The sequence below is a fragment of the Schistocerca serialis genome, chromosome 4 (genome assembly GCF_023864345.2).
Source record: "Schistocerca serialis cubense isolate TAMUIC-IGC-003099 chromosome 4, iqSchSeri2.2, whole genome shotgun sequence".
NCBI lineage: Eukaryota > Metazoa > Arthropoda > Insecta > Orthoptera > Acrididae > Schistocerca > Schistocerca serialis.
Genome location: NC_064641.1, coordinates 886,938,957 through 887,011,045, shown reverse-complemented (window position 1 = coordinate 887,011,045; position 72,089 = coordinate 886,938,957). Strand labels below are relative to the sequence as shown.

At 43.2% G+C, this 72,089-nt stretch overlaps 1 protein-coding gene across 1 annotated transcript; it reads left to right on the top strand.

The window, feature by feature from the left end:
* Positions 1 to 12,659: 12,659 nt before the first annotated feature.
* LOC126473557 (protein slit-like) lies at positions 12,660 to 70,049 on the top strand. The gene is made up of 3 exons (XM_050100690.1): positions 12,660 to 12,759; positions 43,364 to 43,854; positions 69,009 to 70,049. Exons 1-3 carry the CDS (start codon positions 12,751 to 12,753, stop codon positions 69,610 to 69,612), a joined length of 1,104 nt encoding a protein of 367 aa, XP_049956647.1. The 5' UTR covers positions 12,660 to 12,750; the 3' UTR covers positions 69,613 to 70,049.
* The last annotated feature ends 2,040 nt before the right edge of the window (positions 70,050 to 72,089 follow it).

Sequence of the window (72,089 nt, the reverse complement as noted above, 5' to 3'; positions counted from 1 at the left end):
TGTCATGACAACTGTTGTTATTCGTATTTTATAAGGTTGCAGGAATTAGAGCTCTTAGAGCTGGCACTTACATGAAACTGTATGTCATCAGCATATATATGATAGGTACAAGACTATAACACAGGTGAAATATACTGATATAAAGCAAGAAAAACACCGAGCGAGGTGGCGCAGTGGTTAGCACACTGGACTCGCAGTCGGGAAGAAGACGGTTCAATCCCCCGTCCGGCCATCCTGATTTAGGTTTACCGTGATTTCCCTAAATCGCTCCAGCAAATGCCGCGATGGTTCCTTTGAAAGGGTACGGCCGACTTCCTTCTCCATCCTTTCCTAATCCAATGAGACCGATGACCTCGCAGTTTGGTGTCTTCCCCTAAACAGCCCAACCCCCAACCCAAGAAAAACAAAATGGACCAAAGACAGAACCCTGGGGGATTTCTGTGAGCACATGTTCCGAAGATAACTTATTTGACCCCTGGACGACTTGTTGATACCTGGTTTTAAGGTAGTATTGCATGTTTGAGAAGTTCTGCTGTTTAATTTTCATAAATAATGTATCGAAATCAACATAATCATAAGCCCTGCTGAAATCAAACAGTGTAATATGGTCGCTTCACGTCTCTCCGAGGTATGTAATTTGATGTCGTCAATCACTTCGATTAATGCAGCTACAGTGCTACGCGTTTGTCCAAGAAGAGGAACTTGTCATGAAACATAATTTATGGAAGAATCGTTTCCAGCTATCTATCAGTTTTGGCGATTGCATTTTTCTGCACATTTCGATAGTTGATCTAGCGACTCTATAAGATGATTTAACCCTAGTTTTATATGTGATGGTCTTCAAGGCACCAATAAAATGAGTGGAAGACAGCGAGGTCAGTCGTCAAAATTTAGGAAAATGGAAATGTCAAGATGATTGGACACTTGCAAATATACTTTCACTACATTATTTATCATAAATGTTGGTATATTGGAAAGTATGTTTCTATGATATTTCCCACTAGTTTTGTTCACGTCCTATTGAGAAGGTCGAAGTCCTAAGTCTTTATCATACTGATTATACAGTATAATTTTCGCTGTATTTCTATCGCGGATGTTGGAACATTACTATGTTATCACAGTTACTTACTGAATGGTAACTTCGTGCTGTTTATGTTTTTTCCATTGACTGATTGCCGACAGAATCGTATTAGCATTTACTGATAAGTTAGTTTCCAAAGGAGAACGCTTTCTCACTGTTGGTATCTCCAGTGTAACTAGGTAGGGATCCACAGCGTAACTGTTATAAGCATCCAACTGGAACAATAGATTTTGGGAGAGGCGTAATTTTGGGCAAAAATCTTCGTAATTACAGCAAATTGGATTTCTGTCCATTGGTTTTGTTAGCTGATCAGCTTAATATAACAGCATTACTCTTCCGACCCATTCGAGTACCAGCCATGTGAAACTTTGCTCGACAATGGCAATGGCCAACTCATATCTAATAGCAGCTATACGCATACGAAAACTGCGACTAGTGAAATTTGTGTCCATACAAAAAAATGTGTGAAATTGGCGCCCAGTATTCCTGGAAACTACCCGATCACTAAGTCACGGCACACATGTACCCTGAGAGTCCTCGTCCACTGAAAACGCTCAGTATTTCCGCAGTGATACTGTACCTCTCTGTCCGAACAGCGTCGACAACGCCATGCAAATGACCAGCAACGTAAACATCCTGCTGCCGGAAGAACAGCGCCATCAATGGTCGACATAACGTTCTACAATATGCCCTCTGACTTGCAATATTGCACTTTTTTTTGGTGTGTACTCTGTCGTAATACGAAATGTCATGTTATACGTTGTCACTTTCAATTTTTTTGTTTGTGATTATGTATATTATTTTAAGGTGCACACTTTGTGCTTTTAAAGAATATCTTACTTAACACACAATTTTATAACGTTAATAAATCTTCCACTTGACAATAATAACAAAATATGCAGAACTATGTATTTTTTTCATGTTTTGAGGCCACACACGGAGGACGCGCTATGTAGCACTAGGAGGGGAAAGAGAAGCTGCGTACAGTTTGCGTAACCAGTATACGTGCATAATGCTGGCCTTTTAGTAGGGTGTGACATACCTTATATACATTATATGTGTCATATGCTGATCCATGGGTGTGGGCCATATTTCATTTTATATTTATTTTAAAGTATGCTTTCTCAAGTTGAAGAGAAACGGTTTTTAAATTCCGTGTTTGTAAGTTGATTTTTGTGTTTTCCATTCTATTTTCTAAATATCTGGTCATAACTAAAAATTTTGCGATTGTGTCCGACAGAAAATAAAGTAAATTATGATCACTTCCGACTGTAAAAAATGCCAGCCGCTGTCGCCGAGCGGTTCTAGGCTCTTCAGTCCGGAATCGCGCTGCTGCTACGGTCGCAGGTTCGAATCCTGCCTCGGGCGTGGATGTTTGTGATGTCCTTAGGTTAGTTAGGTTTAAGTAGTTCTAAGTCTAGGGGACTGATGACCTCAGATGTTAAGTCCCATAGTGCTTAGAGCCATTTTTTTTACCAATAGACGTCACGAGAGCCGTCTTATCAGTGTAAAAGGAGACTGGCTCTATTGCATTGTAAGTAGACAGTTAGTAACAGCAGAATGCGTCGGTCAGGAAAGCTCAGTGACTCCAAAGGTGGACCAGTCACTGGATGTCACCTGAGTAACAGACCCATCAGCGACATTTCGGCCCTTCTAAAGCTGTCCAACTCGACTGTGGTGGCGTGATAGCGAAGTGGAAACGCGCTGTAACAACCACAACTAAACCAACCTTAAACAAAACTCACATTCTGACAGACATGGAACGTCAAGGGTTGTAGAGAGAGGCTGCAAAAATCGGATGAAATAAGCACAAGGAATCAAAAACATGTTCAAATGTGTGTGAAATCTTATGGGACTTAACTGCTAAGGTCATCAGTCCTTGACACACTATTTAACCTAAATTATCGGAAGGAATCACTCTGGAATTCCAAAGTGCTACCACCAGTCCAGCCAACACAACGGCTGTGTGTAGGAAGTTAAAAAGAACTGGATGCAACGGTCAAGCAGCTCCTCGTCAAACAAACATTTCTGCAGTCAGTGCTAAGCAACACTCGAAAAATGGTTCAAATGGCTCTGAGCACTATGGGACTTAACATCTGTGGTCATCAGTCCCCTAGGACTTAGAACTACTTAAACCTAACTAACCTAAGGACATCACACACATCCATGCCCGAGGCAGGATTCGAACCTGCGACCGTAGCGGTCACGCGGTTCCACACTGAAGCGCCTAAAACCGCACGGCCACACCGGCCGGCGCCCTGTCATCAAGTGCGGTGTCAATAGCGAGGTGGCACTGCGGCATGGACGTGTTTTTCATGCTTAGAATATGATCCACTTGTGCATAAGAAAACGCTAAATTCGGAACGGTATGGAACATTTTACAGTACTGAGTACTGTGTACAATACAGGGACAGTTCGGAGACGATGGCTGTGTCAGCATGACAATGCTCTCTGTCACAATGCAGCACCTGTGGGGAAATTGGTTGTGAGCAATAGAATTCCTAAATGGAATGTGCTGCGCAGAATGCTGACCTGAATCCAATGGAACACCTTTGGTTGACTTAGAGCATCAGCTCCAGGCCACAGCGTCCGACATTCGTACCTACACTGGTTTCGGCTTATGGAGAATAATAGATTGCCATTCCTCCATAGACATTTTGACACCTCATTGAAAGTGTCCACAGCAGGGTCCAGGCCATCATACGGGCGACAGGTAGACGAACCCTAATTCACTGCTCACTAATAGGGTGATCAGATAGTGTATGTTGGCCATTATCCCTCCATATTACCTGAGGAAATTCGCCACAGTCATGGAAGATTTCGAGAAGAGCGTCGTGGAGCAAGCCCATCTAAAACCATTTGTTTCTACCGTCACGTGGATGATACGTTTCTCGCTTGGCCAGATGGACTAGACAGCTTACCTGAATTACTCCGTGACATCGACTCGCTTCACCCCACCATACAGCTTATCGTGGAGGTCGTACAGCATGACGTTCTCCCTTTTCTTGACATCGTATGAAACGGGAAGCAGAAACCGAGCAGGGACAAAATGTTTACAGAAAACCTGCACACACTGATCTGTATTTACACGCCTCGAGTAGTCACCGCAAGGCGTTTTACGCCCATTAGTTCACAGGTCGCGATCCATGTGCAGCAGGACAGACTACCAACTGAGCTGAGGCATCTGGAGACGACAGTCAGACACAGTGGGTGCAACAACAAGCAGATAAGGCGTGCGTTTGGAAAGGTTGTACCGAGACAACAGAAGGAAGAAAAAGAACAGCGGAAGTCAGTAGCGTGTACAGCGTTTGTCGCAAATAACTCCAGAAAAGTTAGCAGAGTGTTGGAACGACAGTGTCAAATGTGTATTTCGCCCACCGCCCAAGATTTTAACACAGCTAGGTTCGGTAAAGGATGATCTAGGCCTTCACAAACTAGGGGTCCACTAATTCCTGTGTGGCAAGGTATACAACGGGAAAACCGTATACAGGCTAGAAGAGAAGTGCCTTGAACATACGCTGGAGTGACAAAAGTCATGGGATACTTTCTTTTGCTCAACGTAGTGCAGCAATTCGAAGACTCAACTAGTCGCTGAGAGTCAACTAGTCGCGTTGAGTCCTGTGCAGAAACACCGAACCACGCTTCCTCTAGAGCAGTGATAATTGCGGAAGTGTTGGCGGTGCGGGATTTTGTGTACGAACTGATGTCTCGATTGTGTACCATAAATGTTCGAAGGGATAAATGTCGGGCGATCAGCGCGTCAAAATCGTTCGCTTGAATTGTCCAGAACATTCTTCAAAACCAGTCGTGAACAGTGGCCCGGTGAAATGGCGCATTGTCATCCATAAAAATTCCGTTCTTGTTTGGGAACATGAAGTCCATGAATGGCTGCAAGTGGTCTCCAAGTAGCCGAACATGATCATTTCCAGTCAATGATCGACTCAGTTGGACCAGAGGACTCGGTCATTCCATGTAAACACAGCCCACACCATTGTCAGCTTGCACAGCGTATTGTTGACTACCTGGGCCAATGGCTTCGTGGGGTCTGCACCACACTCGAATCTTACCATCTTCTCTTACCAAGGAGCTGCAGATGATGTAGTAGTGCTCTTAGCAAAGGTACTCGCGTCGGTCGTCTGCTGCCATAGCCCATTAACGCCAAATTTTGCCACACTGCACTAACAGTTACGTTCGTCGTACGTTCCACATTGATTTCTGCGGTTATTTCACTCAGTGTTACTTGTCTGTTACCTCTGACAACACTAAGCAAACGCCGATTCTTTCGGTCTGTGGTAAGAGGTCGTGCATGAAATTTGCTATTCTAGGCACACTCATGAGACTGTGGATCTCGCAATGTTGAATTCCCTAATGATTTTCGAAATGGAATGTCCCATGCGTCTAACTCCAACTATCATTCCGCGTTGAGAGCGTGTTAATTTCCGTCGTGTGGCCGTAATGACGTTAGAAATCTTTTCACATGATTCACCTGAGTACAAATGACAGCCCCTCCAATGCGCTGCCCTTTTATACCTTGTGTACGCGACACTACCACCATCTGTATATGTGCATATCGCTATCCCATTACTTTTGTCAGGTTAGGGTACAACAAACCCAACTTTTGGGACTGCGCGATTAAAGAGGCCATTGAAATTAGGGCCGAAGAACGAAGACAGCGGGCTACAGCTGAGGCAGGCGTGGAACCCTGCACTGAGCTGAGAAGAAGCAAAACGTTCCCGTGCAGTGAAGTGCGCTGCCGGCGGCGGTAGCACGGAGGTCAGAGGCCACAGCTCGAAGCCGGGCGCCGCCACCCCCACCACCCACCGCGGCGGCCGCACAGACACCTACGGCAGCGGAGTGATGGCAGTGGAAACGGCCAATGTATACTGCAGACCGAATCGAGCAGAGCCGCAGTTATCAGGAACCACCCGGAAATCGTGGAGAACTTACCACCTGACCTGATCAGTCATCTGAGAATTCCCAAAGAATACCAAACACATTGTTTAAGAAAAAGCCATGCAACTTACAATTGGCAAACCTATTTTACTGGTTAAAAGGACACTTCCAAATCTGCAATATGAGCATGTTGTTGTGGTCTTCAGTCCGAAAACTGACTGGCTGCTGATTTGCTTGACGCTAGTCTGTACTGTGCAAGCCTCTTCATCTCTGCATAGCTGCTTGACGTCCCTTGGTGCCTCAGGATGTATGCTATCAACTGACCCGTTTTTAATGAAATGTGCCGTAAATTTTTCTGCCCTAATGATTCAGTACCTCTTCATCAGTTATCCTGCCTACTCATCTAGTCTTCAACATTATGATGTAACAACACATTTCAAAAGCTTCTATTCTAGTTTTGTCTGAACTGTTTATTGACCACGTTTCACTCCCGTGCAAGGCTACACTCCTTACAAATACCTCTAAACAGGCATCTTACACTTAAACTCACACTGCCTGACTCAAAAAATGAAACCTCCAAGAAGGGAACCAGGAAACGAAATGAAACCTAATGGGTTGAAAGGAGATGTGATGTTATTTCAGCGATTACAGTATCGAGTCAGATTTACTAAGAACGTAATATGAACACAGATATCAGTACGACATTCCTCCCACTCCGGCCTGGGTACGTGCGCTAATTCGCTTCCGAAGGGTGTCATAGAACCACTGTATCCTCTGAGGCAAACTGGCCCACAACAGTTGTAACTGGTCCTTGAAATCCTGATACTGGCGCTGAGACGGAGCTGATGTCCAGGCTGGTCCCACACATGTTCTGCTGGGGACAAAACAAGGATCTCGTTGGCCACAAGAGTAACTCGACATAGCGTAGATAGTTGGTAGAGACATGTGTCATGTGCCGACGACCACTGTCCTGTTGAAAAATGACACCACAGTTGTGTCACATGAGAGGTAACACATGAGCACGCAGGGTGGCCGTGGTGCCAGGAGTAACATCGCTGTGCCTTTCTAAAAAAATTGGAAGAGTGAGACCCTCTGCTCACGTCGCCGCCGCACTCGCTAACAATGGTAGTGCACAATCGCGACTCATCACAGAGCTCAATGCGACGTTATTAATCAACAGTTCATTTTTCCCGGTCCCGGCACCAATCCAAACGCAGTCGTTTGTGTTGTGGTGTTAACGGCAGGCTAATCATGGAACGGTAATTCCCTAATCCGACTGCTATAGTTCAACTCTTTTATCTTGGCGGCTCGCGCATGCCCGCCCAGACGCGGGAGATGGCTGCGTTGCCAGTTGTACACGACGCACGCGCCAATAGAAGCAGCGCCATAGTATAGCATAGTTCGCAAGCTTACGTTTAGGAGGGAGCGCGCAGTTCATGAAGTAAAGCCACCACGGCCGCATTAACCCTTTCGCTGCTACAAAGACGTGCTCCCTGCATTCCGCGCTGCGCGCGATTTTGTCACTGCACTGCTCGCCTGCACTCTTCAAAATTTCATGCAATGGTTTACTACATTTAATGCTGCATAATAACTGCGTTGAACATCGAAACAAAATTAAGTCATTTATGGGGGGAAGGTATCAGTCGAGAAGACATGTAAAAATCAAATTTTTGGGCCAAATAGTTTTTGTCAAAGCAGTGGGAACACCATGTGTCTGCACAGGCGAGCAGTGCAGTGATGACAAAATCGCGCACAGTGTGGAATGCGGCGAGCACGTGTGTGCAGCAGCGAAAGGGTTAATGAAGAGACAAAGCACTAGAAATATCAAAAAATTTCATTCAAACGAATATAATTCGCGAAGTAAGGCACTTCGATATTGTTTTTAAATAATGAAAATATTAAGCACCGCACAAGGTTTGAAATCATAACCTTTCGCGTAGCAGCCCAACACCTTAACCGTTACGCTAACGCACCTCGTCCAGCTACATAACGCCATGAGGACTATAACACCTCACGCAAAATACTGAAAAACACTGTTGGTGTGACTATGAATTACTCACGTTTCGTCGAAGTACAATAGGAAATAAACAATTACCGCTGTTCTTTATTGCGAAAAAGCGGTTCGTGAGAGTGATACAAACACCTTTCCTTGCTATCGCTTGAATTAGGAGTCTTATTGCTTGTTTGGTTTAATTAATTAATAGAATATGAACCAATTGGTATAAAGAATGCTTTTCCAAACTTTCTATAAAAGAATGTCTGCTATCAAGACATTGCTTTTGTTCTATTACTTTATTTATGACTGAACGTTTCTAAAACTGAAGACACTCGTCCATGCTCTGCACTGCAGTCGAGATGTGGCAACGTCGTTCTCTGTTCATTGGCTGACTGTGTTTTGTGACGTCAGATGCGCAGAACGAACCCAAACTCGGCCGCCAACATAAATGACGCGCACTTTACTAGTCTCCAACCAATGGTGCGGAATAACACGGAGTCCATTGCTTGTTCACGGGATGTGGAGGGATGAAGATGTGCCTGGCGACACAATACAGGGATCCCGCGTTGTAGTGGTCAGATGTGTTTGATCGGTACCACGATAACGAGTATTCTTGCTCTCACATTCCAGGCAGTCTACAATCGGGTCACCGTCATATCCTAATGGTCCCCAAATCCATATATTATACAATTCGACCTCCCAGCCAAATGGAGTTTCATAAAGAGGGCCCTTTCAAACGCTGTCTGGTGCTGATAACACTGTCTCATGAGTATGCTGCACCTCCGTGTCGTGCACAGTGATAACTGAATATACGAGTGTGTTTACACCCCTTATATAGCCCGCCAGGGCTGGTATCGACACTAAACACGAACAGCGCTAATGCACTATGGTGTCCATGTGTGTGCGTGAATTTTCATTGACATCTGACCATGTCTTCTGGGTGCTTTACTTTTTAGGCAGGCACTGTTTATTGGATGTTAACAAATCCCTCGGTTTCAGAACTGGGTTTCTTGCTAGTGCCGGTCTGCATTTTATACCTCTCGACTTCGGCCATCGTCAGTTGTTCTGCTGCCCAAATGACAAAACTCATCTACTAGTTTAATGTCTCGTTTCCATACCTGACTCCCTCATCACTGCCTATATTCTATTATCCTCGTTTTACTTTTGTCGATGTTTACAATCTCTTTTCAAGCTGTTACACATTCCATTCAACGGCCCTTTCAAATCCTTTGCAATGACTGTCGCAATTATTATGTCGTTAGAGAATTTCAGAGTTTTAATTCATTCTTCTTGAATTTTAATTTCCTTCGCAAATGTCTCCTCATTTTAATTCACACCTCGCTCAGTGTACAAATCGAACAACACTGAGACAGGCTGCAATCCTGTCCGACTCCAGTCTCAGCTGCTGCTTCCATTTCATGTCCTTCGAGTCTTACATCTGACGTGTGATTTCTGTGCAAGTTGCAGATAGCTGTTCGGTCCCTGTGTTTTACCCCAGCTGCCTTCAACATTTCTAAGAATTTATTCCAGTCAACAGTGCCAAAACTCTTCCCTAAATCTGCAAATACTATAAGCTGTAGGGTTTCCTTTTTTCAGTCCACATTATAACACGTAGTGAAGTGACAAAAGTCATAGGATACCTCCTAATACTCTATCGGACCTCCTTCTGCCCTGCGTACTGCATCAATTCCGTGGCATGGACTCAACAAGTCGTTGTAAAAATGATGAGCCACACCGTCTGCAAGCGGCCATAATTTCGAAAGTGTTTCAGATGCGGGATTTTCTACATGTCGGGCGACCTGGCAGGCCAAATCATTCGCTCGCACTGTCCAGAATGTTCTGACATGGCGCACTGTCATCCATAAAAATTCCATCGTTGTTTGGCAACATGAAATCTATGAATGGCTGCAAATGATCTCCAAGTAGCCGAAGATATAACATTTCCAGTCAATGATCGGTTTCGTTGGGCCCGGTCCATTGCATGTGAATACAGCCCGTGCGCTATGAAGCTGTACCATAAGCTTGCACAGCGTCTTGTTGGCATCTTCGATCCATGGCTTCGTGGGGTTTGCGCCGCAGTCGAACGCTAACATCAGCTCTTATCAATTGAAATCTGGACTCATCTGGCCAAGCCACTGTTTCCCAGACGTCTAGGGTCCAACCGATATACACTACCGCCCACTGAAAATTGCTACACCACGAAGATGACGTGCTACAGACGCGAAATTTAACCGACAGGAAGAAAATGCTGTGATATGCAAATGATTAGCTTTTCAGAGCATTCACACAAGGTTAGCGCCGGTGGCGACACCTACAACGTGCTGACATGAGTAATGTTTCCAACCGATTTCTCATACACAAACAGCAGTTGACCGGGGTTGCCTGGCGAAACGTTGTTGTGATGCCTCGTGCAAGGAGGAGAAATGCGTACCATCACGTTTCTGACTTTGATAAAGGTCGGATTTTAGCCTATCGCGATTGCAGTTTATCGTATCGCGACATTGCTGCTCGCGTTGGTCGAGATCCAATGACTGTTAGCAGAATATGGAATCGGTGAGTTCAGGAGGGTAATACGGAACGCCGTGCTGGATGCCAGCGGCCTCGTATCACTAGCAGTCGAGATGACAAGCATCTTATCCTCAAGGCTGTAACGGAACGTGCAGCCACGTCTCGATCCCTGAGTCAACAGATGGGGACGTTTGCAAGACAACAACCATCTGCACGAACAGTTCGGCGACGTCTGCAACAGCATGGACGATCAGCTCGGAGACCATGGCTGCGGTTACCCTTGATGCTGCATCACAGACAGGAACGCCTGCGATGGTGTACTCGACGACGAACCTGGGTATACGAATGGCAAAACGTCAATTTTTCGGATGAATCCAGGTTCTGTTTACAGCATCGTGATGGTCGCATCCGTGTTTGGCGACATCGCGGTGAACGCACATTGGAAGGGTGTATTCGTCATCGCCATACTGACGTATCACCCAGCCTGATGATATGGGGTGCCATTCGTTACACGTCTCGGTCACCTCTTGTTCGCATTTATGGCACTTTGAACAGTGGACGTTACATTTCAGATGTGTTACGACCCGTGGCTTTATCCTGCATTCGATCCCTGCGAAACCCTACATTTCAGCAGGATAATGTAAGACCGCATGTTTCAGGTCCTGTACGGGCCTTTCTGGATACAGAAAATGTTCGGCTGCTGCCCTGGCCAGCACATTCTCCAGATCTCTCACCAATTGAAAACGTCTGGTCAGTGGTGGCCGAGCAACTGGCTCGTCACAATACGCCAGTCACTACTCTTGATGAACTGTGGTACCGTGTTGAAGCTGCATGGGCAGCTGTACCTGTACATGTCATCCAAGCTCTGTTTGACTCAATGCCCAGGCGTATCAAGGCCGTTATTACGGCCAGAGGTGGTTGTTCTGGGTACTGTTTCCTGAGGCTCTATGCACCCAAATTGCGTGAAAATGTAATCACTACTCTTGATGAACTGTGGTACCGTGTTGAAGCTGCATGGGCAGCTGTACCTGTACATGTCATCCAAGCTCTGTTTGACTCAATGCCCAGGCGTATCAAGGCCGTTATTACGGCCAGAGGTGGTTGTTCTGGGTACTGTTTCCTGAGGCTCTATGCACCCAAATTGCGTGAAAATGTAATCACATGTCAGTACTAGTATAATATATTTGTCCAATGAATGCCCGTTTATCATCTGCAATTCTTCTTGGTGTAGCAATTTTAATGGCCAGTACTGTAGTCACCAGCCCAGGAAAGACGCTGCAGGCGTTGTCGGGCTGTTAGCAGAGACATTGGCGCCTATTGTCTGCTGCAATAGCCCATTAACACCAAATGTCGTCGCACTGTGCTAACGGATACGTTCGTAGTACGTCCCACCTTGATTGTGCGGTTATTTCACGCACAGTTATTCGTCTGTTAGCACTGATACCTCTATGTAAACGCCGCTGCTCTCGGTCGTTAAGTGAAGGCCATTCGCTCCCAGCATTGTGCGTGGCATGCCTGAAATTTGGTATTCTCGGCAAACTGTTGACACTGTGGATCGCAGAATACTGAACTTCCGAAATGGAATGTCGCATGCGTCTAGCTCCAACAGCCATTCCGCGATCAAAGTTTGTTAATTCCCATGGTGCGGGCGTCATCACATCGGAAACCTTTACACCTGGCATTTGTGTACAAATGACAGCTCCTCCAACGCACTGTCCTATTACACATTGTGTACACGGCACTTCCGCCATCTGTATATCGCTATCCCATGATTTTTGTCACTTCATTGTAAGTCTTAGGCTCCGAACTGCATCGCGTGTTTTTACATTTCTTCGAAACTCAAACTGATCTTCTGATGGTCGACCTTCTGGTATGAACGTAATTTTATTTCGTATCAAGAAGTGCTGATGAGCTACGTATACTATTGAAGTCTATTGTATGTATTTTGTCCAAACAACCGACGAAGAATGTTAATGCGAGCTTCGTACTTGTGCTGGGCGTGACGGAAGGAGAACGTCAGTTTGTTGACAGTAAGTCGGCCGGGACCTCGCCCCTCCACGCCGTAGTGAATATCGGTGGATAACGAAAATACCAGCGGCTGTGGAGGACGTATCAGAGAGGAGGGCGGCGGACCGTGTCTGACGCGGGCCCCACAGCCAGATAAGCGACCCCTGACCGGCGCGGCGATAGCGCGGCCCGGCCGAGGCGTGAGGCGCGCGGACCGACACAGACAGTCCGCGAGTCCTCAGCTGCGAGCCGCCACGAGGGAGCCATGGGCACGGTAGGTGCTCTCTTTCTCTCTCCTACTTCCCTGCAACGCGTAGCGTTCTCGAGATTTCGGAAATGGGCGTCAACAACAAATGAGTAGAGTGGTCGAAAAGGGCTCACCCCAGAGGCGGTGGTTCCCAACATGGGGAAGAACAAAAGGGTCCAATTACGTTCCTGTCTGGAAACTAAATTGTTAAGTTGCTGCAGAAGTTCATAGCGTTGTTGTTTTGCATGTTGGTATTCCAGTTGCTACGGGTTCATTTATCAATTGTCAAAAAAGAAAAAGGGTTCAAAATGTGTGAGAATTCTTATGGGACTTGACTGCTAAGGCCATCAGTCCCTAAGCTTACACACTACTTAAGCTAAATCATCCTAAGGACAAACACACGCACCCATGCCCGAGGGAGGACTCGAACCTCCGCCAGGTTCAAATGGTTCAAATGGCTCTGAGCACTATGGGACTCAACTGCTGAGGTCATTAGTCCCCTAGAACTTAGAACTAATTAAACCTAACTAACCTAAGGACATCACAAACATCCATGCCCGAGGCAGGATTCGAACCTGCGACCGTAGTGGTCTTGCGGTTCCAGACTGCAGCGCCTTTAACCGCACGGCCACATCGACCGGCCCTCCGCCAGGACCAGCCGCACAGTCCATGACTGCAGCAACCCAGACCGCTCGGCTAATCCCGCGCGGCTATCGATTGTCATTTTTTATTTGTAATTCACTGTTGCCATTTGAGATTACGTATCATCGTTTTCTCATTTGGAGATACTGAGTGGAGCTGTGGACGCTAGGAAAAGGAGTGCCAAGTGCAGAAATCTGAGTATTTCCCACACATCCCTTTGTTTGAGTTCAAAAGAATGGGACAACAGCGGAGGCGGCCAGGAAGATTTCCCCGTGTGTGGGGTAATTCCATTGGACACAGCACGGTAAGAAAATTGATTTCTTTGATTGGCGACTCTATAGAGTGCTGGGTGCACAACGACTATATACCTTAAATTAGAGAGAAGGTCAACGTTTGCCGTAATATTGATGGTTTATTGATAGCAGAATCGATTTTCGATCACATAGTGATCATCTTCAGTGCTGTGGTGTATAAATTAAACTCGTAGGCACTGGTGTCAAGTTATCAGTAACCAAAGCTTATGAAACGATCACAATAATTGTGATCGTTTCATAAGCTTTGGTTGCTGATTACTTGACACCAGTGCAATCACAATAATTGTAATCGTTTCATAAGCTTTGGTTACTGATAACTTGACACAAGTGCCTATGAGTTTAATTTCTACACCACAACACTGAAGATGATCACTGTGTGAGTGAAAATCGATTTTACTGTCAATAAACCATCAGTATTACGGCCAACGCTGACCTTCTCTGTAAATTGATTCCTTTTATTAAGGAGGATCGTTTTGACATAAGTGACGCTTCACGTTCACGAAGACCTTCGGATTCTGACGAAGATCGTTTAAAGGCATTAATCCAAAATGATGCACGTGAGCGTATTCGAGAAACGACAAACTTGATGAACTGTGATCATTCCATCATCGTGCGACATTCGCATGCAATTTCAAAAATCGGGCGTTTGGGTACCGCATGCTCTAATCCAGAATCACAAAGATCAGCGGGTGGCCAAATGTGCATCTCTGTTTGTTCATTGTGAATTAGCTCGTCAACAAGACCGACCATTCCTGTCCTGGGTTGCTACTGGTGGCGAGAAGTGGTTTCTTTATCCTAACATAAGGAAAATAAAGGAATAGTTGAGTTCAAACGAAGCAGCAACTTCCCTTGCAGAGACTTTCGCGCATCCACACAGGTAATGTTATGCTTCTGGTGGAACAGCGATGGCGTTGTGTGCTACGAATTGCTTCGCCGAGGTGTAATCGTCGCAGCTGACGTTTATTGTCAACAGCTGAGTTGACTTGCAGACGCAGTCGAAGAATAACGACCAGCAAGACTGCGTGAAGTGACACTACTCCAAGATAACGGCCGTCCGCATTCTGCTAGACTGATAGAAAAACCACTATACAGGAATTGGATTGGAAAGCCATTCCGCAGTCACCTTATTCGCCTGATCGCCTGATTCGCCCTCGGAACTTCCTTTCGCAATGAAAAATGTGCTCCGAACATGGCTCGATGACTTCTTCGCCTCAACACCACGTTGAGTTCTGCAGTCGCTGAATCTAAAAGTTACCCCATCGTTGGTAGACTGTTGTAAATAGTAAAGGAAAATATATTATTGATGACTGAAGCCTCTCTTATGAGTATCTGTGGTGTTCATTAAACTTATGGAAAAAAACGCTACGAACTTACGTACCAACCTAATAGACTTAAAAAAAAATCAGTATTTCGTAAGACTGTAATACTGATTACAAGCTGCCAACAACTAAAGTTCTTCTAATTTCAACGCATGAGACAATATGGTGAAGGTTATAGCTCGTGAAACGAATATATGAACTTCTTCGCCACATAGTCCACCACTGCATACGTACTTTGTACTTTGTGCCATGCATCTATGACAGTCAAATTGAGTCATATATATCACATTTGCTTAAAAAATGGCTCTGAGCACTATGGGACTCAACTGCTGAGGTCATTAGTCCCCTAGAACTTAGAACTAGTTAAACCTAACTAACCTAAGGACATCACAAACATCCATGCCCGAGGCAGGATTCGAACCTGCGACCGCAGCGGTCTTGCGGTTCCAGACCATTTGCTTAAATATTTCATGAAAATGCATTCTACAAGTTCAAAGTAGTTCCTGCAATAGACTGGAAATTGGTTGGTTATTTATTTCACAATAGTAAAGGAACTAACTGAACAGTATTATTATTATTTCTTTCTTTTCTCAGACGTTATATCTGGTCAAAAATGGAAAGTGACGCAGACCTTGATCAAGCGTGACTTCCTTTTAACTGTACGGTATACGTTATATTGCATTTAGGAACTTTCGGGTAATTGAACATGTATCAATAATTACGGATTTCTGTAGTTGTATATATAAGTTTGGATGTAGCTGTATTGCATTGATGTACTGGTGGATATTGTGTGGTATGACTCCTGTAGTTGATAGTATAATTGGTATAATGTCAACTTTATCCTGATGCCACATGTCCTTGACTTCCTCAGCCAGTTGGATGTATTTTTCAATTTTTTCTCCTGTTTTCTTTTGTATATTTGTTGTATTGGGTATGGATATTTCGATTAGTTGTGTTAATTTCTTCTTTTTATTGGTTTGATGTCAGGTTTGTTATGTGGTGTTGTTTTATCTGTTATAATGGTTCTGTTCCAGTATAATTTGTATTCATCATTCTCCAGTACATTTTGTGGTGCATACTTGTATGTGGGAACGTGTTGTTTTATTAGTTTATGTTGTATGGCAAGTTGTTGATGTATTATTTTTGCTACATTGTCATGTCTTCTGGGGTATTCCGTATTTGCTAGTATTGTACATCCGCTTGTGATGTGATCTACTGTTTCTATTTGTTGTTTGCAAAGTCTGCATTTATCTGTTGTGGCATTGGGATCTTTAATAAAATGCTTGCTGTAGTATCTGGTGTTTATTGTTTGATCCTGTATTGCAATCATGAATCCTTCCATCTCACTGTATATATTGCCTTTTCTTAGCCATGTGTTGGATGCGTCTTGATCGATGTGTGGCTGTGTTAGATGATACGGGTGCTTGCCATGTAGTGTTTTCTTTTTCCAATTTACTTTCTTCGTATCTGTTGATGTTATGTAATCTAAAGGGTTGTAGAAGTGGTTATGAAATTGCAGTGGTGTAGCCGATGTATTTATATGAGTGATTGATTTGTGTATTTTGCTAGTTTCTGCTCGTTCTAGAAAGAATTTTCTTAAATTTTCTACCTGTCCATAATGTAGGTTTTTTATGTCGATAAATCCCCTTCCTCCTTCATTTCTGCTTAATGTGAATCTTTCAGTTGCTGAATGTATGTGATATATTCTATATTTGTGGCATTGTGATCGTGTAAGTGTATTGAGTGCTTCTAGGTCTGTGTTACTCCATTTCACTACTACAAATGAGTAGGTCAATATTGGTATAGCATAAGTATTTATAGCTTTTGTCTTGTTTTTTGCTGTCAATTCTGTTTTCAGTATTTTTGTTAGTCTTTGTCTATATTTTTCTTTTAGTTCTTCTTCAATATTTGTATTATCTATTCCTATTTTTTGTCTGTATGCTAGATATTTATAGGCATCTGTTTTTTCCATCGCTTCTATGCAGTCGCTGTGGTTATCCAATGTGTAATCTTCTTGTTTAGCGTGTTTTCCCTTGACTATGCTATTTTTCTTACATTTGTCTGTTCCAAAAGCCATATTTATATCATTGCTGAATACTTCTGTTATCTTTAGTAATTGGTTGAGTTGTTGATTTGTTGCTGCCAGTAGTTTTAGATCATCCATGTATAGCAAATGTGTGATTTTGTGTGTGTATGTTCCAGTAATATTGTATCCATAATTTGTATTATTTAGCATGTTGGATAGTGGGTTCAGAGCAAGGCAGAACTAGAAAGGACTTAATGAGTCTCCTTGGTATATTCCACGCTTAATCTGTATTGGCTGTGATGTGATATTATTTGAATTTGTTTGGATATTAAGTGTGGTTTTCCAATTTTTCATTACTATGTTTAGGAACTGTATCAATTTAGGATCTACTTTGTATATTTCCTATATTTGTAGTAACCATGAGTGGGGTACACTATCAAAAGTTTTTTGGTAATCAATGTATGCGTAGTGTAGTGACCTTTGTTTAGTTTTAGCTTGATATGTCACCTCTGCATCTATTATCAGTTGCTCTTTACATCCTCGTGTTCCTTTGCAACAGCCTTTTTGTTCTTCATTTATAATTTTGTTCTGTGTTGTATGTATCATTAATTTCTGTGTAATGACTGAAGTTAATATTTTGCATATTGTTGGAAGGCATGTTATGGGTCGATATTTAGCTGGGTTTGCTGTGTCTGCTTGATCTTTAGGTTTCAGATAAGTTATTCCATGTGTAAGTGTATCAGGGAATGTGTATAGGTCTGCAATGTAACTGTTAAATAATTTAGTTAGATGTGAATGTGTTGAGGTGAACTTCTTTAGCCAGAAATTTGCTATTTTATCTTTTCCAGGGGCTTTCCAATTGTGAGTAGAATTAATTGCTGGGGTGACTTCATGTTGCAAAATTATCACTTCAGGCATTTGTGGTATCATCTTGTATGTATCTGTTTCTGCTTGTATCCACCGTGCATGCCTGTTATGTTGTACCGGGTTTGACCATATGTTGCTCCAGAAGTGTTCCATGTCTGTTATGTTTGGTGAATTGTCTATTTTAATGTGTGTGTTATCTATTGTCTGATAAAATTTCTTTTGGTTTGTGTTGAATGTTTGGTTTTGTTTCCTTCTATTTTCACTTTTTTGTATCTTTTAAGTTTGGCCAATGCTTGTAATTTCTGCTTCTTTTCATCTAATTGCTCTATCGCTTCTTGTTGTGAGATTTTACCTAACCTTTTTCGTTTTTTTTCTGACATTTCATTTCCTATAAATTGTGTTAGCTGTCTGATGTCTTTTCTCAGTTTTTCTATTCTGATCTGTAGCCTGTGTTGCCATGCTGGTTTTGTGGGTTTCTTCTGTGTGTTGGTTGGTTCTGATCTCTGCCTAGTGTTTATATTCAGTGTAGTGAATGCTTCTATATAAACCAGTAGTTGTAACTCTTGCATAGTTGTGTTTTCATTTATTTTGTTGTGTATGATTGTGTTGATAGTTGGTATTGTTGTTTCGACTTGTGGGTTATTTGGCGGACTATGCAAGAATGGTTTAATGTCTGTATTTGTGTCTTTGTATTCTATATATGTCAGCTGAAATTTTTCTTCTGTATCTAACATTGTTACTTCGAGTTCTATTTGTGCTTGTTCTGGTGGCTGTCTTAAGATTTCGTTTTCCTCTGATTGTTTAATTGATGTGTGTTGTTCTTTGTTTGTTTGCTCTGGGATGTTTGAGTCCATTATTGTATTTTCTTCTTCTTCTGATTGCACATTATTTTGTTCCAGTATTTGTTGTACTTGTTGTTTGATGTTTTCTAATTCTGACTGGGGTATCCTGTTATTTTTGATTATTACACGGATCTGATCAGCTAGTCGTTGTTCTGTTAAAAATTTTAATTCTGGGTATCTGATAATAAATTTTGTGTATACTTGTGATTTGTATCCAGTTGTATTGTTTCCTAGGTTTGTTGCTTGGTAGTAACAGAACATGAGGTGTCGATTAACTTCATCTGACCATCTCATCCTCTGTCTTTGTTTTCCTTCTAGGGTGGTTGCAGGAAGCATATCCTGCAAAACACTTCTATTTGGATTTAAATCATTTTCCAGTTGGCTAGCAGTGTCGTTACCATTGTTGGCGGGCATTGGGTTCAAACGTCGTCCCCGACCATGACGGCGCTTGTCCGAGGCTTCTTTAGTTCTGTCCTGAACCAACTAACCACTCTAAAAGGGGGGTTAGCCCTATTAGTGGTTTGTTCTTTTCGTCGCCTTTTACGACTGGCAGAACATACCGGAGGCCTATTCTTTTCCCGGGCCTCCACGGGAAGATTATTATTATTATTATTATTATTGTCGTTGTTGTTGTTGCTGCTACTGCTGTTGTTAGTGGCAATGGTCAGACAACAAAGCAGTGGCGGCCTGAATTCTTCCAGCTTCTGCCATTTCAGAAGTAAAGACTCCAGCAATCAAGTGATGTACAAAGTATGGTGCACACATTTCAACTTCTTTGACTGTAAATGGGGGTGCGAGGTATGGGTGAAGGAATTATCGATAGGGAGAGGAGAGATGCGTAGGAATTGTTTCGTAACAATTATCTACCTTCAATGTGGAAAGTTAGCTTTCTTTTTCGAGAAAAAGTTGTGGTGAGCACGTGAGAAGCGCTGAGAATTGCTTCATGATTCTGTAAAAAGGTTGTTAAAAACCAAGCAATATTAATTGTCTCATTGACTCACCAGTTCGTGATTTAGAAAAACACCAGAAAAGCAATATATTGTGTATCTCTCATCATTTCGGAAATAGAACCGTTCAAGGAAAATTCTTTTTAATTCTAAAGTTTAGTTACATGCTAAAATTAATTATGGGGCCGTACCAGCTAGTATCTGACTTCACGCAGGGATAATGCTCAGAGAAAGGTTGTGAACCACTGATGTAGCACTGCAGTCATGGACTGTGCGGCTAGTCCCAGCGTAGTTTCGAGTCCTCCCTCGGGCATGAGTGTGTGTGTTTGTCCTTAGGATAATTTACGTTAATTAATGTGTAAGCTTAGGGACTGATCACCTTAGCAGTTAAGTCCCATAAGATTTCACACACATTCGATGTAGCACATGCTTACGGGCCCGTCGCTAGTTAGTAACTCCGAAACTACATAGCAGTATTTCGAGGGAAAATTAACCATCAGTAATTTTCATATGAAAATACAGTTTCGTGTTACGTGCGCATAATTGTACAATGTTATAAATGAAAAGTACAAAATTGATAGTGTAGACCAATGGCCGTCAAACTGCAGGGGGCCCCATGCGACCCGCAGTTGTCAGCCGTATTTCGTAACAATATGCGTCTCTTAACAAACAGCCAAATAAAAAAAAACGTTAACTAACATTAAGAGCTTCTAAGCAGTGTAGTTTTCTTGGTCAGTAACAAAAAAAAGAAAGTACTTACGGAGGAACAAATATTTCACGATGTGCCGAATTTCAATTGACGATGGTGAATTAGGCCGTGGCCGTAGTAAAATGGGTCATTTACCACAGGGGCAGAGGGGTAAGTAATGCGCTCCACTGCGGGGTTAGATGATATGCGAGGGTGAATGTTCCATTGTGCATCTAACTGCGTAGGCTTTCGCGGTCAAATAAGTAAACACGAAAGTTTTCTGTTAATGGCAACACATCATATTGTAAACAACTACTACCGGTGAAACCAATGTTTCGGCCACGGTTCCTGAGTTCCGTTTTTGTATCTATTGTTTGTCTTCCAGAGCTGACAGCTCAGTGGCGTGTGCGACTCGTACCGACCAGATGCTATGGTGATGACACGGAAGTTACCTGGATTTGTGAATGCACGTTATAGAGATGATTATCTTAAAATACGGTACATATTTGTGGGAAGGAATATAAAATTAAATTAAGTGTGCGGTGATACAACGTAATGAGATGAAGAATAATGACATTCAAAGGATTTAATTGAGAGTTTTGATCTTGGTTCACACTGCAAAATGCATTTAAATGAAAATACAATTGCTGTTATTAACCAATTAATCATCCGCTTGCACCGACTACAGATCAAAACTTCGTCAGAGACTCAACAATTTCACAACTTAGGGGTCGACGAGGGAGGCAAAAATCTGAAGTAGGGAACACGACACGAAGTGTTCCGAATCGTGCCGTGTTTAAGCGATCATTACTTGGGCGATCGCTGTCAGCTTGTAGAGCCCCTTACTACGGCTCTTCTATTGGGGGCACATAACAAATTTATGTTAACAGTCAGAGCTCATATCGGTAGATATGCGGCTCCAAATTGTCAGTATTGGTCTTGAGAAAAATAGTTTGACGACCACTGATATAGACCATCCACAATTTTGTGCTTTTAATTTATAAGTACGAGACTGTTCTACCAAGAAACGACAGAAGACTCATTTAGCACATTGTACTATTTTTAAAGCGCAGCAAAAAATAAATCATTAACATAAACTTTTGTGTATACTTCAACGTTTGAAGAATACGAGTATATTCGTCATCATTCTACCTTTTTAAACCAATTTTTACGTATTTCCAATAGGCACAAGAGTTTTATTGACTTTTTCAGTTCCAATCCGATATGAAGTGCATTATTACGAAGTTGACCACAATATTGCTGGCAGAAACTGTTCACTTGCTGATTATTTTTGTTAACAGTGCGCACCTGAAAAAATCATTTACTGTTCCTCGACGCACCAAACGATGCAGACCACTGAACGAAACAATCAGATTACCATAATACTCGCGGGGTTTGACGACTATGTGTTTGTATTAAGTTTAAAGATAACCTAGCTCTATAGCAGCTGCTTTGTGATCCTTTTCACGTTACTTTCACTAACTTTAAGTTTATCCTGTGTCTACCTTTACAGTGTCTTTGTCGCCCCTGTTTCAGTGCTTTTATGTATTCATGTATGGTTCTTTTCAGTGTATAACCCACACGTATACGCCAGTGTGCGCATTTTTCCAGCCGAATGTCGCAATGCTTGGTTTCCAGCTTCCGCCTCTAAGAGCAACGTAGGTCAGGCCGTCTCAACTGGGTAAATTGCCCCCGCCCCCCGAACCCCTGCCACCCCCGGAAGACACCCCGACGTTATTTAGCATTCCCTGCAATCCTGGTAAGACTTTAAAAATAAATATAAGTCTACTGATCAAGGAAATGAGTTGTTTCTTTTATTTTAAAATACAGGAGGTGGACAAAAATTCGAAAACATCAAATATGCGACACATTACCGTGTCTAAAATGGTGTCGGAAACCTGATGGCATTCAAAACAGATTCTAGTTGAAATGGAGAAATACAGGTCTTGTATGGGTTTTAGGGAAATTTTATACCATTATTCATAAAAAATAGTGGCCAGTTCAGGTAACAATGGTGGAGGTGCGTTGCTACCATGCACGCTTCTCTCCAATGGTGAGAAGGTCGGTAATGCTGAGAACTGGTGACTACGGTGGCAGAGGAGATGGGACACTTGAGCCTCGTGCTCCCAAAACCAGTCCTGCAGTATACGAGCTGTGTGAATAGGGGCCACGTCGAATTGGAACACAGCGTCATCCTTGGGGAGCAAACGTTATAGCATGAGACAGACCTGATCAGTCAAAATGGGCACGCTATGGAATACCACGACATGGCTGCACAAATCATCAACGAACCGCCGCCATGTTTCACTCTTGGGACGTAAACTCGGCCAGAAGTTGAAAAGAGTGTGAAAAAAGACTCTTCCAACGAAATGACTTTCTTCCACTGCTGCATTGTCCAGGCTTATGGCTTCGGCACCACGTCTTCCTGTTATGAGCAGGACTGATGGATGAGTTGTTCTGGAAATCTAGCTTGTCCTGCTGTTCCCCACTTCTGGAGATGGCTTCACATTGTTTTGGTGCTGATAGTATTTGTAAGTGTGACATTCATTTCTGCGGTGACTTTTGCAGCTCTCATCCTCTTATTTTTTTTGTCACAATTGTCTTCAGTGACTGTTCGTCACAGCGCCATCTGCAGGCTTGGATAGCGTCTCCATTTATGTTCAAGCATGCATTTCTCGTGGAGTCTCCATATTTGGTCAACACTTATAAGTAAGCTTTTTACCTGCAAATGCGAGCTATTAGTCAAATTATTTATCATTTATTGTCACCTTCCGTGTGTCTCACAGTTAATAATGAACATGTCATGGCACCTGAAGCATTTTCGGTAGAAAATTCTGTCTTATGAGTGCAATTCTTTAATTCTGTTACACAAACAACATATACAATAAAGAACGCATGATTAAAGGCAGTCAGAAAACACAAATGTCGTTTAAAAATCGGTTTCTCGGTATATATCACAATGAACATCATTAATGTTAGAAGTATCTTCAGTTTTCCTAGGTTACCTTCCGCTCATCATTATGCCTGTTAACTTTTTTTTAATACGTCTGAGATACAGCAACTTATATTGTGCCTTTAATTGAAATTCTACAATAGCTTTATTTGGCACTGTTTCAACTTATGACCTTCATATTTCTACACACTTAGGTTGAATGTGCAAAACCAGTGGGGTTCTGGTACATATTTTAAATAATTAGGCCCTAAGTTAATTAATATAATAACAAAAAGTAAATATGTACAATGGATAACGCTATCCATGCACACAAAACAAACGCGTGTAACCTGAAGGCCGTATCTGTGTGCTATTTGCATCTCAGATCAAAAATGGCTCTAAGCACTATGGGACTTAACATCTGAGGTCATCAGTCTCCTAGACTTAGAACTACTTAAACCCAACTAACCTAAGGACATCACACACATCCATGCCTGAGGCAGGATTAGAACCTGCGACCATAGCAGCAGCGCGGTTCTGGACTGAAGTGCCTAGAACTGCTCACCCACAGCAGCCAGCCATCTCAGATCAGAATTTTACTTTTCATTACAGAAAGATGAAACAAAGGGGCAACAGCAGTTTAAAATTTTGTATAATTGACGTTTATTCATTGAAAAAAGAAATCTTTCCGTTTACAACTACGTTCATAATATCGATTAAAATACCTGATTGGTTTCCTACTGTAGTTCACATTTTTCACACTATTGTGGAACGGTATCTACAAAATTACTCTCATTACCAAAGTACACCCATGCATTTTCATGCAGTTGTACACTGACAAATTGACGTATACGCCCACGTTATCTGGAATGCCACAGGGCAACCCAAGAAATTTCCAAGGTTATTTACAAAGATGCTGAACCCTTTTTTTAATTTTAAAGTATTACAGTAACAACATTCAAACAAAAGAACATTTGAATCAAGCCAATAACTGTATGAAAATTATTAGAAAAGCCTATGAATCATGATATTAATTCACTCTCTTTACTCCTTCTATCACAAAAAATTTACAGGATGCACTCATGGCACCACTTGAACAAGGCACGCCAAAAATGCACTGGACAACAGATCATGCAAGGAAATTCTTTAAAAAAATTATTAAGCAACATAGAATACTCCTGAAAATATCCTTCCATATTCCCAAACATTTTACGCCAATATCTACCAACTTTGCTGCTTCTTACCCTATTCACCCGGGAGCAGCACGACGTCCACATCCACTCTTTCGTATGTCCCAGCCAGCAGTGCCTGCAACATGGCTCCTGGGCGAACTCAACATCCCCTATTTCAAATCTTTTGCACTCATTGGCTGATGGACCAGCCTGCGCCCTCCACACACCACCAATCTGATCTCTTCTGGGTTTTTCCAGCCACCCCTGATCTGAACCTTGCTAGTTTCTTCTGTGAAAATCCTACTGCTGCTTCCTACTATCTTTGGACCAACCTGCACCTTTCCATAGCCCATTTCATCCACTCTCATGTACACATACACACAAGGAAAACAGAAAGGACTAGGTAGTGTGACACAATGTGCAATTTATCAGATAAAAACACCTGTCTAGTCCCTTTTCTAAGTTCAATAGTTGGGGTACTGAATAAATATGTCTCAAGAGAGAGTTTAGGCAATGAAGTGAACCACTGGTTCCACTTCAGTTTCTACTTTTAGATTTATAAGAACATCTTAAATGCAGAGAGACTTAATTTCATACAGGAAGTAGTATCATCTTATTTCGACTGTGTAACTGATCTGCCTTGATGAGATTTCGTCAGAAAGATAACATCACACAGCACAGAGGAGCTTTCTTTCCTTTTGCAGACAATTTTTTTTCTGTAGCTATAATTTACAAATTGCAAACTCATACCTGTAAAATCGGAACAGCAACGCCTCCCTGGTGCAAATTTTCTACTTCTCTTCTGAAATATTTGTTTCTACCGATATTTTATTTATATTAGTACAATTTTTAAAATTCTCATTCTTCATTTCGATCACTCCTTATAGGGTCTTTACTAAGCTCTTCATTACTACCCAAGGTGAGTGAACTTCTTCCTTTCCCCATTTTAATGTTTCTGTCACAGCAAAATCTGTAACTCATAGATGAATCCTGTGTCCTCCCTCCCTTATAGGGGAGGGGAGTAGGAGGGGGAGGTTTCTCAGAAGGACTAATTATCCCTATAGGGTCATAAGTCAACCCCCAGGGGGTCATAAATTAATTAACAGAAAAATAGTTTTCCCCTGAATGTATGCAACCCACATAAGCAAAATGTGCAAGAAACCCCTTTGCGCTACTGCTCTACTTGGCCATTTTGAAATGCAGCTCCGGACTATAAAATTCTGATCTTGGCTCTATATCTCACAAATTTGTTCAATCCCACTGAACTACTTCGCAGAAGACATAGACATATTCCTTCCTGCAGTGTCTCAAGATTTCTGTGTTCAGTTATTTATATTCATGAAAATCTATTTTCCTTGTGTTGTATTTATATCTACTAGACCAGTCAACAAAGACCAAAAAAGATCGACTGGGAGAAAATATTCGTCTGATTACAAGTTTTTGTGCAGTGATAGGATGGATGAATAACATACCAAAAATCCCCAGTGGTAGGATCTTAGTGTGGTGGTGGGTCACCAGGGGGGTTGGGGGGAGGGCGTTCCTGGAATAACTCGAGAACCACTGGTCGTAGTAGAAATTTAACTACATTACATGTCCTACAAAAAAAGGATCTATTCATTTTTGTCTCTAGGACTAATATTGAAGCGTTCCAGCGATGGACAAATCGCAAATTATTAAACTATTGTTTTAGTATTATAAAATTATTGTTTATTGTTAAATGAAATGGATAAGAACAAATATTAATTTTGTTTACCTCATCTGAGTACAGTAGGACCGTATTAGGGGGAGGGGTTAACAGGCCAGGGGAGGGATGTGAAAGGTGGAAACGCAACAGAATGTAGTCACCGGATTGTGGTCATGCACTTCCCTGCTTCCTACATCTGCTCCCCACTCTCTCTATCCTACACTTCTGGAAATGGAAAAAAGAACACATTGACACCTGTGTGTCAGACCCACCATACTTGCTCCGGACACTGCGAGAGGGCTGTACAAGCAATGATCACACGCACGGCACAGCGGACACACCAGGAACCGCGGTGTTGGCCGTCGAATGGCGCTAGCTGCGCAGCATTTGTGCACCGCCGCCGTCAGTGTCAGCCAGTTTGCCGTGGCATACGGAGCTCCATCGCAGTCTTTAACACTGGTAGCATGCCGCGACAGCGTGGACATGAACCGTATGTGCAGTTGACGGACTTTGAGCGAGGGCGTATAGTGGGCATGCGGGAGGCCGGGTGGACGTACCGCCAAATTGCTCAACACGTGGTGCGTGAGGTCTCCACAGTACATCGATGTTGTCGCCAGTGGTCGGCGGAAGGTGCACGTGCCCGTCGACCTGGGACCGGACCGCAGCGACGCACGGATGCACGCCAAGACCGTAGGATCCTACGCAGTGCCGTAGGGGACCGCACCGCCACTTTCCAGCAAATTAGGGACACTGTTGCTCCTGGGGTATCGGCGAGGACCATTCGCAACCGTCTCCATGAAGCTGGGCTACGGTCCCACACACCGTTAGGCCGTCTTCCGCTCACGCCCCAACATCGTGCAGCCCGCCTCCAGTGGTGTCGCGACAGGCGTGAATGGAGGGACGAATGGAGACGTGTCGTCTTCAGCGATGAGAGTCGCTCCTGCCTTGGTGCCAATGATGGTCGTATGCGTGTTTGGCGCCGTGCAGGTGAGCGCCACAATCAGGACTGCATATGACCGAGGCACACAGGGCCAACACCCGGCATCATGGTGTGGGGAGCGATCTCCTACACTGGCCGTACACCACTGGTGATCGTCGAGGGGACACTGAATAGTGCACGATACATCCAAACCGTCATCGAACCCTTCGTTCTACCATTCCTAGACCGGCAAGGGAACTTGCTGTTCCAACAGGACAATGCACGTCCGCATGTATCCCGTGCCACCCAACGTGCTCTAGAAGGTGTAAGTCAACTACCCTGGCCAGCAAGATCTCCGGATCTGTCCCCCATTGAGCATGTTTGGGACTGGATGAAGCGTCGTCTCACGCGGTCTGCACGTCCAGCACGAACGCTGGTCCAACTGAGGCGCCAGGTGGATATGGCATGGCAAGCCGTTCCACAGGACAACATCCAGCATCTCTACGATCGTCTCCATGGGAGAATAGCAGCCTGCATTGCTGCGAAAGGTGGATATACACTGTACTAGTGCCGACATTGTGCATGCTCTGTTGCCTGTGTCTATGTGCCTGTGGTTCTGTCAGTGTGATCATGTGATGTATCTGACCCCAGGAATGTGTCAATAAAGTTTCCCCTTCCTGGGACAATGAATTCACGGTGTTCTTATTTCAATTTCCAGGAGTGTATTATGTCACAATAAACAATTAATGGGTGTTCCACAGATTTATGCAGTTCCTTCTGCAGCTTGCCTTACTGGCGGCACAGTACTCACACACATGCAGGGGGTGTTTATTTTTCGCAATGTATCAATGTACGTTATCACATCATTAAATACAGAAATGAGTTATGAGTAACAGTAACGCAAGAAACGGGTATGGATCGATTCTGTGTTAATTCTCTGCACAGTGTTCTACAGTGTTTGATGGGATATTAATTTTCAGTCATCCTGAACGGTAGCTGTAGCGCTCTTCTGGGGAAGGTATCTTCCTTCATCATGAGCGCTGCTCGATTTTCAGTTTACAGAGAGACTATCAGTATTTCTTGTTCATTTCTCTTAAGTGAGTAGACAAATAACTTCACTAAACAAGGTTAGTACTTATTTTCAGTTGTTAAGTGCGCTATTATGTTATAATAATCAAAATATGTTACATGCTGTCGATATGTATTTGACAATGTCTGTTTCATTCTCTCATCAATGGCTGGAATAATTTTCACAGTACTAAATGCATCACACCAGCCTCAGTTCTCTCAACATCTGCAGAGGCCCATAACCCTACATTGACTCGCTCTCCAACAGAAGTAGATCATTCAAGTGTTACGAAACTTCAGACATTTAAACATCAGTCTTGCAATGCATTACAGCATATTACTTCTCTAGAATTGAACATGGTCAGTACCGCTTCACAAGACACACACGCACACCTTGCAAAATACCGTATGGATAAATGATAAGCGCCTCGACACGGTGCAGTCCACTCTACAAATGCCAGCCTGAATGGAAGGTATTTATGCAGTCTACCATTAACACATCTAATGTTGAGGGAAGTGCAGTAACTTTCTGATCATCCATTAATTCAGCTCCAACTGGCGGTGGGTGTGCTCAGTAGCCTCAGCGCAGCGCCTTCGCTCTGCCAGTTGACGTACTACTTCAAAAGTTCGAACCTTCTTTGAATACACCGTACTACGCTTACAGTGAATAGTGGGAAGGCCACATTATTAACTTTGATTTGTGGGTGTACAGCAGGGATGTACAGACCAGCTTGAGCTGCAAACCTCCCAGTGTGACTACGTTGAGGGCCGCAATTTCAGAAATAAAATGCTGTGAGTCAACTCATTTGGAACACCCCTGCCCCGACACTAAATAGGGATGGTGATTATCGCACCTTAAGCCATGACAAACAGCTACAGTGACATCAATGTCTCAGCAGTGCTTTACCAGTTGTTATTATATGTTTGTTGATCGTTTCTGTCGGAATTGTTATTAAAATAGCACTAATCGCTTTTCCCATTTTCTATAACAATGCAATATTTCAAACCCATGCAAATATTACTTATAAAAACTACTCCTTTTTAAAAGAAGGTTTATTGAAACACGAAAAATTTTAGCACTGCTGCTATGGCTAACTGGTATTTCGGTTACTAGAAAAAAATCCTGTTTAACCGAGAGCAAAAAAAGTACCGAAAAATACCAGTTATTTAGAACTAATATAACAGTTACAGTTTTAGCAGGTGGGGTATTTTCATCCCTAATGCCTAACAGACTGGGCTCAGAAGAACTAAATTCTACAAAGGCACGCTATCTCCTTTTCGTGGGCGAATGAAACATAAGGTTAAGAAGATTATAAGAATGATCGCTTAGTGGCAAGCGATCATCAGACTGCAGGTCGCATGCGGATACGGTGGCAAATGCGCTGTGACCAGTGTTCCTCCAAAGCACTGGGCGAGTTCATTCGTTTGTTTGGAAGGAGAGGCCAACAAGTGTGTTCCACATGTCAGCCAGTCAGCAATGACAGAATCGAGGCACATCCCCTTAAATCTTTCTCAAACGATTTTACAGAAACTATTCGGTAAAATAATGTCTTTTTTACTTAATTTGTAGCTTGATATGTCAGGTCTATGACGATGTGCCCATCATTTTGTTGATGGTCATAGTTAATGTGATATTTACCTGAAAGTTAGACACTACACGAAGTTCGGGAAAGTTTATAATGAAAAACAGTGGTCGCTATGATTTTGTGTTTGTTGCATATTACATAATATATTGTTGCATATGAAATTTATCTAAAATACTGAATTTTTCTTTAGATTTGGGTAGAGGTATCTGTCACCAATTCCGAGAAAACTGATCTGGCGTGGCACACTCATTTGCGATCGCGCCGCACCAGCGACGAAGCCAGAGTGAAATATCCAAAACATTTCTCATAATTCATAAACGGTTTCAGATATCGAAATGAGATTTTGGCAAATGATAGCATGCATTGAGGAGAGTATTTCACCACATCGTTATTATGTAAAAATTCATTATGTGTCGTGTTATTCCACTAACTGCAGACTTTTTCCATGAAACAATGTAATTTTAAGGGTCACCGATAGCTGGTGAGACGAAAAATGCTATGGATTTTGGAACAACATAAAGATATTACACGTTTTTTTTTTACTGAGGATGCACTTTTTCATAAGCTACTGGCCTTACTTTTCCTCAGTTCCTCACTTAATAAAGTTAATAAACCATTGTTTCAGAATTCTCTCACAATTGTATGTGCACAACATGTTAGCGAGATGCAACTGTGTAAACTCCACTGTGTTTTGCCGAAAGAAGCAAATTTTAACATGGCAACCAGAGAAATGTGTAGGTTTTACTGAAAATTCGCCACTCATGACGCTTCTCTGAAAGTTACAAATAGTTAACGAGCCAAGTGGAAATAAATAGCTGCATTTTCGCCGGAATTCTTTTTAGATACTAACCAAAGCAGAGGTGATAGTAGAGCTTTTTGAGTGCCCAAGTGTGGGCATGGAGCGGGCCCACTTAATATTTACAAAAAATGTGAGTGTAGGCTTCACTTCAGAATGGCACTTCCCCTCTAGCGCTCGGCATTTCCCGCATTACCCCTCCAATGCCTGCCTGTAGCCCCCAATGCGACCGCTCTCCTCAAGCCTGCCCTGCCGTCTGCGGATCTACAGGCCACGGCATTCTGTGCAGACTGTGAACAGGGTGCAAAACGTAGCACACACAGTTGGCAGTTCTGGCAGCAACAATGGCCGCGTCTAGCCTGACAGTGTAACAAGTCGAACTGAGACTGGATGACATATGGGTGCATCATGGGTGCTTCAACACTTTGGCACAGTTCACCAGTCGTAGTGGTGCTGCAGAGAACTGGGCCATCAGGATGAAAAGGGTGGAGCAATTGACTGAGCTTGGGTTACACATTTTACATAAGACATTTATTGAAACTTTTATTAAATATAACATCAACCCACTACAGCATGCCAAAGCCAACTTACATGGTCTCACAGCTAAAAGAAATAGGAACTTAAGAACAAACCAAAATTGCTTAAAACACTTAAGCCTTCAAATACATGAATCGCTTCAGAAAACAGTTCAGCAAATAACCTCGCATCAAGACAGCTTTCGCCAAAATATCTTTCAACCATTTAAACAGTTTTTCCAATAAGAGTGAATTCAGAACACTTTCAGTATTAGAAAAAGGAGAGGCTGGCGCCCAATGCAACAGTCAAAAAATCCTATCTGAAGAAAGAATAAACGTCCTTCAGACAAATATACTTTGGTTAAGACAGGCCTCCAAGTGCGTCTTAATTGTAAAAGGTTAAACTAACCAGTACACAGATACAACCATAACTAGCATAGGAAAGTCCTGATCACATGGTTCTCTTCGGCACATTATTATGCAAACGTAAGGAATAAAGTTGCTTAGAGAGTGTTACAGCAATCGTAAGGAAAATTATTTTTCAACAGAGCCGCCTAATATTAGAAAACGCTATTATAACGGATACAGTACATTCATCATAACATAAGGCATGAACAACTTTATTTTTGTTTACTGCATGCTGCACTAGCGTCACTCTGCTCCCCATACATGACATGAATTTAGCCAATCGATTCTTTCAGGTAATAAATATAAAGGGAATCGAAGGGCAGCAGAATATAATTAATAGCCAACAAACGCTGTTTTTAAAATCAAGGCAGTTCAATATTTATTCCTCTCACTATAATTTATGGCCAGCCTAAATATCAGTACACATTACCGTAACTGACAGTCAAGTGCAGCTCGGATTCAGAAAATAGCAAGCAGAAATGTCAGTGCCTAATGACACGCTCTGTGTGCTTTAATAGAGGTACATAGGCTGTCGATGGACTCAATATAGCTTAGTTCCATCAATACGGAACTCAGTAAATACGGCCATACCTCCTAGCACGAAAAACAAACATAGCCCAGGCTCGCTACACATACCACAAATGCAAACTCTTAAATCGTGCACGCCCAGTAAGGTACACAATTCCGATATACAGTCTTTCAGAGCATAAACTTAAGGGCAAACGCCAAACCAGCTACAGACGTTTTGTTTACGAGGAAATTGCCCGCTCCGTACTGTCACTGTCCCCTTCCTCCTACCTGGCCCACAGATGAACACTCCTGGCAGCGATCTCGTAAACCGCAGAAGGTGGAACCACAGCCAACTTAGGTCATACGTTATAACAGTACCAACCATGGCCCAATGGGAGGCGAACGGTGGCATACCATTCAATCGGCAACCCACGACCAGTGGATGAGAGATACGGAGGACGCACTGGCCAGGGTAGCAGCTGGACACGTTCTGCACCAACGTGGGTGAGGACAGCATGGACGACATGAGGTCTTGTGTTACCTCGTTGAAAGATGACGCCGTGGTGACTTGGTGGATAGGACACAAGCCTTAATACGTCAGAGATGTAACGCCTACTGCTCAAATTACTGGCTGTGCGAGCCAAAGGTGATCGTACTGTGTAACCAAGAGCTCCCCATTGCATCACGCCAGGCTCTAGACCCATTTTACAACGAAGACGAATATATCTATCAACGTTCTTTCCCCTCGGAGCTTTGACACACGGATACGTCCATCGTGATGATGCACGCCAAGCGGGCAGTCGTCAGATTATATGACGTTGTGCCGCTCGTTCGTCGAGGGAAGCAACAACAGTGGTCGCCACAGTGGTTATTTGTGATGATTCAGGCGCCTTTTTTCAGTCTGTGTGGATAACTGCCTTTCCTGCATCAAGGCAGGTGATGTGGCTATACAGTATGCACAGCCGAGCGAACAGTATGTGTATCCTCGCGAGCGCTATTCACGTAGGGATTGAGTATTGCCTTTCAGAATCCATCCACTCCACATTCGGATCACAGAGTGGGATCCTGGGACACGCCAATACCAGTACCGTGGAACGATAAAGACACTGCAGGCTTCAAACGCAACGGCCTTGCAATGTCGAATTCTGACGCGTGGTGGTAGACGTTTCTCAGATATAACCAACACGCAAAAGCAATTTCTGAAAGAACAACCCAGTGTGCAGTATTCAATTATACGCGGAATTTAGGTGGCGTTACTCCTACCTAATTTGTGCTGTTGCGCTGAACTGCTAATCATTTGCATATCCAAGCATATAGTACACTTCGTACACTAAAAGTATGCTTATCTATCCTTCCAGCTATACACCGAGGTGACTGAAGTCGTGGGATAGCGATATGCACATATACAGATGTTGGAAGTATCGTACACAAGGTATAAAAGGAGAGTGCACTCTGGTGATTTCCGCACGACGGGAGTTAGGAGACTTTGAATGCAGAGTGGTAGCTGGAGTTAGACGCATGGGACATTCCATTTAGGAAATCTGTAGGGAAGTCAGTATTCCGCGATCCACAGTGTCAAGAGTTTGCCGAGTATACCAAATTTCAGGCATACCATGGACAATGCGGTGAGCGAATAGCCTTCACTTACAGACCGACAGCAGAGGCGTTTGCGTAGAGTTGAAGTGCTAACAGGCGATCAAGTTGCGTGAAATAACCACAGAAATCAATGTGGAACTTATGACGAACGTACCCGTTAGAGCAGTGCGTGGAAGTTTGGCGTTAATGAGTTATGGCAGCAGGCAACCGACGCGAGTGCCTTTGCTAATAGCACGATATCGCATGCAGCGCCTCTCCTGGGCTCGTTACCATATCGGTTGGACCCTGGACGACCACAAAACCGTGGCCTGGTCACATGAGTCCCAATTTCACCTCAGCTGATTGCAGAGTTCGAGTGTGGTACAGATCCCACGAACCCATGGACCCAAGTTGTCAACAAGACACTGTGCAAACTGGTGGAGAATCCAAAATGGTGTGGGGTGGGTGTACATGGAATGGACTGGGTCCTCTGGTCAAGCTGAACCAACTGAGACCATTCGAAGCCATTCATGCACTTAATGTTCCAAAATAACGATGGAATTTTTATGGATGGCAATGAGCCATGTCACTAGGCCACAATTGTTCACGACTGGTTTGAAGAACATTCTGGACAACTCCAGCGAATGATTTTGCCACCCAGATCGCCCGACATGAAGCTCATTAAATATTTATGAGACATGATGAAGAGGTCAGTTTGTATACAACCTGGCAACACTTCTGCGACTATGTACGGCTATAGAGGCAGCATGGCTCGAATATTTCTGCAGGGAACTTCCAGTGACATGCTTTTATTTATTTAATCGTGTCTGAGCTACATCTGTAATTAATTAATACGCTATATATACTAGATTACAAATACAAGTAAATGATAGTTATTCATTCATATATACATTCGTGATCTTCACATATTGTAAGTCGTCATTATTGTCTAAAGCAAGGCTCATATCTCTCTCCAGTGTTCGGCACACTTCACTGCAGCGTCGTTGGCCAACCACAGGTCTTGGAAAGTACATGGGGCCAGCAAAGATGGACAGGTCAGCAGGTGTGTCATGGTTTGTTTTCCTCCACATTGGCAGGGCTGTTCTTCGGCGTATCCCCACTTGATCAGGTTATCCTGTGATCTTCCCATTTGGCATCTAAGTCTATTTAGGCTCTTCCAGACTCTCCATTCCAATTGTGATCTAGCACGAAGTTTTTCTTTAATGTTCCAACTTTTCAGACTGCCTTTATCCAATTTCTGTTTCCACATTGATTCTCTAGTTGTAGACTGACTTTCAGTTAGTGGCCGTTCAACTTTTACGAAGTCTTTCCTAGATTTAAGTCTTGCTTCCGCTGGCTGATGTGCGTACAGGGGATGTCTTCTATCTTCGCACTGCCTGCTTCGTTCGTGCATCGCCAACGTTTGCCGTCTGATCTGTGGGGGGGGGGGGGGGGGTATTCCAGAACACATATAAAGGAGATCACGGTTTGTAGGCTTCAGGCATCCCGTGATTAATCGACATGAGGCATTCAGTGCTGCGTCCAGCTTCTGAGCATGTGTCGATCTTCTCCAGACGGGGCATGCATATTCAGCTGGAGCAAAGCACAATGCCAGGGATGATGCACGTAGAATGTCAGGGTTTGCTCCCAGGTGTGAGTTGGTAAGTTTACGGATTATGCCGTTCCGTGTGTTGACTTTCGCTCTAGTTTTCTCTACGTGTTTCTTGTAAGACAATGTTCGGTCTAACGTGACTCCATGATAAACTGGGTTTGGGCAGTGTTGAAGTTTAACTGAGTTCCATTCCAATTGTGATTCCCTGTTTGCTTCCTTGTTGTTTAGATGAAATAAACAAGTCTGCGTCTTTGCTGGATTAGGTCGGAACTGGTTCCCGTTGTAATATTCAGTTAGTTCCTCTAAGGCATCTGTTAAGTTTCTCTCAATCTGTTTGATTAATCTAGATTGGCATGCAATGGCTACATCATCAGCATAGATAAAGCTGATAATACCATCGTTTTTCAAGAGGATCATCTGCAGAATAATTAAATTAAGCCCCATCAGATAGATAAAGATAAAGTGACATGCTGAATCCATGCCACGTCGAGTGCATGCACTACACCGGGCAAAAGGAGGCCGACACGATATTAAGAGATATCCCATGAGTTTTGTCACCTCAGTGCGTAGTGCCAGGTGGTAGGCTCAGGACCAAACTTACAATATATCTGTTTTCATGGAAGGAGTTAGTTTTAGGCTAAACAAAGTACAGAACCAATTATTGCACAAAGACAATTTTTTATCCAGACTTGGTGTTCTATAATACTCTTGTTTGACATAGATCCATACGAATCCCTCCTCCCTCATATTCGCTGCTGCATGTCGCCAAAGCAGCAGCGGTGCAGTTTTATCATGTGCCTCATACTACAGTGTAATATGGCACTGCAGCATCACAGCTTGATGACTCACGCAGGCTATAGCGAAAATCTTCTACAGTCAGTTATAACTGTACATCAAGCGCAGCTTTTTTATGACGCATTAGCCTCTACATATTGATATCCTTGTATGTGCCTCGTTTATTCTGATGGGGCTTAATTTAATTATTCTGCAGATGATCCTCTTGAAAAACGATGGTATTATTTAGAAGGAATTCTCATAAACGACTCTCCTATCTAAAATCTATCTTCAGAAAATGATAACGATTTAGCAACATTCCTGGTTATTCATCCTCAGATGCCGCGTAACTGTGAAAATGGCATTCCCCATATGCGATAAGGTCTGTTCGCCTCAGTGAATAATTACCAGTAACAATGATTCCCGTGCGGCTGGTCCCGGCGGAGGTTCGAGTCCTCCCTTGGGCATGGGTGTGTGTGTGTTTTTCCTTAGGATAATTTAGGTTAGGTAGTGTGTAAGCTTAGGGACTGATGATCTTAGCATATAAGTCCCATAAGATTTCACACACATTTGAACATTTTGAACAATGATTCCCAAGAATGTGTCAGTGAATAAAGATGAATGCAGAACATGGAGAAGGATATGTGCACTGCTGGACTAACATTGCAAAGCCTCTGCTATTCACAGGGACAGACAGTACCACAACACAGAAAAATGCAGTCCTACATCAGGTCACTGTATCATCTGAATGCTCCATAAATTGTAATATTGAATGGCTCGACCAGCCAGCTAAAAGGAGACCCACAATGAGGTTCTTTTCAAACTCTGTCTCACAAGAGTACAAAGTATCTCTTATGTCTCACAGTGGTCACTCAACATTTGATGCTGTTCATATCCTGTATATATTCTACCAGACTTGGTAACAACACTTAACATGTTTATTCTAATTATTCAGTTTGTTGTTGTTGTTGTGGTCTTCAATCCTGAGACTGGTTTGATGCAGCTCTCCATGCTACTCTATCCTGTGCAAGCTTCTTCATCTCCCAGTACCTACTGCAACCTACATCCTTCTGAATCTGCTTAGTGTATTCATCTCTTGGTCTCCCCCTACGATTTTTACCCTCCACGCTGCCCTCCAATACTAAATTGGTGATCCCTTGATGCCTCAGAACATGTCCTACCAACCGATCCCTTCTTCTGGTCAAGTTGTGCCACAAACTTCTCTTCTCCCTAATCCTATTCAATACTTCCTCATTAGTTATGTGATCTACCCATCTAATCTTCAGCATTCTTCTGTAGCACCACATTTCAAAAGCTTCTATTCTCTTCTTGTCCAAACTATTTACCGTCCATGTTTCACTTCCATACATGGCTACACTCCATACAAATACTCTCAGAAATAACTTCCTGACACTTAAATCTATACTCGATGTTAACAAATTTCTCTTCTTCAGAAACGCTTTCCTTGCCATTGCCAGTCTACATTTTATATCCTCTCTACTTCGTCCATCATCAGTTATTTTGCTCCCCAAATAGCAAAACTCCTTTACTACTTTAAGTGTCTCATTTCCTAATCTAATACCCTCAGCATCATCCGACTTAACTCGACTACATTCCATTATCCTCGTTTTGCTTTTGTTGATGTTCATCTTATATCCTCCCTTCAAGACACCATCCATTCCGTTCAACTGCTCTTCCAAGTCCTTTGCTGTCTCTGACAGAATTAAAATGTCATTATTCAGTTTATTACTATAAATTTAAAAAGATGGGGTGTGACTGGAAAATAGTTTGAATAAATCCAAACAGTTTATTGAAAATAAAACTACGAATGTCGAGAATTCTTCAAAATAGCGCCCGTGGGCGTCAATACATTTTCTGCAGTGATTATGTCAGCACTGATAGGCTTCCTGGAACATGTTGATGAGAACCTCCTTCAGACAAGTCGTCGTGGCGGCTTTCACAGCGTATACAGTCCCAAAACGATGGCTCTTTAAGCTTGTCTTTATTCGAGGAAACAAGTGCACTGGTGCCAGACTGGTATTTTATGGTGGCCCGGGCAGCATTGCCACACTGTACCTGGCCAAGAACTCGCTAACAATGAAGATGGTGTGAAGAACGCGTGTTGTGATGATGGAGTCGCCAGTTACCACTGGTCTTCTCCCTGACGTGGAGCACCTGGTTTTGGAGCCTTTCAAGGACTTTCAAGTAAAATTGGCTGTTGACAGTTTGTCCCTTTGGCAGAAACTCCCAGTGTACAATGGCTGTGGAATCAAAAATGAGGTTGAGCATCACCTTTTTTGGCCTCGGAGGAGCCTTCGTGTGCCACTCTGCACTTTGTGTTTTTGATTTAATGGCGTTTCGCTGTTCATTGAATCGTGGCATTTTGATCTCCTGGTGTGTCACTCGAACCCAGGTACACACTACGAGCAATCAGCACTGGGCAATGGCTAGCAGTCAACTAACTGTCTGGACTGGGCAGTGGTCCCGGCGGAGGTTCGAGTCCTCCCTCGGGCATGGGTGTGTGTGTTTGTCCTTGGAATAATTTAGGACAAGTAGTGTGTAAGCTTAGGGACTGATGACTTTAGCAGTTAAGTCCCATAAGGTTTCACACACATTTGAACATTTGAACTAACTGCCGAGGCCCTCCCCAGGCCCCTTTTACACCACCAGACGTAACACTGCAACATTCTGGGTTGGCAGAAACAAAAAATTATTTGACTTACTTTCCGGACAAGCAATATATACATATACATATAATATATGTATATAGTGCTTGATTTGTAAAAAAGGAAAAAAAGGTTCCAGTAGACCAGTAGAGTGACCATCTGGATGGGGGTTTTTCAAATTTATACTTCTTAAAGCGTTATTTTAATCCTTTCCTGAGCATTGGTTAAAAATGAAATTCCCATGTGCGCCAGCAATGTTTTATTACATCTTTTATTAATTAAGTTAAATATTATTTTTCAATTTGCGATTTGTTACAAAAAGGAAATTTCAGTAAGGTAACCACACTTAAATTTGATCTATAAGATACTGAACTATAAGATATTGAAAAACGGAAAAATGTTTTAACTTACAGTTACAAAACTGTCAAAAGATTTGAAAGGTTTTCGTTTGACATCTCTCCTCTCTCTTTCCATGCTGTTTGTGTCCATATTGGAGTGCTGTCCACGAAGAAACCTCGATTCCACGTAGTTTTAAGGGTGGAAACGAGTCAGTGATGGGCCACTCGACTTCATAAAATGCAGTGAAGCAACAGTTTTTGTTAAAAGAAAGGCTCTTCCCTCACTAATGATGAGATTCATGTGAGAAAACCCTCTTCCACATTGACTAGATGACACTGTAATTATCTTCACGGTATAAGCAAATTTGTGGGCTGCTTTGTGTTGTTTTCACAATTCCTATCAAAATTCTCACAATTGCGAAAACATACAAAATGCTTGAATTGTATCTTGTTTGTTCAACTGAAAGCGAATTACAAGTGACTCAAGATGTTTTTCCCGAAAATTATTGTCTCTGATGTCTTCGGGTCAAATGCTTGTGTCAACTATATGACTATGCAGTCTGAACAGGCCACAATTCAAAAAAATGGTTCAAATGGCTCTGAGCACTATGGGACTCAACTGCTGAGGTCATTAGTCCCCTAGAACTTAGAACTAGTTAAACCTAACTAACCTAAGGACATCACAAACACCCATGCCCGAGGCAGGATTCGAACCTGCGACCGTAGCGGTCTTGCGGTTCCAGACTGCAGCGCCTTTAACCGCACGGCCACTTCGGTCGGCAACAGGCCACAGTCATTCACAGTGCCCGCCACTGCGTACATTTAGAAAAGCACAGTCTAGTCTCACACAAAATTGGCATAGTTTTAATCGCTTCAGTGACCATAAAAGTTCTATCGTACCGCATATCAAAATCTGCTGTTCTGATTTTTTTCTGCATACTGTCACAAGTCAAGCACTGTATATATATAGAGTGGTCCACTTAAACTTTCCAGCCCAAATATCACTGGCACGTCAACAGATGTTGAAAAACAGCTTTCACGGGTGTGAATGTAAGGCTGAGGCTCATGAAAGTAAATAGTATGAGACATTCTAAAACGTAATCAAGTATTATTTTCAACGCAAACTTATGGTTTTTTAGATAGAAACCCCATATTATTTCTTGTGCAGTTAACAACACGGAAAATCACAAAAGAATGGCGTTGGTTGCAACGCAAATGCGTCAGTGACATTCCGAGAAACTGCAAAGTGAAGTCGACACTTGAAATAGACGAAACGCGCCGCTGATGGATATCCCGAAGTGGACCGGAAGGAATACAGATATCCAGTCAGAAAACCACATACAACTGCCATTAACCCTTCTGTTAGATATTTTGTTAGCCATTAATTGCGTTTACCATGACCTGTGATCTTCAGTTTTTCGTTACCGTTTTGTCCATTCTAGTACTGTAGTAAGCATCAAATAAAGCACAAAGGAATAAATATTTCCTTTATTTGCGTCGTTTGTGACTGGACATTTGTATTGTTTCCATCCCGCTTCACAGGAGTGTAAACAGCAGTAAGTACAGAGTTCATTGCATCGTAGTATTGTATGTTAACCGGGGGTCTAGAAACGACGGAGAGGCTCCGTCCCCGCCGCAGCCGCAGTGGTCCACAACTCCACGACGACTACCACAGTCCACTTAACCTCTCTGTCGCCCCACACTGAACCCAGCGTTATTGTGCGGTTCGGCCCCCGGTGCCCCCCCCCCCCCCCCCCCCCGGGGAACGTCTCACACCAGGCGAGTGTAAACCTTATGTTTGCGTGGTAGAGTAATGGTGGTGTAGGCGTACGTGGAGAACTTGTTTGCGCAGCAATCACTGACATATGTAACTGAGGCGGAATAAGGGGAACCAGACTGCATTCGCCGAGGCAGATGGAAAACCGCCTAAAAACCATCCACAGACTGGCCAGTTCACTGGACCTCGACACAAATCCGTCGGGAGGGTCCATGCCAGGGACCAGGCGCTCCTTCCCGCCTGGAAATCCGTACGTTATACAGTACGGCCATGCATCGTAGTACATCAATTACAACGTGATTACGAGCAACGTGGGGTTCAAATCTGCATCTCGGGCTGTACGAGGTGCATTCAAGTTCTAAGACCTCCAATTTTTTTTCTCCGGACTGGAGAGAGATATAAACATGCGCATTGTTTTAAAATGAGGCCGCGTTCATTGTCAATATGTCCCAGAGATGGCAGCACTGTACGGCAAATGGAATTTTACCGCCAGCGGCGAGAATGAGAACTGTTTTAAATACTTAAAATGGCGACGTTTTCCTTACTTGAACGGCGTGCAATCATTCGTTTTCTGAATTTGCGTGGTGTGAAACCAATTGAAATTCATCGACAGTTGAAGGAGGCATGTGGTGATGGAGTTATGGATGTGTCAAAAGTGGGTTTGTGGGTGCGACAGTTTAATGAAGGCAGAACATTGTGTGACAACAAACCGAAACAACCTCAGGCTCGCACAAGCCGGTCTGACGACATGATCGAGAAAGTGGAGAGAATTGTTTTGGGGGATCGCCGAATGACTGTTGAACAGATCGCCTCCAGAGTTGGCATTTCTGTGGGTTCTGTGCACACAATCCTGCATGACGACCTGAAAATGCGAAAAGTGTCATCCAGGTGGGTGCCACGAATGCTGACGGACGACCACATGGCTGCCCGTATGGCATGTTGCCAAGCAATGTTGATGCGCAATGACAGCATGAATGGGACTTTCTTTTCATCGGTTGTAACAATGGATGAGACGTGGATGCCATTATTCAATCCAGAAACAAAGTGCCAGTCAGCTCAATGAAAGCACACAGATTCACCACCACCAAAAAAATTTCGGGTAACCGCCAGTGCTGAAAAAATGATGGTGTCCATGTTCTGGGACAGCGAGGGCGTAATCCTTACCCATTGCGTTCCAAAGGGCACTACGGTAACAGGTGCATCCTACGAAAATGTTTTGAGGAACAAATTCCTTCCTGCACTGCAACAAAAACGTCCGGGAAGGGCTGCGCGTGTGCTGTTTCACCAAGACAACGCACCCGCACGTCGAACTAACGTTACGCAACAGTTTCTTCGTGATAACAACTTTGAAGTGATTCCTCATGCTCCCTAGTCACCTGACCTGGCTCCTAGTGACTTTTGGCTTTTTCCAACAATGAAAGACACTGTCCGTGGCCGCACATTCACCAGCCATGCTGCTATTGCCTCAGCGATTTTCCAGTGATCAAAACAGACTCCTAAAGAAGCGTTCGCCGCTGCCATGGAATCATGGCGTCATCGTTGTGAAAAATGTGTACGTCTGCAGGGCGATTACGTCGAGAAGTAACGCCATTTTCATCGATTTCGGGTGAGTAGTTAATTAGAAAATAAATTGGAGGCCGTAGAACTTGAATGCACCTTGTACAATAGCGGTGCGGTTTGTTTATTCAAATGTCAACTTCACTTTGCAATTTCTCAAACTGTAATTGAAGTATTACAATGCACCCAAAACCATTCTTTTTGTAATTTTTCATGTTATTGATTGCGTGATAAATAAAATGGGCTGTCTATTTTTGAAAAAAAGAATTTGAGCTGAAAATATTATTTACTTACATTTTAAAATGTCTCAAAGTATTTTCCTTCATGAGCCCCTGCCTTACATTCACACCCGTCAGAGTCGTTTATCAATATCTGTTGTTTTCCAGAGATATTTGCGTTGAAACGTTTACATGGACCATCCTATATGATTAAAATCGTAGACAGCTGTGCAATGTTACCCGCCAGGGTAGCTGAGCGCGCTAACGCCCTGCTTCCTAGACTCGGATAGACGCGCCGGCCCCGGATCGAATCCGCCCGGCGGGTTAACGACGAGGGCCGGTGTGCCGTCAGCCTGGATGTGGTTTTTAGGTGGTTTTCCACATCCCGCTAGGTGAATACTGGGCTGGTTCCCACGTTCCGTCTCAGTTACATGCGACGCAGACATTTGAAACACATCGGCACTATTTCACGATTTACACTAGCCGCAGACAGTTGGGGTACACTGGTTCCGTCCCGGAGGGTACAGGGTGGTGGTGGGAAGGGCATACGGCCATCCCTAACACTAACACTGCCAAATCCGTTGTAACCACGCCGACCCTGCGATAGCTGCGGGACTGTGGCGTAAACGAAAGAAAGAAAGGAAGAAAGACAGCTGTGCAATGTTACAAGTTGCAAAGATGGCGAATTACATTCTGGGGAGGGACAGGAGTCAGAGACAATCGAACTGGGACGCTTCCCCTCCCCTACAACCGAACCCTAGAGTAGCTCTTGATGTTGCCACAATACCGCCGTTGGACATTTGGCCCTCCAAGAAACCGCATTTCAGCGAGGGTCAGCAAGCAGGCAGGCCACCATCTTTTTTTGTGTTCTCTTTGCAGGCGTGTCGGTGGTTCGCGGCGCTGGTGACGCTGTGTGCAGTGTCGCCTCTGAACGGCGCGGCCGTCGGCAGCACCTGCACGGGCAACGTGACGGACTGCCGGTGGCGCGGCGGCGCGGAGCAGCAGCAGCGGCCGGGCGCGTGCGCGCTGAACGGCACGCAGGCGGACTGCCAGCTGCGCGGCCTCAGCTCCGTGCCGGCCGACCTGCCCCCGGGCACGCGCGTGCTGCACCTGGACGCCAACGAGCTGGGCGCGCTGCGCGGCGGCTCGCTGGCGCACCTGCCGCGGCTGCGCGCGCTGCACGCCAAGCTGTGCCGCCTGCGCGCGCTGCCGCCCGGCCTGTTCGCCGGCCTGCCGCACCTCGGACACGTCGATCTCGCCTTCAACCTCATCAGCCACGTCGAGCCGGATACGTTCAGCGGCAATCCCCGCCTGCAGACTGTCAATTTCGCTTTCAATAACCTGGCCAACATCACGTCGGAGACTTTCCGGTAAGCGTCACCCTAGTTACACTAATGAGCCAAAACATTATGACCACTACCCACCGCGAGGTCGAATGCCATCTGGTGGTGTTGCGGTTACGTGATACAGGAAGCATAAACATATAAGCGGAGCAAAGGCGTAGGGGGAAAACATTCAGCGACGATATGGGCCATAAAGAGGGAAACCCACTGACGTACCAGTATGCGGCTTTGACAAACGGCAGATTGTTATAGTTTGACGCTGGGAACAAGCCTCTCGAAATGGCGAACTTAATCGGTCACTCGCGTGCCACTGCGCTGAGGATAATTATATGGAAAGTGGTTGTTGGACAATAGAAGTACCATCCTCCACACCTACAAATCCTTGATCCATCCCATCCTCTGTTATGTCTGTCCCTATTGGATATCCGACCCCCCTCCCCCCCAAATTCTATAAATCCGTCTAGATCCTCGAGCGCCATGCACTCCTCCTCACCTTCCGCATACACCTCCCGTCCCCCACGCAGATCCTCAATGACCTGATTCCAATCTCCCATCTGCTCCTTTTCCGAGTCCTCTACACTTCCTGGTTGCTCCTCTGTTCTCCATCTCCACCCGTTGCCACGCATTCACCATTGCATCCCACCCAACCTTCACCTCTACACCCTTCATCTCCTTTCCCAAAATGGCTTCTGTCAACTCCCCCTCCTGGATGATGCCCTCTCTCCCTCCATTTATCCCTCCTATCAACTTTGATCCTCATCCCCCCCTCCCTACCTCTGTCCTTCTACTCATACTGGGCTCCCCCTCCCCCCACCCTTCCATAGTGTTTTTCTCCATCTACCCTCTCTTTGCCTCCATTCTCTCCCCCCCCCCCCCAAGTTCTTTTGCTTCCCCACTCCTTCTCTTGTCCTCCCTGCCCCACTTTCTATGTGTCCTCTCCCTCCATTGCCTTCCCCCAATTAATCCTTTTTGCTCTCTTCCCTCACTTTTTTTCCCCTCATCTGCCTAGGTCCTTCCCCTCCCCCATTTTGCCTTAGGCTGTGTTGTGTCATCTTTCTATCTACTCTATAGTTCAGTGTTTACGTGAGCATTCAGTGTTGTACATACCCTATTTTAACTGTTGCGAACAGAAACCAGACTGTCGCCGAGTTAATTCTGCCTGTCTACTTACTGTGTATCTTCATTAGCATCGTCAACCCCGTGTTTTTATATTTCCACAACTTTCCGCCATTTTTACAGTTTTTAAAAGATCACCGTTTTATCACCTGTTTTTATTCTTTGTTGTCTGCTCATTATGTTTTTTAACTCTTCTGTAGGCTGTAGAGTGGTATATTAAGCTGTTGCCAGCTTCTCCCCCCCCCCCCAGGAGGGATCGAAATTCAATAAAGTAAAAAAAAAAAGAGGCAATGGAACTACAAGTAAGCGACAATGTGTCGATGTCCATGCACTGCGGGCTTGCCTACTCTGTAAAGCACGATAGGTGGTCACCTAGGGTAAATTTGATGACGAACTGAAATTCTGGTAAAGGCACAAGTGTTTCAGAGCACATTGTTGAGCGGACATTGTCAAACTTCGTGCTCCACATCAGACAACCTCTTCAGGTTCCTCCCATGTTGTCAGTTACGACAGCAGTGGGCAAGGGGTGGTCCTAAGTTGTCAGCAGATCAATGGAAATGTGTTGCCTGCTTGGAAGTGTTGTGTACCACTTAGTACACAGTGGTAAGGAGACGGGCACTACAGAGTGGTGCAGCAACTGTCATCGTAGAAAAGCTGGACAGGAGCAGAAATGAACAGCGAGCAAGTTAACACAAAAAAAATAGATTTACTTACCTTGTATATCTCCAAGCAAGTAAAGACTCGTTAGAAATATTGAAGCGAGAAATGAAGTCCAGCTCTCAGTGTCAACGAGGAGGAGGGTTCCTACACTATAGCAAGATGCTGGAGACACGACTAGGTGGCATTTACATAGCATCACCTAGTTTTTTTTTTTTTTTTTTTTTTTTTTTGTCATCAGTCTACTACTGGTTTGATGCGGGCCCGCCACGAATTCCTTTCCTGTGCTAACCTCTTCATCTCAGAGTAGCACTTGCAACCTACGTCCTCAATTATTTGCTTGACGTATTCCAATCTCTGTCTTCCTCTACAGTTTTTGCCCTCTACAGCTCCCTCTAGTACCATGTAAGTCATTCCCTCATGTCTTAGCAGATGTCCTATCATCCTGTCCCTTCTCCTTATCAGTGTTTTCCACATATTCCTTTCCCCTCCGATTCTGCGTAGAACCTCCTCATTCCTTACCTTATCAGTCCACCTAATTTTCAACATTCGTCTATAGCACCACATCTCAAATGCTTCGATTCCCACAGTCCATGTTTCACTACCATACAATGCTGTACTCCAGACGTACATCCCCAGAAATTTCTTCCTCAAATTAAGGCCGGTATTTGATATTAGTAGACTTCTTTTGGCCAGAAATGCCTTTTTTTGCCATAGCGAGTCTGCTTTTGATGTCCTCCTTGCTCCGTCCGTCATTGGTTATTTTACTGCTTAGGTAGCAGAATTCCTTAACTTCATTGACTTCGTGACCATCAATCCTGATGTAAAGTTTCTCGCTGTTCTCATTTCTACTACGTATCATTACCTTCGTCTTTCTCCGATTTGCTCTCAAACCATACTGTGTACTCATTAGACTGTTCATTCCGTTCCGCAGATCATTTAATTCTTCTTCACTTTCATTCAGGATAGCAATGTCATCAGCGAATCGTATCATTGATATCCTTTCACCTTGTATTTTAATTCCACTCCTGAACCTTTCTTTTATTTCCATCATTGCTTCCTCGATGTACAGATTGAAGAGTAGGGGCGAAAGGCTACAGCCTTGTCTTACACCCTTCTTAATACGAGCACTTCGTTCTTGATCGTCCACTCTTATTATTCCCTCTTGGTTGTTGTACATATTGTATATGACCCGTCTCTCCCTATAGCTTACCCCTACTTTTTTCAGAATCTCGAACAGCTTGCACCATTTTATATTGTCGAACGCTTTTTCCCGGTCGACAAATCCTATGAAAGTGTCTTGATTTTTCTTTAGCCTTGCTTCTATTATTAGCCGTAACGTCAGAATTGCCTCTCTCGTCCCTTTACTTTTCCTAAAGCCAAACTGATCGTCACCTAGTGCATTCTCAGTTTTCTTTTCCATTCTTCCGTATATTATTCTTGTAAGCAGCTTCGATGCATGAGCTTTTAAGCTGATTGTGCGATAATTCTCGCCGTTGTCAGCTCTTGCCGTCTTCGGAATTGTGTGGATGATGCTTTTCCGAAAGTCAGATGGTATATCGCCAGACTCATATATTCTACACACCAACGTGAATAGTCGTTTTGTTGCCACTTCCCCCAATGATTTTAGAAATTCTGATGGAATGTTATCTATCCCTTCTGCCTTATTTGACCGTAAGTCCTCCAAAGCTCTTTTAAATTCCGATTCTAATACTGGATCCCCTATCTCTTCTAAATCGACTCCTGTTTCTTCTTCTATTACATCAGACAAATCTTCACCCTCATAGAGGCTTTCAATGTATTCTTTCCACCTATCTGCTCTCTCCTCTGCATTTAACAGTGGAATTCCCGTTGCACTCTTAATGTGACCACCGTTGCTTTTAATGTCACCAAAGGTTGTTTTGACTTTCCTGTATGCTGAGTCTGTCCTTCCGACAATCATATCTTTTTCGATGTCTTCACATTTTTCCTGCAGCCATTTTGTCTTAGCTTCCCTGCACTTCCTATTTATTTCATTCCTCAGCGACTTGTATTTCTGTATTCCTGATTTTCACGGAACATTTTTGTACTTCCTCCTTTCATCAATCAACTGAAGTATTTCTTCTGTTACCCAAGGTTTCTTCGCACCTATCTTCTTTGTACCTATGTTTTCCTTCCCAACTTCTGTGATGGCCCTTTTTAGAGATGTCCATTCCTCTTCAACTGTACTGCCTACTGCGCTATTCCTTATCGCTGTATCTATAGCGTTAGAGAACTTCAAACGTATCTCGTCATTCCTTAGTACTTCCGTATCCCACTTCTTTGCGTATTGATTCTTCCTGGCTAATGTCTTGAACTTCAACCTACTCTTCATCACTATTATATTGTGATCTGAGTCTATATCTGCTCCTAGGTACGCCTTACAATCCAGTATCTGATTTCGGAATCTCTGTCTGACCATGATGTAATCTAATTGAAATCTTCCCGTGTCTCCCGGCCTTTTCCAAGTATACCCCCTCCTCTTGTGATTCTTGAACAGGATATTCGCTATTACTAGCTGAAACTTGTTACAGAACTCAATTAGTCTTTCTCCTCTTTCATTCCTTGTCCCAAGCCCATATTCTCCTGTAACCTTTTCTTCTACTCCTTCCCCTACAACTGCATTCCAGTCGCCCATGACTAGATTTTCGTCCCCCTTTACATACTGCATTACCCTTTCAATATCCTCATACACTTTCTCTATCTGTTCATCTTCAGCTTGCGACGTCGGCATGTATACCTGAACTATCGTTGTCGGTGTTGGTCTGCTGTCGATTCTGATTAGAACAACCCGGTCACTGAACTGTTCACAGTAACACACCCTCCGCCCTACCTTCCTATTCATAACGAATCCTACACCTGTTATACCATTTTCTGCTGCTGTTGATATTACCCGATACTCATCTGACCAGAAATCCTTGTCTTATTTCCACTTCACTTCACTGACCCCTACCATATCTAGATCGAGCCTTTGCATTTCCCTTTTCAGATTTTCTAGTTTCCCTACCACATTCAAGCTTCTGACATTCCACGCCCCGACTCGTAAAATGTTATCCTTTCGTAGATTATTCAATCTTTTTCTCATGGTAACCTCCCCCTTGGCAGTCCCCTTCCGGAGATCCGAATGGGGGACTATTCCGGAATCTTTTGCCAATGGAGAGATCATCATGACACTTCTTCAAATACAGGCCACATGTCCTGTGGATACACGTTACGTGTCTTTAATGCAGTGGTTTCCATTGCCTTCTGCATCCTCTTGTCGTTGATCATTGCTGATTCTTCCGCCTTTAGGTGCAATTTCCCACCCCTAGGACAAGAGAGTGCCCTGAACCTCTATCCACTCCTCCGCCCTCTTTGACAAGGCCGTTGGCAGAATGAGGCTGACTTCTTATGCCGGAAGTCTTCGGTCGCCAATGCTGATTATTTATCAAAATTTAGGCAGTGGCGGGGATCGAACCCGGGACCGAAAACGTTTTGATTATGAATCAAAGACGCTAACCCTAGCCCACGGGCACTACATATAGTTGAGAGGCTCCAAGTACGAGTGGATATCTGGCTGCCGTCGGTCGTCCTATAGTGTAGTGGCAGACGGCACCCGTGTTATCAAGCCACTGCAATCATGACTCAGCAGGTGTGCTCAATTGGGTCCACCAGTTCCCACATGACCACTGTCGGCGTCTGACACAAAACTTACAATTCCGTTGCCAACTTCGCAACGCATGTTGGGTGATATCGATACATGATACCACAGGAAGAAACTTGTTTCTCATCAGACGAAGTGGGTGGCCGCGAGCAGATTTACTGTCATGTTATCCCATTTTGTGACCAAGCTTTACTACCGTACGTATTCATATGAAACGATCATTCATAGTAATGAAGTACTAGTGTAAAGTGCCGAGCAGATATATACTGAACGTTGGAACTGTACGGCTACAGATGCTCCATGCGATACTTATTCTTTTCCTTTATTCTACGGTTAACTCTCGCTTTATGGAGATCAGGATGGTTTTGTTTTTGATATATGTGCTATGTTGTACGTTAACGTATGGAAAGAAGTGTAAATAGGCAAATGAAGAATTCTCCAGTATTGGCTATGGAATTATTTGGATGCAAGAATTGGAACACCAATGCAATTTCTTCAACGCTCCATTACTGGTGACGCTAAATTTCAATTCTATGCCTAGTCGTTTCATTAATTAGTAATAAAGGTTGCAGGTCGATGTAACGGGCTTGATAGGGTCAGTTCAAAGGATCAGCCTGCAGCACATGGTCAATGTATTTCTCTACGCCGCTACGAAAATGACTTCTACATCAGGACAGACATTGCACCAAGTGTAGTCCGCCAACCGAACTAATCTTTTTCTGTTTCAGTAACATCGAGAAAAGGAACATTCATTTATTTTGAGATTCGAAATTGGCTTAATTACTGTAAGAGTGTTGTAGGCACTACATTTTATCATCCAGGTGAACAGCTACTCGAAACATAACTGCAACACTGATGCAGGCTGGTGTGGTCAGCGGTATTCTATGGCAGACATTCACCACAACCTCCATGACAGCTGTAGACTACGTGGACATTACCGAGGACAACCTGCATTCCTTTGTGGTTAAGGTATTCCCTTGCTGCCATGGCATCTTCCAGCAGAGTAACTGCACATGCCACAAGACCAGAATCATGCTACAGTGCTTTGAGCAGCATTGTACTGAACTCATGTTGCTATCGTGGCTACCTGATTTGTCTGATATGAGGCCATTGCAACATATCTAGGACACAATCTGGCGTGAGCTTTGCGTCCATCAACGACAGAACCGTAATTCACGGATACTGAGTGACCTGTGGATTGACATCTGGGTCCACATACCTCAGGAAAACTGTCAGGGACATGTTCAATTGATTCCACACAGAATAGCTACTGTATTGTGTTCCAAAGGTGGAACAACATGCCACTAAGCTTGCGTGCATAATGTTTTAACCCATCAGTGTGTCATTCACTTAAATCATGACTTTAGAAAATTAGTTTCGGGAGTGCAAGGAAACTGTGTACCCTTACAAATGAAAATGTGCGGTAACTGATTCTATAACTGTCTGTTTAATGATTGATTCACAATGAGCATCAATGGGACAGAATGTAAGGCGACGTCACCATCAATGCATGATGTGCATGGAACGTCAACATAATATGACTTCGCCGCGAGGGGTAGCCGTGCGGGGGGGGGGGGGGGGGGGAGGGGGGGCCTTGTCATGGTTCGCGTGGCTCCCCCCGCCGGAGGTTCGAGTCCTCCCTCGGGCATGTGTGTGTGTGTGTGTGTGTGTGTTGTCCTTAGCGTAAGATAGTTTAGGTTAAGTAGTGGGTAAGTTTATGGACCGATGACCTAAGCAGTTTGGTCTCATAGTCCTCAAGACAAATTTTCCAATATCACTTCGCTTAGCTCTGTACCGTACAGACAGCCAAGTGATGAGATACTGCTCATAACACAAAAAGTCTGATTATATTATCAGGCAGTAGCAATGATAAAATATATTAATAGCCAAACGAAAATTCATAAAAGATGTTCTTGACTAAATTCGTGTGGTAAACCGCTCGTCGAAACATTTCAAAACAACGGCATTTATTTGCCTAAGAAAATATATTTATACAAACACATCAAACAGTGAAAGTAGATTGTTACATATTAAACAGGGTGAACATTAATAAAACCGACAAACTGCACTGACGGATTTCTGACTGGAAATGGAATAAAAAAGGTCCTATGAACATGTTCTTCTGACCATGTGCCGTGTGTTCCATGTGTGTTGCAGGCTGAGTGATTGACGCAGCGTACTGCAAGCAGGAGAGTGGGCTGATGTTCATGTCGAAAACAATCCGATATGGTCTTTGGGTACTGCCGAGTAGATAGAAAGGGTCGAGAGGCAGACGGCTATACCCTCACAGACACCAGCCACATCACACAACATTTCAAGCCATTTTTGGGCGTTTGTGTGATCGTGGACCCCTTCAGACAGATGAACATGCAGGGAGGCGGCTGACTGTGCTTGCGCCAGATTTGGAGGACGAGGTTCTGCAGAATATTGAGACTAACCCAAGTACAAGCTCTAGGTAAGAGGCCCACCCACATGATGTAAGCCAAAGTACGATTGGCTTACATCATGTTCACAGGCCACTTGCCTGGAGCTTGGGTTAGTCTCAATATCCTGCAGAACCTCGTCCTCCAAATCTGGTGTACGCACAGCCCGCCACCAACCTACATTTTCGTCCGTCTGAAAGGACTCATGATCTCGCGAACGTCCAAAAAGGTCTTGAAATACTGCGTGACGTGGTTGGTGTCTGTGAGGGTACTTGTTTCGGTACAGCTGTGCTGCGTATCGACCGCTTTCGTCTACTTGGCCGTACACAAACTCCATCTCGGCTTGTTCCCGACGTGAATACCGCATCATCCCGTTGCTTGCAGTACGCTGCTTCAATCACTCAGCCTGCAACACACATGGAACACACGGCACGTGGTCAGAGGTACCTTTATTCGTCAGCGCCATCTATAGGTTAAGTAAGCTAACTGAAAGATTCCTGTTGTTGGCTAATGTATATACTGGATGATTTCGTGATGATGTTACAAACTTTCAGAGTGCTGGGGAATAGTGAATGTATCAACGGACCCTGGTTCGGAAACGACCGAGTCTTAAGTTGTAAACGAAAATCGTTTACAAACCGGTGGAATACTTGTACCACTGCTGTTGTTCCTATAATTGTAGGGTAGGCAACATTCAGGGGTGGTAGTACGGATCGAAACAAGAAAAGATCTCCAGTAAATATGAGCTCTAAAATGCATACCTTAAGAACCATGGGTACTTGTTCAGTAGCAGAGACATGTTTCACAACCCATATTTACTAGATATTTTTTCCCTGTTTTGGCCTATGCTACCTCCTCCAACTATATGGAAACCAAAGAGTTTGCAGTAGAAGAGATGTGTTTCAGAGTGCGGAAAATGAACAAGTGCTCGTGGCTCTTAAGATATGCATACCTTAAGAGCTTCACAAGGCATTTTTTTTTCTACCACCTCTGAAAGTTGCCTACCGTAAAATCTTTGCAACAGCGGCATCGTACATACATACCACTGCCAGAGGTATTAGAACGATTTTCGCTTACAACCAACAAAAGGACGATGCTCTACGAGTCGGGGTGTGGAAAGTCAGAAGCCTGAACGTGATACGGAAGCTAGAAAATGTTAAAAGGGAAACGCTAAGGCTCAATCTAGATGTAGTGGGGGTCATTGAAGTGATATGGAAGGAAGACAAGGATTACTGGTCAGATGAGTATAGGATAATCTCAACAGCATCAGAAAATGGTATAAAGGGAGTAGGATTCCTTATGAATAGGAAGGTAAAGCAAAGAGTGTGTTTCTGTAAAAAATTCAGTGACAGTGGTAACAGGGTTATTTCCATCAGAATCGACAACGAACCAACACCGACGACGATAGTTCAGTTATGTAGGCCACGTCGCAAGCTGAAGATGAAAAGGTAGAGAAAGTATATGAGGATATTGAACAAATTCGGTACTAGTGGTGGGAGTAGAAGAAAGGGTTATGGGAGAATTTGGGCTTGGTACTAGGAATGAGAGAGGCGAAATACTAATTGAGTTCTGTAATAAAATTCAACTACTAATAGTGAATACTCAGTTCAAGGATCACAAGAGGAGGAGGTATACTTGGAAAAGGTCAGGAGGTACGGGAAGATTTCAGTTAGATTACATCATGGCCAGAAATCAGATATTGGATTGTAAGGCATATCCAGGAGTAGTAGTGATGAAGAGTAGGCTGAAGTTGTAGAGATTAGTTAAGAAGAATCAGTATGCAAAGATGTGGGATACGGAAGTACTAAAGAATGAAGAGACACGCTTGAAGTTCTCTAAGGCTGTAGATACTGCAATAAGAAATAGCTTATTAGATGGTACAGTTGAAGAGAAATGGACATCTCTAAAAAGGGTAATGACAAAATTGGAAAGGAAAACATAGGTCAAAGAAGGGAACTGCAAAGGAACCATGGGTAACAGAAGAAATACTTCAGCTGATCGATGAAAGAAGGAAGTACAAAAACGTTTACGAAAATTCAGGAATAATAAATATAAGTCGGCGAGGAATGAAATAAATAGGAAGCGAAGGGAAGCTAAGATAAAATGGCTGCATGTAACATTTGAAGAAACTGAAAAAGAAATGATTGTTGGAAGGACTGACTCAGCATATAGGAAATCAAGGCATCCTTTGGTGAAATTAAACGATTGATTTATTGATTGAGGGGAATTAAGGGATTAATGGCGAGGTCATCAGTCCTGCGATTCAAAAGTTATGTACGTAAGATAGAGGCGACCTCTAAAAGTGGGCGGATCCAGTCAGAGAGGTCAAACTAAAGTGAGGAAGCTAAAAACACACAAGGTAGAAGGCATACAAAGGGTATGGCAAATCTAAAAACAGGAAAAACAGAGGCATAAAAGAGCGGTCGTTCTAAGGGAGAGTGACTATGGGCCCCAGACCCAGAAAACGCGAAGAGAGGCCCCAACCACAACCATCCTGCCCCTGCACCAGGAGTAAAGCAAAACCTTATAACTGAAAATGAAACCCACTTCCATCTAGGAAACTGAGGATCAGTTCAACAGTTCGTCAATCGTCTGCTAATATTAAAGACAATAAATCTGAAAGGCTATCTTAGTATATGGGATACCGTCAGTCTGGCTCCACAACCACATTATGGGGGTGGCTCGTTACGCATGAGCAAACAATGGGTGAGCCTAGTATAACCGATGCATAGACGGCGATAGACAGTGGATTCCTTCCGAGAGGGGCAACAGGAAGAGCGCCAAACTGTGTAACACACCCGGGGGTACAAATGGTGGGGGTCCCTTAACTGGTATAGGTGCTTGCTGCTTCTTGACCGTGCGCCCTGTCCACACCACGTACCTGATAATCCTGCAGTGGTAGTACAGTTCTGCTCCACACTGCTGCTGGCTTGCCTGAAATTATGTATGTAATATGCAAGCAAGTTAGTGGAGCCACTCAACGTCAAAGCACAACACTGTCCTACGTCTGGTATGAACTTTTATATTCTGAAACGATATGAAAATCACAGGTTGCACTGTTTACACACTAACAAGGGGAGGCCGCCAATTGTGAAATTCAGATTCGATTCATACTGCGCATAATAAAAGCTCATGGCCAGAGGTGTAATGTGGCAAAGCACCAAGATGCACTTCTCAGCCGTTGTCGAGAAAATCGGCAGGTAAAAGAAACCGTTGCCGTGAAATACTCTCTACGATGAGAAATATTCTACAGCGTGGTGGTGCAGCGGTAAGCGCTCGGGTTCGTAATCCGAAGGTTGCCGGATCGAATCTCGCGCCATGCAACTTTTTTTTTAGTATTTGTTTTTTGTATAATTCCCGGCAATCAGTTGCAACAATTATGCGTATAATAAGACAAATGTTATTAATTGTCTTCATAATGTTAACCACGTATAGTTAACGGAAGACGTAGAAACGAATACGTATAGCGTAAGTCAAACGTTCGAATTAGAATAGAGACCCCACGAACACAAACTTGCTGTGGCAGGTATGAAATATAAACTCCGTTACTCGCTCGTTACACTTGAAGGACAGATATTGAATGAGCCGAAACGAACCGCCCCATAACAGCGTAGTTGCCTGCTAACTTCCAAAGAAGGTAGATGCGGCCCCTAGCGCAACTTATAACATCGTCGAAAATCAGTGCGGACGGGACAGCTTTGGTACACCCTGTTAAACAAACGGAAAAATGGAGGCGGTACAATTGGAGAGCGATCCGCCTTCACCAACATGCATAAGCAATTCATTAATAGTTTTTATATATATATTTGAATTGCAAAAAACTAATAATAAAAAAATATTGCATGGCGCGAGATTCGATCCGGCGACCTTCGGATTACGAACCCCAGCGCTTACTGCTGCGCTGTAGAAAACCATTAATCGTAGAGAGTATTTCACCGCAACGGTTTCTTTTAACTGTCGATTTTCTCGACAACGGCTGAGAAGTGCATCTTGGTGCTTTGCCACATTACACCTCTGGCCATGAGCTTTTATTATGCGCAGTATGAATCGAATCTGAATTTCATAATTGGTGGCCTCCCCTTGTAAGTCATAAGTGTTTAAGCCAACTTCTAGATAATTATCTGTTCATAATATAACTTGTACGAGCGTACGCGTAACCGAACACGGCACGATTGTTGATGATGCGGAAGCCGAATGACCGAACGAAAGTTCTTACGCTTGCCACGGGTACACAGATTTCGTTTGGTACCAGTCCTCTTTGACACTAGTAATGATACAACACTGCTCATAAAGTTAAATTACAGTTCACACTTCACAATTGTACGAGCGTGCGCGTAACCGTCGCGGCGCGGCTGATTGTTGATGATGCGGAAACGCGATGACCGAACGCACGTTCTCAAGCTCGCTACAAGACAATGGCACTTGATTGCACCTTTTTATGGTAACAATGTTTACTGATTCACATTAGTTTATTCGGAGAGACCAAACACGATGCGGATGATTGATGGCGTGCGACACGCAACAAGAGGATACACAAATACGCTATCGGTGGCACTGCTCATTTTTAATTACTTCTTGACGCACTTTCCTCTGAATTACTTCCATATTTAATCACCTTACTGTAATAGCACTTGTAGTAACACTTGAACTTCCATAATAACAATGCCTCTCACATGCAGACCTACCCCCAACAAAACAGTTCTGTGTCCCGTCTCGACTCTGCAGACGCTGCTGCCCGCAAAGATACTCCGCAACCAATCCAGCCATATGACAGTACGCTTGCAACTGTAGTAGTCTCCTTGATTGTGCAAAGTTTATTACTGAGAGCAGTAGCGCACCAGATTTCATTCCACTTCTGGGCAAAGAGAGATTTCATGAATATATGCATATCTGCGCCAGGAATCATGAAAGAGGATGCTGAGTAAGTATCTGCCTCTCTAGCCAAACGGTCAGCTAGTGTATTCCCTGCGATGCCCACATGATTTGGGACCCAGGGAAAGACAGTAGAGCAGACGGCACGGCCAAGGACAGAAAGAAGATCATGGATAGCGAAGACCAAAGGGTAAAGAAAGCAGCATCGGTCTATAGCCTGCAAGCTGCTAATTGAGTCGGTACATTTTAAAACTCTGTGGAGGGAGGCCTTAGAAATAAAATGGAGGGCCCTATTAATGGCTAGCAGCTCTGCTTGAATACTCTATATGATCCTCGCAGTAAACGGTGTTTCGTGTCAGCAGGAGGCGTAAAAGTGTATCCCACTTTATCTATCGTTATAGAACCATCGGTGTAGAGGACGGAAGCTCCCTGAGACTCTTCACGGATGAAATGCACAAGACGACGGAATATCATAGGAACGACAGAAACCTTAGGACCCTGGAGAAGATCGGTCATAATATATGGTCCAGGCGCCATCCAAGGGGGTTTGTGGGAGGAAACACATTGGACACTTTTCCAGTGAGTGGAGATGAAGATTTTGACAGAGGGAAGCGACACACATTCCAACTGGAAATCTTACCCGAGCGTGGGTATGAGGAGGGAGATATCCATCGTTTGTAAATAGGACAGGGTGCAAGGGTTGGTTAGGGAGCCGGTCAATGGCGATTGCGTAAGAAACCAGGCGTTGTCTCCGTCGTATTTGTAGAGGGGGAATCCCTGCCTCTGCGAGGAGGCTGTTGACAGGACGAATGCGAAAGGCACCAATAGCCAGGCACACCCCATAATGATGAAGAGTGTCAAGTAGTTTCAGAGTGGAAGGAGCCGTTGAACCATAAACCTGAAAACCATAATCGAGTCAGGACAAAGTCAAAGCACGGTGTGCACCCCAAGATGTGTTTGCCAGGACATGGAGAGCATTAAGATTCCGCATACAGACACTCTTCAGGTGGCGAACATAGGACAGCACGTCAGGTTCTCATCAAAAATAAGGCCCAAGAAACGGGGCTGTGCTACACCATCTAGGTGCTGGTTGCCCAAATAAAGTTATGGATATGGGTGTACTCTGGGTCAACTACAAAAATGCATAATCCGCGTTTTGGAGGGAGAAAAACAGTAAGCCCTGGGAAAGGGCTCATGCAGAGGCTCATCAGATGGCGCCTTGGAGCTGGCGGTCAGCAGATGCTACCGATTGGGAGCTGCCCACACGGAAAAAGCGTCGATACACAATGACGGGGTAACCATAGGAATTGTGAACTACTCATACAATTGTTTAACTGCAGTCGCACATGGAATCAGGAATAAGGAAACTTCAAAATGGTATCACAAGAGTAAAAATTAAATACAAACTCCTTGCTGGTACCATCTTCCTTCCAGAGGTTTTAGTATAGTACTGTCAGCGTAAGAATTTAGTGCGGCAGACAAGATGGCGCAACAAGCGTGGCGCGTAAGTGACACATTTCGTTAGTCTACTTGTAACAAACGAACTGACCGTCACGTTTCAACAGTATTTAGAAGGCAATACATAGAGCCTTATCATCTTATTCACTTTTTTCTAAGTACTAAATAACGCCTTAACAAATATATTTTCCTCTTTCGTATTTAGACAAATGGTAGTCTTTCTTTCGTCCTGGTATTGTAAGATATAAATAATCTTTCACTTTCAGATATCTGGCCTCTTTTGTGAAACAACAGTCGTAGGAAAAATATCCAAGTCATCATGGAATCTTTGCAACGTGTCACAAACGAAAAGAAAGAAAGAAAAACTAAGAAGACACGAAAGCTCAAATTCCTGTACTATAATACGAATGAGCTCAGCGAGAAAAGGTAAACTTCGATGTTAGTAGATGGCACCACTGTCCGACCAGCAATGCCAACATTAAAACATTCCTGAGAAACCTTGACGCTGACGACAAATTCTGTCGCATTCCGTTCTATTCCTTTGATGGCCTGTATAAATGCCACCATCCTTCCTGTTCCATTCCATCGATTGTGAACTGATCTTAAAATATAAATAAAAGACCCAACGTAATCAGCCACGAAACTTGAAGTTTTCATTGAGAACATGTTTGCGAGACTTTGATATCAGGTATAAGCACAGAGTATAGCTCAGGGGTGTTGCTCCTGGGAAAACCGACCATGTTGCAATATTACTCTGCTCTCGGGAAAATCAACGATGTCGAAATGTCTATGTCGCTCACTTTGCTAGGAGCGATGTACCTGAGTTAAATACCATTTTGAACTGTATATATTTTCCAAACTGAGAGCTAACTCAATATTTGTTTAATGCACACACCTTATGCATCAAAACATATTGATGTGTCCAACTTCTGAGTTTGTTGCTTTTGTGTAGTTTCTAAACATAAAAATTCTAACAATTCTTGTATCGCTTCTGGGCTAAATTAATAACACTTGGACGAAATCAGTGAAGGCAGGCATTTATGATCATCATGGATGTAACTCAAAATGGGTGTATTTTCCAGATGAAAAATAAGCGTGAAAATATTATAAAACATCTGGCATTTTCAATATTTTTCTTAAAACATTTGACATAAATAAGACGCCATACAAAGCAACATACCGATAATTTACTACAGTAAGATAAATAACATGAAGTGATTATGTGACAGTCATAAATTCAAGAAACGTCATCATCTCCAATACCATTGTCTGTCTCATTACTGCCGGCCGAAGTGGCCGTGCGGTTAAAGGCGCTGCAGTCTGGAACCGCAAGACCGTACGGTCGCAGGTTCGAATCCTGCCTCGGGCATGGATGTTTGTGATGTCCTTAGGTTAGTTAGGTTTAACTAGTTCTAAGTTCTAGGGGACTAATGACCTCAGCAGTTGAGTCCCATAGTGCTGAGAGCCATTTGAACCATTCGTCTCAGTACTAGGGCTCAGAAAGATTTTCATAAAAACTGCAGAAATCCTCTGGTATATATCCCACCATCCACCTGATGTAAGATTCCTGTGGTTACTTTTTAGTCCGAATGAATGGTCACTAATCGGTTAATAAACTTGTTGACAATTACAAGTTCCTTGGTTTGTGAATCATATTGAATGTCCACATACTTTCTAGGCGAAAATTTAACGTTCTGCCGGGTGACATCGGTCTTTCCCATGGACTTCGCGGTCAAGAAACTTTTCTCGTAATATTATTTCCGCCAATGATCAATACACGAAATGTGCGGGTTCGAATCTTGTCACTTGAAACTTAGCACATTATTGTTTGATTATAGGAATTCTGGAACACACACGCTGAAATATTTCTTGGGCCTCTTGTGTAGCAACCTCTCGGCCATTGGGAAGAAAGGAGTGGTAGCTAATGAGAAAAAATGCTTTATTTTACTGAAGTGCCCACAGTCAGTTCGAGCTAGACAAAATCAATTTATTGTGTCGTGGTTCTAGCCAGAGCAACCATCAGAGCAAATGAAAACATTTTCTTGTACAAGACGACGATTATTATTTGAACAATATGTACAAATGTCATTGGCTCATTTCTTTGATTCCCCTCAATCATAGAAAAAGAACGCAGACTTTTGATGCCATCTACTGACTGGTACAGAAACCTCATGAGTCGCTGTCTCATGTTTCTTCATTCATCGCTGTTTGCTATGGGCTTATACCCTTATTCCCAGTTGCTCGCTCACTTGTATGTGAATTTTTATTCTTGTCATTTCCAGTTTCAGGTTTCCTAGCTTGCCGCTCCTCAGAACTGTTCGTAAATTCCATGTTGCGGTTTGCTTTCTTCCATTTTTCTTAACATTTATGTCGTTGGAAGCGCAACCTTCTGCAGTCGCCTCGCAGAGATGCGAATGGGAGAGTATTCTGGAATCTTTTACGAAAGTAAGCTTCATATTCGTTGCTCAAGCGAAACGACACTGCTGTTTTTTGGGATATCCTGCAGATATTTAATGTGATGGTTTCCCCTTGCCTTCGACATCCCATGCTGCTGACTCATGACGAGTTTTTCCGCTTTTAGGAGGCATTTCTCATGCCAAGGGTTAGAACGTACTCTTCGACCTCTACGTGCTCATCCGCCCTCTGAAGTGGCCATTGGTACTTTGTAGAGTGGGTTTCCTTACCCTGGGAATCATTTGGTTCTTGTGCTCGTCATCAGATATCCAGTGGAATGCTCATAAAAAGCTAAGCGACGCTATTTTCACTATAGCTCGACAAGTCAACCGATATACATAAGAAATGCCACATACTGAGTTACATAAGATTTATTGATGAGGATTTGATTGCTGAACGTGCTGAACTGCCCTCAACGTCAACTGGTTCAAGTGTGTATAATTCTATATCCACCACCTCCGAACAAAATGGGCCGTCCTGGAAAAGTTGTCTTTCTGTTTGCACGGAAGGTGCACCAGCAATGAATGGATGATTCCAAGGATTTGTTGCAAGACTGAAACAAGTCCAACACACTGGTTCACATGTCGTGACGTTCTGCCTCTGTATACTCTTTCAACGTACGTCTCCAGAATCACCACCGACCTTTCTTTGGAGGAAGAAGATCAGCTCGCAGAACTTCAGAGAGTCCGAACACTTTACCCGGAATATGGTGAATTACTATTTATCAAGTTTTAGATGTTAGCGAAGAAAGTGTACCTAGTAACAGAAGTGAAAGCAGTTAATATCTTGTTACATTTTCCCACCACCTATTTGTGTGAGTTGGAATTTTCCGCACCAACCAACATAAAAACCGAGAAACGCGAGAGATTTCCCTCAGATGAACCAGAAATGTGTGTGTTTTGTCTTCAATTCCACCACGAAATGAACTTTTGTGTAAAAAACGACAGGCTCAAGTTTCTCACTGATAACTCAAATTTGTAAGGCGTAAACTAATAAATAGCCTATAAATAAGTTAAAGTTTTGGGATATTACTATATATTGTTGTTCTTTTTTTCAAAAATAAATATTCAGCGAAACTACTTCAATTACTCCTGTCAGCAATCTCATAAACCCTCAGGAGTACTGTGGCACACCTAGCTAATCTCGTGGCACAGTACTGCGTCGCGGCACAGCCCCTGGGAACCACTGGACTACGCTATAGTTGACAAACCCCTGAAAACAGTAACTGTACGTAGCGGCACAAAGTGGAATAACGACATGAAACTAACCATAAAAAATTATTAAAATAACAATACAATTTTTATATAGCAATTCGGAAATCAGACTGGAAAATACAAAATAATTCTAAATTTTTAATAGCTATCAAAATATTTGTATAATTTAAAACGAAGAACGCTGGGTTCATGCTGTAGATTATAGTATGGAAGGGAATTAATTACATGTGCATCAATTAATGATTGCATGCGCCCCACGAGTTTCGTTTTAAATCGTGCAAGTATTTTCATAGCTATTAAAAATTCTCAGTCACAAATCATCAGACCTGCATGCATAGAGTTACGAATCTGTATGGGCTAGGCGAAATTATTTTATAATTTTTAGTCCGATTTTAAAAACCCGGCACATTAAAATTTCTTTTTATTTAAATAATTGGTTTCCAAATGATTTCGTGATGCCTTCAGCTGCCATTCTCTTTATTCCATGTACGATTTTAAATTAAGGCTTTAGGTCATTTTCTAGTATCTAAAACGGAAGGATTATACAGGGTTATTACAAATGATTGAAGCGATTTCACAGCTCTACAATAACTTTATTATTTGAGATATTTTCACAATGCTTTGCACACACATACAAAAACTCAAAAAGTTTTTTTAGGCATTCACAAATGTTCGATATGTGCCCCTTTAGTGATTCGGCAGACATCAAGCCGATAATGAAGTTCCTCCCACACTCGGCGCAGCATGTCCCCATCAATGAGTTCAAAAGCATTGTTGATGCGAGCTCGCAGTTCTGGCACGTTTCTTGGTAGAGGAAGTTTAAACACTGAATCTTTCACATAACCCCACAGAAAGAAATCGAATGGGGTTAAGTCGGGAGAGCGTGGAGTCCATGACACGAATTGCTGATCATGATCTCCACCACGACCGATCCATCGGTTTTCCAATCTCCTGTTTAAGAAATGCCAAACATCATGATGGAAGTGCGATGGAGCACCATCCTGTTGAAAGATGAAGTCGGTGCTGTCGGTCTCCAGTTGTGGCATGAGCCAATTTTCCAGCATGTCCAGATACACGTGTCCTGTAACGTTTTTTTTGCAGAAGAAAAAGGGGCCGTGAGATTGCACAAAACACGTTAACTTTTGGTGAATTGCGAATTTGCTGCACGAATGCGTGAGGATTCTCTACCACCCAGGCTCGCACATTGTGTCTGTTCACTTCACCATTAAGAAAAAATGTTGCTTCATCACTGAAAACAAGTTTCGCACTGAACGCATCCTCTTCCATGAGCTGTTGCAACCGCGCCGAAAATTCAAAGCGTTTGACTTTGTCATTGGGTGTCAGGCTTGTAGCAATTGTAAACGGTAAGGCTTCTGCTTTAGCCTTTTCCGTAAGATTTTCCAAACCGTCGGCTGTGGTACGTTTAGCTCCCTGCTTGCTTTATTCGTCGACTTCCGCGGGCTACGCGTGAAACTTGCGCGCACGCGTTCAACCGTTTCTTCGCTCACTGCAGGCCGACCCGCTGATTTCCCCTTACAGAGGCATCCAGAAGCTTTAAACTGCGCATACCATCGCCGAATGAAGTTAGCAGTTGGTGGATCTTAGTTGAACTTCGTCCTGAAGTGTCGTTGCACTGTTATGACTGACTGATGTGAGTGCATTTCAAGCACGGCATACGCTTTCTCGGCTCCTGACGCCATTTTGTCTCACTGCGTTCTCGAGTGCTCTGGCGGCAGAAACCTGAAGTGCGGCTTCAGCCGAACAAAACTTTATGAGTTTTTCTACGTATCTGTAGTGTGTCGTGACCATATGTCAATGAATGGAGCTACAGTGAATTTATGAAATCGCTTCAATCATTTGTAATAGCCCTGTATTGACATATACGTGGCAATTGTGATTTTGGAACGTCATATCTGTAGATTTCCTAGGCGCACTATAACTTACTTTATGGATGATTTTTTTAGTAGTAAATTATGCCATGTATGTCATTGCTCCTGTGACTCCATGTTATGCTCATAAAATAAATGAGATAAGTGTTATGCTACTTTAGGAGCGCACTACTTAGATCAGTTGTTGCAAAGATCTCATATACACTATGTTTCCGGACACCCCCAAAAACATACGTTTTTCATATTAAGCACGCCACCTACTGCCGTATCAGCGACCTCAGTGGTCATTAGACATCGTGAAAGAGCAGTATGGGGTGCTCTGCGGAACTCACGGACTTCGAACATGGTCAGGTGATTGGGTGTCACTTGTGTCATATGTCTGTACGCGAGATTTCCACACTCCTAAACATCCTTAAGTCCACTATTTCCGATGTGATAGTGAAGAGGAAACGTGAAGGGACACGTAAAGCGCAAAAGCGTGCAGGACGACCTCGTCTGTTGACTGACAAGAGACTGCCGACAGTTGAAGAGGGTCGTAATATGTAATAGGCAGACATCTATCCAGACCATTACACAGAAATTCCAAACTGCATCAGGATCCACTGCAAGTACTATCACAGTTAGCTGGGAGGTGAGAAAACTCGAATTTCATGCTCGAGCGGCTGCTCATAAGCCACACGTCACTCCGGTAAATGCCGAACGACGCCTCGCTTGGTGTAAGGAGAGTAAACATTGGACGACTGAACAGTGGAAAAATGTTGTGTGGAGTGACGAATCATCGTACACAATGTGGAGATCCGATGGCAGGGTTTGGGTATGGCGAATTCCCGGTGAAAGTCATCTGCCACTTTGTGTAGTGGCAACAGTAAAATTCGGAGGCGGTGTTTTTATGGTGTGGTTGTGTTTTTCATGGAGGGGGTTTGCATCCCTTGTTTCGTGTGGCACTATCACATCACAGGCCTACATTGATGTTTTAAGCACCTGAAACGTCCCCTTTCAACAATTATACATGACTGTGCTTAACCTGACACACAATATTTTGTTAGCGCAACGCAATCTGACTTTCAAAATTCCCTACAAAAGAATGGCCCTGACTAACATTAAACTATACCTTTCACAAATCACTTACCTCACAAAAATCTTCGCTGCTCAAGCTACTGCAATACAGCGAGCGCCACTACTGCCAGCTAAATAAAAGATTCAAACTTGATATCATCATATATAAATATAGCAGTTCATGACAAATTTCAAAACTCCGCCATCTCTCTCCCCACATCCACCACTGCTGGCGGCTCACCTCCAACTGCGCAACGCTACGCGCTGTTCACAGCCAGCTGCCTAACACTACAATGGCGAGTATTACAACAATGCAAAGCAGCCACAGACTGCACACAGCACAGCCAGTGATTTTCATACAGAGGTGGCGTTACCAATAAAAAAACCTAAACAGCCTACTTACATAGCCCCCATGCTCCCCACAAAAAATTTTACAAATTGGATTGGGCAGTGGCCAATACAGATTTGAAAATTTTTTTTCATAATTACAATAACAAAGAAATCAAATGCACACACTTATTGATACAATGTTGGTCAAAAGCTAAAAATTTCTCACAGTCCATAAAGACAGTCCTCATGATTCGTCACAGTAAAATTGCAGTGTTTTTCTCAAAGTCTGACCAGTAAAAGACAATGCACACAGACGTAGAGGATTTCCATGCAGTCTTGAAGAAGTAGTGTTGTCCTTCCAACGGAAAGACAGTGCTGACTCGACATGCAGACAGGTAATGGGCCACAACAGAGTAAACCCACAGCAGAGTCAGTCGACGTTTTGAAGAATATTGGTAGTTAGGTCATCACAGAGCAGACCCACTGTAGTCCTGGTAGAAATTACGGTACTGGTGGGCCAGCAGAGGTGCAGACCCACTGCAGTCCTTGTAGCAATTGGTGGGCCATCAAAGATGCAGACCCACTGTAGTCCTGGTAGAGACAGCCAGCAGCCATCTGTTGCAAATGTGCAGGTGCACAATCACCATCGAAGAGTCTTGCGGACAATATAGCAAGTCCATAAACCACCACTTGTGCACTCACAAAGTTTCTGGAATTGTCCTTAGATCCAGCAATGCTGTTATCCAGTCCCTTGCTGAATCATTAACACACGTGCAAACACTATCAGTCCCTACTTCTCACATATTGTCCATGTACTATGACCAACAGAAACGTGTGCAGTGAAATGTTACTTAATTTGAAGAACTGGTAACAATTACAATTTGGTAACATAAAAATACTATAACAAAGGTACAAAATACATCATTAAAGAACATAATAATACAGATAACATTTGTAGTACAGGCTTTACAAAAGAATAGAAATGAACATATACATCAGCGTTACAGGAATTATGACATGAGTACAAAAATAAAAGATCAGAATCACTTTCGAAACATCAACTTCACACATGAGCATTAATACGAAACAGAATAAATAATGTGTAAGCATATTTATAGGGTAAATAACATATTATTAATGCCAATTATATTCGAGGATAACAGTATTCCTCATCATAGTGAATGTAGCTTAATATTAAAAGAAAAAAAAAAATTCTATGAAACTACACAGAGACAGGAAGAAAACAAATACACAAGGTATGTAAGTAGGCTGTTTAGGTTTTTTTATTGGTAACGCCACCTCTGTATGAAAATCACTGGCTGTGCTGTGTGCAGTCTGTGATTTTCATACAGAGGTGGCGTTACCAATAAAAAAACCTAAACAGCCTACTTACACACCTTCTTGCTTCCCACTGTTGAAGAGTAGTTCGGGGATGACGATTGCCTCTTTCAACACTATGAAGCACCTGTCCATAATGCACGGCCTGTGGCGGAGTGGTTACACGACAATAACAACCCTGTAATGGACTGGCCTGCACAGAGTCCTGACCTGATTCCTATAGAATACCTTTGGGATGTTCGTGTCACACCTCACGGACCAACATCGATACTTCTCCTCAGTGCAGCACTCCGTGAATAACGTCTGCCATTCCTCAAGAAACCTTCCAGCACCTGATAGAACGTATGCCTGCGAGAGTGGAAGCTGTCATCAAGGCTAAGGGTGGGCCAACATCATACTGAATTCCAGCATTAACGATGTAGGGCGCCACGAACTTGTAAGTAATATTCAGCCATGTGTCCGGATACTTTGGATCACATAGTGTATAAGGTCCATGTTTCAACGTACTTAACACTAGGAAGATTATAATTATTTTACAGAAATTTGTTAATTAACCTCGAAAATTAACTGTCTGAAATTGTACAATCGTACATCAAATAAAGAGAATGGCAGCTGAAGGCATCACGAAATCATTCAAAAAATCCATCGCAGCTGCAGACGATATCGGATTGAAAATTACAGAATTATTTTCCGGTTTTTTGTCTTGTGTGTGTGAAAATTTTCAGTGGTTTTTAAAAATATTGATGAGATTGTGAAAGAGACATGTGTTAAATGCCGTGTCTTTTCACCTGAAATACACTTGTGCGAATCTTAAAGAAAAAAGAAAATTTCACATTAAATCTCTTTGTCAAGTAACATAGCTCGATGAAACTTGGTTCACGCATTAAAAGAACTGTTACAGTATAACACAGAACTGAAACAAATACACAATGAGGCGAACAGAAATGATACTTTTGTTGAGAGACAATAATCACACTGAAGTCACCGCGCTCTGTGGTGGCCCCCTGGACACTGCAAAAGGCGCATCATGGTTCTTAACAGGCTGTGTGTCCGCCCCCGGTAGCTGAGTGGTCAGCGCGACAGTGTGTCAATCCTACGGGCCCGGGTTCGACTCCCGGCTGGGTCGGAGATTTTCTCCGCTCAGGGACTGGGTGTTGTGCTGTCCTATGATCATCATTTCACCGCCTTCGACGCGCAAGTCGCCGAAGTGGCGTCAAATCGAAAGACTTGCACCCGGCGAACGGTCTACCTGACGGGAAGTCCTCGTCACACGAAATTTTTTTTATTTTTACAGGATATGTGATCACGACGGACGGCAATTCACGCTCTGCAGTGTGGTCCCATGACGGCCACAAATTTGGCGAGAATTCTTGTGGTAAAGCGTCACATTTCGACAGCAGTACAGCTGACAACTGCAAGATGGTCGCTGGTGCACGGGGACGAGCTGCATTACGTCCTCTCAACACACTTCACAAGTGCTCGATGCGGTTAAGTCAGGGGAACGGGCGAGACCAGCCCATTCGCCGAATATCCTCTCGTTCCAAGAGCTCATCCACCTGTGCCGTTCGATGCGGATGTGCAATGTCATCCATAAAAATAAAGTCAGCGCCGAATGCTTCCCTGAAAAGACGCACGTAAGGAAGGAATGCAGCGTCATAATAACGTCCAGATATTTACGCGCCATCAATTATGCTATCTCAAGACACACACATAGTTTCTAACTGTAAAACTTTTGTTGTGTTAAACTTTTAACATAATAGTATACCTCTTGATAAGCAGATCATGGCTAAACTAAAACTCCATGAAGACTAAACGGTACCGACCTGCCGCCATGTCATCCTCAGCTCATATGCATCACTGGATGCGGATATGGAGGGGCATGTGGTCAGCACACCGCTCTCTCCGCCGTATGTCAGTTTCCGAGACCGGAGCCGCAACTTCTCAATCGACAGTATTTTAAATTATTAGATTCTGTCAGGAATTACGGGAACTATTGAAAGTCAAATATTTTTTGGCCCTGGAAGCCATTATAGGCAACTTGCAAAAGCAACCGGGTTCTGGGATAGTCGTTTAGTAATACAGATGGTACGTAAGGTGGCGCCGTAGCGACCACAGCCGATCAAACAATACGCCTGTCCTCTCGGGCGCTACTCACGTGGAGCTTTTGTGGTTCGGCATAACGTTGAGCAAAATCCTCCTGAATGCATAAATTCCATATTCCCTGGATAGTTGTGGTATGCCGACTAATCAGCAAAGCCGAAGTATAAACAGCGGTCTCGATACACCATAAGCCACAATTCTACCACAGCTTCCTGACGCACGCTGGTAATTGTTTCCCCTTTTTACACGAGACATAAATGGAGCTTGTCACAAACTAACGATACTTAAATCGATATCTGAATGAGAAATATGCTGCTTAATCTTTTTTTTATATACAGAAAGTTTGTGGCGTCACTCCTATCTCATTTGTACAATTGCGTTGAAATGTTAATCATTTGCGTGTGCTAGCATGTAATACAATTTGTACCAAACTGATGTTTGTAGCATGCTATCATCGTGATGCTATGCCGCAATGGCAAGCAGCATATAAAAATTCTCTCTTTTGTGTCACCTTGTATTTGCAGCTCCGTTTTCTTTCCTTTTTTTATTGTTATACAGCGTCATAGGTAACACATACATTATATTTTTTGTTTGTTTTTTATTTTATTTACAGGCATAATTCCTTGCTGAAACATCTTGACTTGAGCTTCAACGAGCTTAATACTCTGCCCGAAGATGCGTTTGTGCACCTTCCTTACTTGGAGCAGCTGCTACTGCCAGGGAATGGCCTGCAAGTTCTTCCCGATCGACTATTTGTCTCGAACACCAGGATCTCCATCCTGGACGTTTCTCACAACGCGCTAACAACTTTGGGGACAACGACATTCAGAAGACTCAAGCATCTGAAAGTTCTCAAGGCATCGGACAACAAGCTCGTCCAGCTCCAACCCACTTTATTTGAAGCTAACTTTCTACTGTCAGAAATCTTCGTCCACAATAACAAGTTGACTTCGCTGAGTTCTCAGCTGCTGAACGCAACTCAGATCTCTGTGCTGTCACTTAACGACAACCCGTGGCACTGCGACTGCGCGCTCAAGACCTTCCTGGAGGAGGTCCACAGCCGCGGGGCGTCCGTCGTTGCTGCAACAGAGTGCGCCACGCCGCCAGCCATGGCTAAGAGGGATGTCATCCTGCTGTTCCACGACCAGATTGCTTGCAACGTCACTGCCCAGCAGGGAGATACGTCTACACCTGTTATAGTGACTGAGTCTCAGTAAGAGTTCAGCATTACCTCATTGTACAGTTACTATTTCATATTGCACTTATATTTATTATCAAGCGAGTGAAATGTGCTAACAGTGACTTGCACAATATTACAAGGTACTGAATGATATGTGCGGAGTTCATTTGCAAATGATCGTATGTAATACTCTGAACTATAATAATGAATTTATTTTTGTACAGTAGCCAATTGTCTGGTTGTCATTACTCGCGAGATGTAATTTGTATGTTCAAATACTAATCCCATGTTCTGTCAAGTACGAAACTTTCTGAGATATATGTATTACAGTTTACAACATTAAGAAGTTTTGTAAGAAGTTTTGTCATTCAAGTTTTTTCCAACAGGCAAATGATCTAGAACCTGTGAGGAAACTTTACGAGGTATAGTGAAACGTCCCCTTAGAAAAATTATACATGACTGTGCTTAAACTGACACACAATATTTTTTAGCGCAACGCAATCTGACTTTCAATAACCCCTACAAAAGAATTGCCCTGACTAACATTAACCTATATCTTTCACAAATCACTTACCTTACAAAAATCTTCGTTACTCGAACTGCTGCAATACAGCGAGCGCCACTACTGCCAGCTAAATAAAATTCTCAAACTACGGAAGGCACTAACTACTGATAGGCATAGTTAGCAAATGAAAGATTTTAATAGAGAACAAACAATGTATTTACCTTAATAGTCATAATATATATAGCAGTTCATGACATCCATTCTTACAAATGTACTGTTTCTGATGGACACACCTCCAGATTATCCACTCTCAAAAAGCCTCCCCCACATCCACCACTGCTGGCGGCTCACCTCCAACTGCGCAACGCTACATGCTGTTAACATCCAGCTGCCCAACACTACAATAGCCAACAACAATGCAAACCAGCCACAGACTGCACACAGCACAGCCAGTGATTTTCATCAGTGTTGCCAATTTAGCGACTTTGTCGCTAGAAATGGCGACTTTTGCTTTCGTCTTAGCGACAACAAAAAAATTTTTTGCGACAAAAATTATTTAGCGACTTATCTGGCGACTTTTGAAGTACTGACGACTTTTCAAGTACAAATCAAAACTATTTTGGGCCAGTATTTTCATTAACAAAATTAAGATTTTAACTATATAATGGGTACTACACTGACTTTGTTCTAGATTTACCAAGTTAAATTAAGTTCGTAGCAGATCATGTAGCATTGTTCAGCATTTGGTAAACCTGAATGTGGGAATTGCCTACAGAGTAAGAAAACCTTGACTATAGAACAATTCATTATTCATTACCCACTAGCCTGTTATCGTCGATAGCGTATCGATCTATAATACTTCAACTTTTGTACTCCCTTTATTTTTCGAATTGACAAAAAACATACGTAATATTAAGTATAATAAAATACATTTCTGTCCAGCAACCTCTAATTTTTCGAAATGTTAACTCGCAGTCAAATTATTACCGCATGCACAGTGGTAACGCAACAACAATTCGGTGGGGGTATCTCAGACATTATTACGTTTTAAACAATGAACAATAGGACTGATATCGAGTTGCCGAGTGAGTAGATTGTTTCATGACCTCTAGTTCGCCTGAGTTTTAATGTATTTTCAGTGACTGTAAATTGGTGAAACTTATGTTGTGGTGGCTTACATAATGGATTTACCGCAGAAGAAGAAGCAGTACGCTCAAAAATATCGGGATGCGTGGGAAGCAGAACCTGAATTCAATGGGTGGCTGAAACCAGCCGTTGGAGACTTATCCAAGGCAAGATGTCAAGTATGTGCAACAGAGTTTTATGCTAAATTGTGTGATATTAAAAAGCATTCGAAAACTATTAAACATAAACAAAAAATTGATTTAAGAAAAACACAAACCACCTTATCTGTGAAAATTGTTCCGAAAACTACAGTTAGAATAGCAAGCAGAGCGGAAGGCGCTCTTTCTTTATTTATTGCTGAACATTGTTCTATTTTGGCTGTAGATCATTTAGGAATACTGTGCAAGAAGGTGTTTTCCGGTGATGAGGGCGATAAAAACATGCAATTACATCGTACAAAGTGCACTAACATTATAACTGAAGTTTTGGCTCCATATTTTGCACAATCATTGGTTGAAGATATAGGTAACCAAAAATACAGTGTACTAATAGATGAATCCACAGATGTATCAATATCTAAAATGCTAGGTATCGTTATACGGTACTATAGTGTAAACAACCAAACCATTAGATCAGCATTTCTCAAACTCGCTGTAGTAGAAACTGCAGATGCAAGAAATCTGGCTGCTGTTCTTGTGAATTCTTTGAAAGATCTCAAACTTCCAATCGCTAATATGGTAGGAATTGGCACAGATAATGCTTCCGTAATGGTTGGAATAAACAATGGGCTTTTCGAACAACTCAAGAGAGAATATGGTTTGAAGCATTTGGTATTGATCCGTTTCATTTGTCACTCTCTTCAGCTTGCAGTTTCGCACGCCTCA

Bases quoted from the DNA above. Each gene is read 5' to 3' on its own strand.
- LOC126473557 (XM_050100690.1), top strand. The intron at 43,855-69,008 runs GTAAGCGTCACC...TTTTATTTACAG, and splicing joins ATCACGTCGGAGACTTTCCG to GCATAATTCCTTGCTGAAAC.